Source organism: Sparus aurata, chromosome 20 (genome assembly GCF_900880675.1).
Source record: "Sparus aurata chromosome 20, fSpaAur1.1, whole genome shotgun sequence".
Lineage (NCBI taxonomy): Eukaryota > Metazoa > Chordata > Actinopteri > Spariformes > Sparidae > Sparus > Sparus aurata.
This window is the reverse complement of record NC_044206.1, coordinates 14,487,138-14,551,496: the sequence shown is the minus strand read 5'-3', so window position 1 is coordinate 14,551,496 and position 64,359 is coordinate 14,487,138. Positions and strand designations below refer to the sequence as shown.

The window sequence follows — 64,359 nt, the reverse complement described above, 5'->3', positions numbered from 1 at the left end:
GCAAAACAAGACCAGAAGAATAACAGTGCAATACCCTGAAATTGGCACGTACACACAGGTTTTTTAACCCTTAACAATCAGCAATCCACTCATTTCACATTGCTTTCAGATTTCCTTTCTGTTCCTTTCTTCTTTTCTGTCCCATTCGTCATCACAAATGCACCAGAAAAACAGGGGATAGTTGAAAGCAGCAGATCATATATTTCATCAGACCACATCGAGAATTCATTAAACATGTTTGAAAAAGTCTTAATCAATGATTTTCTGAATTAGACACAAAAGTGGCTAAGGGGTAAAACATCTTGTTTCTTTTTTATCTCTATTGAGAGGCCATGCACAGTACCAACCAGAGAGCTACCGTGGCTCATACCACATGGAAGTCACAAACAATGGATACTTTTCAAGTATCTTTTACATAAGTTTCTCTTATAAACTAACCTACAACAGAATTAAGTTGTAGTGCTGCTTGCCAGATGAATGGAGAGATAATAACAAGCCACAAGCATCAAAAACCTGTGATTTTGGCAGGGTCAATTGACCCGGGTGTAAATCCCAATAATATAAATTCACATTGCACACAAAAGCCAGATGTCAGTGGGTGGGTTTTGGCCAGTGAAAGGGGTACTACACTAATCATGTCATGAAATATCTACCACTGCAATTCAATATTTTAGCAATATTTATACAGAGTTAGATGAGAAGATCATATGACTACTCATATGTCATACATTCTCGTAAATATTAAGCTGGAGCCAAAAACCTTTTTTCTTTGTTTAGCACAAAGAAGGGAAGAGGGTTGGGGGATATCAGGCTAGTTTCCTGCCCCTATCATCTTTATGCTAAGCTTACCAGCTGCCAGCTTGCCTTCTAATGATTGAACAGACATGAGACTTTATCTCCTTGTTTAACTCCCAGCAAGAAAGCAAATTGTTGACATTTCTGAAGGTGATATTCTATTTTAGCCAAAGTTTTCCCTGGGAGCCTGACTCTGCCCGGAATAAACTACTCACCAGAAATGAGCGATCCCACGTCACCTGAATTTCAAAATGCTGCACAACAAATCACTGACTCGGTAAGCAATCAGCTCTTTCCTTCCTTTATATACATATATAAATATATAAGCAATTTTATGTCTAAAATACCTATAATAGCCATCCATAGGTAAACTTGAAGTCTAGGCTAAAACATAGCTGAATTTTTGCTGTCAATGCAAATTTACTAGATGCTGAATTGAAAACGTTAATTAAACATTGACATTTAGTACATATTTCACTGGGATTTGCAATACTGGCTCTCTGATTTGAAAAATTAGCCCTTATTTGTACATTGTAGACAATTAAAGTTGTGTTTATGACTAAAACAAAGCACAGATCATTATTTCAAAAGTTGAATACAGGATTTAAACTGCCAGCCTTTCAATTTGGAGAAAGCCACTCTACCTGTTACACCACCATAACCAGATGTAGTATAATTGTTTAAAGCATCATATTAATATCTTTAGCTTGTGCACTTTGCTCCACAATTTCTGTGTGTGCGCATACAGTTTACAGCAGTAAGCACAAAGTCTTATTTAACATAAATGTATAAAACTGTTCCCATTACGATGTCCTACAGCTTCCTGTTAGCAGCTCACAGCCTATATAGTTCTATATTTATGATATCTAATATGAAACATTAAATGCATTGAAATAACATCTTCATGTTCACCAAATACTACTTGCCAGTAACTTTGGAGAAACACTTAAAACTGATCAACATCATCTCTTTCTTAAGATATAAATGAACAAATTCTAAAAATGATGATACAAATGTGTGCTTTTGTTACATGTTGATGTTGTTCAGACGGTTGTTGCCGATTTAAATCAGGACTATAGCCAAGGTTTTTTAATTATGTTATTTGCCATGATTTCACCTTGTAATCATTTTAGACTTTTCTTACACGATGAAGTATTATACATCCTGCAAGTTGCAGTTGCAAAAACAAAATCTAATCAATGTCAAGATCCTTTTAGCTAGAAGTGGTTTACAGATAGTCAACTAAATTGGGGCTCTAGCTAGCCGAGATGTCCCAATGACATCTTTTTCTTGCTGTGGTGTTTGGTGTTTGATAATCCTAATCTTACTGGCTAAGACTGATCAATATTTTTATCTTTGCACACATCAAACCAACAGCAAACTGTGGCTGTCTCGTACAACAGGAAATCTACTCAGCAAGCAAAAGATGTAATTTAGTCGCCTCAGTTAAATAATATAAATGAAAATTATTGCGATTACTAACAAATAATGAACTTGATAACAAGGCCTTGGCTAAATCCCTCATTAAGACTGGTAGCAATCAGCTAAAATGCGGTATCAACATCATCGTGTCACAAGACACAAATTTGTGTCAATGTTTTTAGAATTAATTCACTTGTAGATTGAAAGAGAGATGATAATTATTAGTTTTCTCCAGAGCAAATGCCCCAAATATCCTTATCCTTATTATTATATTTGTTTTTTGTTTTTTTTGCTAAAAATACATTTTTCTATTCTCTACAGTGTACCAATATGGGTAATTTTCACATTTCTTTCCTCTTTCTCAAAAATATTTTGTTTCCAAAACACAGCTGGATGATGTTTTCACGGACAATAAAGATTACTCTGGATCTACAGTGCTGAGTCTCGAGTAAGTCAGAATAACAGTAGTGTTTACTAGCTGACTGTATCTCAATCTAGAACCATACCTCCTACATTAAACTAACAGCATCATGCGCTTAATGATTACAGAATATAATAATCATTAAGTGGGATTTTGTCTATATAGGTCCGGTACCACTGCCAGAGTTTGGTCAAGAGAAGAAAAAATACCCGTCAAAGCAACTGTAGAGATCAGCTTTGCAGTAAATGCTGAAGTCAACACGGATGACATTCTAAACTTCATTGATGCATATGCCAACAACTGTTCAGGGTGTCCACTGGAAGGTTCATCTTTTCAAAGTAAGTTTTCTTATGTTGTCCAATCTTTGATGCTGAGATGTGTCTAAATAATATTCAAATGTTTCAAAATGATGTTCATTGTCTCTAAAGCACTGTCTGAAATTCTTTCATCAAATCTTTTCCTTTGCCAAGGAGGTTATGTTTTCACCAGTGTCTATTTGTTTTATTTGGTGGTTGGTTTGTCAGCAGGATCACACAAAAACTATAGAACCAATTTTCACCAAACTTGGATGGAGGATGGGTCTCGGTGAAGAGGCTCTATGTAACAGCTTGTTGCAATTTACATGTATTAACCTTTTTTATTGGCTATATGAGAGTGGATTGCAACGTGACCTGAAAATGAGACCTTCTCTGTCTCTCCCAGTTAGCCTGATCATTTGTTGATGTTGTTTAATGCTTTAAGTAGATAATGTAAGTTTAAAAACTGATGACTGGCCTCCAGCACAACACAGAAGTGCCACGGAGTCCCAGAATGGATCTAGGATTTTTTTTGTCAATTTCTTTAACTTTGCAAGACAGGTGGTTCTTAACTTTTTAAACTTTTTTGTTAATTTCTCAGGGAATAATGCATTGATCTTGATGAAAAAAGCTGCCGTATTTAGGTGGCTGGTATCTATGAGTGGGTGTTCTTCCAAATTCTTCAAAAGTTACTTAATTTTTAGACTGTCAGTGGTTTGATACCACTTCCAGTACAAAAAGCGTCAGTCCATGTAATGTGTTTTCAGATTCGATAATGACGTGCGACATGTGGAGCTCGAACATGTGTCCTACACATTTTTTACTGAGACAATCTCCGTTTGTTTCCTTCATTTCAGATGACAGCCTGTGTACTAGAGGACCCTGTGATGTGAACACTACATATTGCAAATCACTGGATGGATCTTTCAATTGTAGCTGTAGGGAATCCTACATTTCAACGCAGTTCAGTGATAGAATGTGCACTGGTAAGTTAAGTGAGAGGGTGAGTGTGCGCGTGTGTGTGTGTGTGTGTGTTGTATAATAACCTTTCTTTATCTAAACTACAAACTACGTTAACCTTTGCTACTTTTGCAGCTTGTCCGAGTGGCAAAAGAGCTGAAAAAAACAAATGTGTCAAGTAAGTGCTTTAACATCACAGCGTGTTCCGAAAGTGCAACAACAAAGCTGAGAGCCCCTGTAAATATGACTTGTGTTTATAGAGAGCTTCCGTGCAAATACAATTGTAAAAAGAACTATTCTTGTCTTTCAGTTGTTCATTTGGTCGTAGTGGTTTGAACTGCAGTGAATGTGAGTATACAGCCAGTGTTTGACAGCGACAGAAAAAACAACAACAAAAAATTAAAATGTTATGAAAATCTTTGTTAAATAAACACAAGAAATCCCTATTTGAAAGAAATAACGTAACGCTATTGACAACAGCTATATGTCAGTGGTTTTCTTATCGATGTGGCTTTATTGTGAAACACTTTATAGGCTTTGCTTTGGAAAATGTTTCAAAAGTAATTTGTTATTGCCTTGTTATTAACATCGTTGTCATTGTGTTTTATCAGCATGGCAGCTAGCGTTGGTCATCGTCGGCTCCGTCTTTGGTGCACTGCTGCTTATTTCAACCAGTCTTCTGCCTTTAGTGGCTCAAAAGTGAGTTTCTCATCTACTTTTTCCTCACACATCCAGTAATTAATTATTCCCTTTTCCATTACTTTGCCATGTTTCTCTCTCATTTATGCTATATGTTAATCTTTATCTAAGATAGCATGGTGTTTTACCCTAACAAATGCATTTTGCAATTTTTTTTTAATCAAAGAAAAATCAAACTACAAATGTGAAAATAAATAAGATATAGAACAGTAGCGCAAATGCAGATACAGTAGATTGAAATATACTGTATACTTTTTTGTATAAAATCTTTCTAGATCCGTAAAGAAGGGCTCCAAGATGAACGAAAAGACACAAATTGCAGGGCCTTATGTCAACAACTTTCCCACTAAGACACTAGTTAACAACAACTTCGCCAGCAGCAAGGCAGACTCTGTGAATGAGGTAGCTAATGCCCTTGCCAAGGGCTTGGTACCGAGGATCCCACGTGCTACAACCAAAAGCAGCTGGGACAGTAGATACAACCTGGAGATGACTCCGAGCAACAGCTGGCGAGACTTGGTCCCTGGGGGGAGGAACCCGGTGAGTTAACCTCTGTGTGTGTTTGATATATAATGTTTGAGGGTAAATTAAAGGAATTCAAGTAGAAACGGAAAATCAGAAAACAAAGAAAATATTCACCAGGGTTAGAGATAATACTTGTTTGGTTTTCTCATTTGTCTAATACAGAAAGTCTCTTTTCTTTGTAGCGGCTGTACTTTGACGATCATGACATGGACCCATACACTCAGTCTCGACCACAGAGCACCCTCTTTTCTTGGCCTCGACCCCAGGTCAACACGAATGCCTCAAGCCAAGGCTGGATTAACCCTCATTACGTGCATGATGATGAAGGATGCTAGACTTAATGAGGAACCAAAGATGTGACAGTGACATTTACCCAGATCAAGAGGATTTTTTGGAGACAGCTCAGAATGTTTTTATTCCTGGATGACGATTGCTGGAAAATGGTGGGTGGAGCCTGCTCAGGCCTGTGAGAGCTGACTAATCAGAGCAGGAGGCCCTAAAGAGACAGACACTAAACTAGTGCTGTAGCTATGGATAGTGTGAGCAAAATAATTAAAACATGTAAACACTTTGTAGTAAACACCCAAAATAAAGATACGAACCTTACAATCAGTATATGGGACTTATACCCCACTATGGAGTTGTATAAACAAAGTACTAATAGATATTACTCTATGTAGCTGTCGTGTTTTTTTAGCTCATTGACCGGCACTTTCCTTGACTAATCTTTGTGAATGTATTGGACTTGAGATACATTATATGTATTTTCAAAGGTTTCTTTTTACTGTCAGTTCATTTAAATTAACTCTTATTGTTAAATGTGACTGCCTATAATTTACAAGCAATAACTTTTTATGTAAAATGTTTCATGTTTTTCGATTATTTCCAATTTAATTCTTAACTTAGTTATTCCTTCAATTTAGGTTATGTCCGTCTATCTATATATTTAATGTTGATTTGTGTAAAATGTTTACTACTATGTGTGTTTGATATTCAGTTTATAGGAGTATATTTTGTATATCATAATCCCTTACATGCCTTGATGCCAATATGTTATTTAAAGTAAGCATAAAAATAGGTTTTTTTCTTGTTTTGTTCCTACTGGTGAATGTTTGAGCTTTACTGTACAAAATGATCTATGTGCAGAGTTTTACACTCGAAGGATGTTTTTTACATTTATCTGCTGAAAGTGGAAAGGTTTTCTGCACTTGTTGAAAATCCCTTTTTAACCCGTATTTTTCTGTCCGATTTAAAAGTTTTATCTCTGAAAAATGTACTTAATTTGATCAGACTGACCTAAGAGTCCATGACTTTGTCCACAAAGAGGATTTCAACACACAAAATAAATAGTATTTATTTGCATACAATTTTGTGTATTTTATTCAACTTTTGTACACTCTTGGTGTTCCTGGTCAAAAATGACCAGTCATTAGAAATGAATGGGGGAGACTACAATTAATGTAAAAAACTGATCTCAGGTACATCCTCATTTGTCATATGGACACACACACATACACATGCACACACACACACACACACACACACACACACACACACATACCCACACACACTCACACACACACACACCTTGGTTCCCAGGCAACCACCACGGGAACCTTAGCCCAGTAGAGTCTCTCTCCCGCAGGAACAACATCGAGGGGGTGTACTGCAAAGCCAGTTTAGTGGGTTAGCGAGGTATGTTGAGTCTAAAGCCAGGCTTCCCTGTATTACAAAGGTGGCTCTCTTTTAACCCAGCTAGATCACCATTATAACTTATGCTTAGCTCATAACCTGGTCCCGACCAGGTTATGTTCAGAGTTTCAGCTTAAAATCAGCTATAAAAGCGCCGCTGTTTCACTGTGTAACTCATTCGGAGATGGCGTCACCATTCATTGAGAACCCGGTGGACCTGGGAGCAAGAATAATTCGGGCAGCACTACGACGTGAGCGGCTTCTTCGAGATCGCGCTGATCCGTTGGCATTTCCTGATGAAATTAGATTTTCAGCCGAGGGAATACGGTACATTTGCTCACTTATTGAGCCGAGTGTCAGGAATGCCACTCGAAGAAGCTGTGCGCTCACTGTCGGGCAAACTGTTTGTGTAGCCCTTTGTTTTTTTGCCACGGGAACCTACTTACATTCAGTTGGTGATGCAGAAAAACTGAGCAAGAACACACACTGACAAAATGATGGGGCAGCTTGGCTACATACCACTTTGAATGATGTTTTTGTATTTGGCTCTAACTTGCTGCCATGTCCGACTGCTGCTCCCACATCTTAATAAAATGCAATATGAAATATTAATTAGGCCAACCTAGTATTTATTTGTCACAGATAATGAGTAAAGTTAATTTTTTCTTTGATGTGGCCATGAATAAACTGATGAACTGATCAATGTTTCACCCGTTGTAGGGCAGTGTACGCCCAAACACAAATCTTACAGGCTTGAGCTATTTTCACTGTCAAAAAGGTCTTTATTGTCATTGTACAGGGACAGTAGCTACATTTGCTTGTTCATCCCGACACAGTAATACAAAACCCCCCCCCCCAAAAAACACTGAACATTTATAGCCTACGCAAACTCAGCCTCGCTTTCAATAAAACACACACGCGCATTCTATAACTGAGATCAGTAAAATGTGAAAACAATATAGACATCATTCAAAAATGAAAAAAAAGATAGGCTAGTTGTTGGATAGTGCTTTAGCAAAAACGTGGATGGACTGTAGAGAATGATGTTATTAGGATGGGTGTCTCCCTGGAGTATCGGTCAGAACACAGGACTCAAGGAATATGCAATCCAACTCTTTACTGGAGGCTTGAAACACAGCACAGCATAGCACACACTGGTACAGGAGTATTAATCTTTGCATTGACTTGTGATTTGGCAGGAGTGTGGTCTGCAATTAAATAAACAAGGAATAAATAATATTCATTTTAATATCACAAATAAATTACATAAAGTTCCAAATCAGTTGCATTAGTATAATGAGGTTAACAGGCCTCATAACAGTGCAACTTTACCTCTAAATTAGGTTTTCTATGTAGAAAAATAGTGCAATGCCGCCACCTAGTGGTCGCATACAGTCTCTCTCTGGAATATTCTAAGAACGTGGTTACACACATTAAACACTCGACAATTACGTAATTACTCTTACCAACATAATGTCCACAAACTAATACGATATAGATGTAAACTTAGTAATATCTAAAGGATACAGACAGAGTAATACAAAATATGCAAAGTGAAAGTAAACAAACTTAAGCCTAATCTCCATTACGTCTTTGTTCAAACTTTAAACATGTTTCAATGACGTTTTAACATAACTGTCTAACAGGTATTAACATATATTACGTTACAAACAAGTAACATGCAGGATTGAATTATAACTCACTTTAGGGTCAATCACATACACGTAACGTCATCACACAATGTCTTGCTCTCACTCCGCTGCTGCATGTCGCTTCTCTCACTCCGCTGCTGCATGTCACTTCGCCAGCCTGCAGGAAGTACTCACAGGCGCATGCGCGCAGGAGCGGCCTTTCTAACAATGCCGCCCCCAAATTTGGGTCTAAATTTGTCCCATATAAAGGCCGCTCTAAAGTCATTCAGGGTCATCAGGGTCATCCTCTGGGTCTTGAATCTCTGGCAGCACTATCAGGCGGGTGATGGGTCTAGTATAAACACGGTCCTTTACCTGCACCTCAGCAGTCCTCACCCGTCCATCAGTGCCAGGAAAGACTTTGGTCACCTTGCCCATCTGCCACAATGACCGTGGTAGCTGGGGGTCAATGAGCAACACCACCATGCCGACTTGGACATCTGGAGAAGGATTCTGCCATTTCCCTCTGGTCTGTAGTCCAAGCAGGTAATGTTTGACAAACGTGGACCAAAACCTCTCTGCCAATACCTGGGAATGTCTCCATCTCCTCTTGCTCAGCAGCTCAGATTCTGGATAAACAACTGGGGGTAAGGAGCCATCCGGCCGCCCCAACAGAAGGCAATTGGGGGTCACTGGATCTGGATCTGCTATGTTTGCGGAAACATACCCGAGGGGTTTGGAGTTCAATATGGCTTCAATCTCGGTGAGGACGGTCATGAGGACTTCTTCTGTGACTGTCTCTGAGCCCAGGGTGGAGTTAAAGGCTGCCTTAACTGAGCGGATTTCTCGCTCCCATACTCCACCAAAATGGGGAGCCGCTGGGGGGTTGTAATGGAAACTTATCTGCTGCTTGGCCAGGAGTTGTTGTAGTTCAGGACTTAGTTGATTGTAGGCCTCTCTTAGTTCTGTCTCTCCTCCACGGAAATTCGTGCCTTGATCAGAATACAATTCGGCAGGCTGGCCACGTCGGGCAATGAACCTTCTAAGAGCCATGAGGAAGGCATCACTGTCAATGGATGTCAGGATCTCTAGATGCACGGCTCTAGTGGTTAGGCATTTGAATAGAAGGCCCCACCTTTTCTCATTCCGGCGCCCCACCTTGATCAGGAGAGGGCCGAAGCAGTCCATTCCAGATGAATAAAAGGCCGGTTCGAACAGCCTGAGACGAGGTGGTGGTAGGTCCATCATTTTCTGACAGGCTGGTTTAGATCTCCATTTACGACAATCTAGGCATGTCCGCTGGTGCCTACGTACTGCCTCTCTTCCTCTAAGGATCCAGAATTTTCGGCAAGTTCAGCAAACACTCGCTCTGGTCCTGGATGACATAGCCGAGCATCATACTCCTTTATGAGTAGACGGGTGGTCTGATGGCTGGGGTCCAGGACTATAGGGTGAACTGTGTCTGCATCGAAATGCTCAAGTCGTCTCAACCGTCCTCCAACACCGATGAGCTGGGTGGTACTATCAAACTCAGGAGAAAGGCAGAGCAATCGACTGCTAGAGGGCACTAGTTTACCTGATTTCAGGATCTGATAGTCTTCAGGAAAGCAATCTATCTGGACCCTCCTCAGCACTAGAAGTTCCGCTTCTTGAAATGTATTGGCAGGAGGATGACCAGTCAGACTAGCCGCCCCATGAAGCTCCTCAGCTACTGCTTGTAGCAATTCTTGCCAGCTGGTGCACTTGACTCCATCTGTCACAGGCGGTAATGTGATGGTTAGTCCACAGACGGCAGTTTTCCTCAACTCTGTGTTATCGTCAACAGGTGTCTCTGAGGGGTTGGAAGGCCATTCGTTGGGAGGTTGCAGTAGAAATTGTGGTCCGTGGATCCACCGGTTCGGTCTGTTCAGCTCTTTCAGGTTCTTTCCTCTGGTGAGATCATCTGCAGGATTTCTGGCAGAGTCTACATACCTCCAGGATTCCAGGTTGGTTAGCTCTTGAATCTCTGCCACTCTAGTACCCACAAATACCTTGAAGTGGCAGGACTCAGAGCGCAGCCAATGGAGGACTGTTGTGGAGTCTGTCCAGTGGGTGACTTCTTGGATTGGCAGAGTGAGTTCATTCACGAGGAGTTTTGCCAGCTGGGCTCCTGTTAGAGCCGCGCAGAGCTCCAACCGTGGCATTGAGTGTTGCTTCCTTGGGGCCACACGCGATCTTGCCAGGAGAAAGGCTAGATGTACATTGCCGTCTGGGTCTATGGACTGAAGGTAAGCTACAGACCCATATGCTTTCTCAGAGGCATCTGCGAAAACATGGATGTTATGAGTCACCTGAGCATTGTCTAATGCAGATGGTACGTAGCACCTAGGTAACACCACTTCAGGTAAGTACTTGAGTTCTGATTCCCATTCCACCCAGGCCTGTAGGAGGTATTCAGGGAGCATAGGGTCGTCCCAGTCTCAGTGCTTATCCCAAAGCTGTTGGACGATCACCTTTGCTCTGGTGGTAAAGGGTAGGAGGACTCCAAGAGGATCATATTGCGTGGCCAGCACCCGGTAGATGTTCCTCATTGTAGGAGCACTGTATGACACAGGTCTGTGTTTGAATCCTAAGGTGTCAGTGTCATAAAACCAACTCAAGCCCAAAGTGGATTCTTTCGCTTCAGCTTTGTCTTGTGAGAGCCACAATTCGAGTTTGGCAGATCTGGCATCTGGTGGGAGGTGACTTACAACGTCTGGCTCGTTGCTGGCCCACTGCCTAATGTCGAATCCCCCAGATGATAGAATTTCTCTTAACTTGTTGAGTAGATGGCGTGCTTCCTGGATGTAAGTGAAGCTCTGGAGACAATTGTCTACATAAAAGCATTTCTCCACAGAGAATCTCACATCTTCTTCTGGTGTGCTGTGCAACGAGACATGTCTCTGCAGAGCAAAGGATGCACAACAAGGACTACAAGTAGTCCCGAAAGGGAGTACCTGCCACTCGTAAATCTCAGGGGGGTCATCTCTCCTCATGTCGCGCCAAAGAAAGCGTAGTAGTGGTTTGTCTTAAGGCAAGAGCAGTACCTGGTGAAACATACCACGTATGTCTCCACTGATGGCCACGCTGTGCTCCCTGAAGTGAAGGAGAACACCCAGGAGTGAAGGGCTCAAAGCTGGACCAGGCAGTAAACACTCATTGATGTTGAGACCTTTGTATCTGAAGGAGCAGTTGAATACTATTCGGTCTTTACCATTGTGGTTGGTCATGAAGTGGGGAATGTACCAACTTTCTCCAGTGGGCGTGGTCTCAGAGGGCAGTTTAGCCACAGCATTGGCAATGACTAGCTTCTTGACCTCTGCATTGTATGAGGCTGCCTTGTCAGGGTCTTTTGCGAGACGTCTTTCCATGCTCCGGAGAATAGGCAAGACGGCTTCCTTAGGGGCCTGGAAACAGGGAAAGTCCCTTCTGCGCAACAGGGGTGTGGCATAACGAAGGACTCCATTCACCTCTACTCTGGTTGTCTTTGCCTCCAGAGTGCTGATGGCTTCCTGATCCTCCCTTGATCTTGTGACCTGTTTCTCACAGCGATATGGTAAGATGTAGTTGGTAAGATGGAGTTGCCACAGTCGTTCTACATCTCTTTTCAGCTCTAGCTCCGCAGGACTGAGGGAAAGGTGAAGACACTCTTTTGGTCGGAGCTGAGTCTGAAGGATTCTAGCAGGTCCCTGTAGCACCCATCCAAGTCGGGTCTTTATGGCAGCTGGTCCATCCAGTGGTCCCAGGCGGACTGGTGTGATGGGTGTAATCAAATGGGAGTGATCAGCACCAATGAGTAGTAAAGGAGGTACCTGTTTGAAGGGCTGTAGGGGTAGGTCCTTCAGGTGCTTATACTTACTCAGGAGGCTGGCAGGATAGGACTGGTCAGCTAGTCCAAGGCGTTCAGCTGTGAATGCTGCTTTGATCTGGAAGATCTTCTGTGGCTGGCTAGCAGGAGATAACTGGAAGGAAACAGAGAAGCCACTGATGGTCTGGACATCTTGGCGGATCGTTCTCAATGCTAAACTCTCGTCTGTGCCTTGGATGCCCAGCTTGAGAGCAGCAGCGGTGAGCAAGATGGTCCGCTCTGATCCATCATCCAGCACTGCATAGGTATCAACAGTCTTCCCCTGATAGTGAATCAGGACTCTAACGACCTTCAGGAGAACACGTCTGCAGTCTGTAGGCTGGTCCAGGTATAAAGTTTCAGTGGTCAAAGTCGGTCTAGCTGATTCCTCCTTCGTGATGGCTTCTTTGGAGTTGACTTCATGTAAGATTTGGAGATGCTTGCCCCTGCAGATGCTACATGGCTTCTTCAGCGTGCACTGCGCAGCTCGATGTGTGCGTGCACACCTCCAACATCGATGATTAGTCCGAATCCAATCTGTTATCTGATCCTTATTGAAGGCCTTGAAGGTGGTGCATTGGCTTAGGTAATGATCATCCTTGTTACAATAAGGACAGAAGGCCTTTAATGTGGCATTCTTCTGAGGTGACTGATCTGACTTGGACGAGGACGATTCAGGTGTCTGGTTTGCTGATACTTCCTTAGCTCCATGTAGTACTGTAGTAGAGCGGGCTGGTGGTTTCCCTTCTCGCTTGCGGTTTGGCTGTTGCCCTTGCTTCTGTCCCTTGTTGCTGATCTGTGACTCTGTACCTTGACACCACGCCTCATAATGGAGCCATTCTGACAGGTCTATGAGGGTGTAAACAGTTCCAGGACGGCGACCCATCTGACGGCGGAACTCTGACCTCATCTCAACTGGTAATTTACTCAAAAGTCGCTCAACATGTGACCCGCATCGTAGCTCTGCCTCACCTTCTGGGCCTAGAGTGTTTAGCATGCCAACAAGAGACCTAATCTGGAGGGCGAATCTCTCAAATGCTTCTATATCTCCTCTCCTCACCTCTGCTGAGTCCATCACACTGGCTATCTTCTTGAGAGCCAGCTTATGGGGCTGACCATATCTCTCATTTAGAGCAGCCATTGTGTCAGAATATGGAAATGGCGAGTTCAGAAAGGAGTCTGCTACTAGGCGAGCTTCTTCAAGCTTTAGATGATCCGTGAGAATTTGGTATCTGAACAGCTCGGTGGCATCAGTAGGTAATAGGTTGTCAAGAGCAATCTTCAGACGAGTAAACTCACTGGGATCTTTCGTAACAAAGTCTGGTATTGTCGGCTTGGGACCCCGGTAGGTCTGTTCTTGGACTACTGGGTATGTGGGTTGTGGCAGTGGCGCTCCATAATATGGCCTTTGATATTGGGGAGGATATAGTTGTGGAGCATACATGGGTCTGGCTGGTGGCACTTGAGGCTGTGGATGCCAGCCATAGGACTGTGGCTGCGGCTGAACAGAAGGCTGGGGAGGAGGGGCATAGGGTGTACTAGTACGATTCAACACAGAGGCATTGTAGAAGGGCACGCTGTCTGTTTGCTGGATCATGGCTGGCTGTGGTTTACTGGGAGACGTAGAGGCAACCTGGTGTTTCATGATCTGCAACTCACTCAGCATTCTCCCTAGGAAGTCATACAGCACCTGGTCTCTGTCTGGATCCTCCTTGGTCGTCTGACTTAGAGGGTTAGGATGATAAGGATGTTGACCAGTCCCTTGATTTAACTGTGGTGGGCAGTTGATGCTGAGCTGTATAGGATACTGCTGTGACGCTGCAGTAGAGTATGTCATCTGATGTGGTTGACTGTCCCTGGCCATTGAGGGCGAGCGAAGCAACATTGAGTCAGGTCTGGTCACAGGATGGACAGGATAGGGAGGTTGAATCTGAAACGGAGGTGGTGGAAACCCATACTGGCTGGCTGGCTCCTGTACTGACTGCTGGGGCCATCTTTCCCACGGTCGGTGGTAAGGGGATGTCGGTGGTTGACCTCTAGGCGGTAAGGGTGGACTTAAAGGACCAGATGCATGTTGATCCATATTCTGTTTACTCACATGACAAAGTCCTTCCTCAAAGGATGCAGTCAGTGCTGCCATAGGATCTATGCCACTTTGGCTCACTGGGCTTCCTGCTCTGGTAGAAGACTGGGTCTCCCCTGGTGCTCCTTCCTCCCACATGTGCTGTACCCTCTCCTCAGTACCCTGTGCTTGCTGCTGTGCTGTGTGAGGAACTAATAGCTTAACAGCTTCTTGCTGGGATGGAAACGGCTGCATATTGTCAGGACACTCTTCAATCCAGAGCTAACACCATATCCGGCTCGAAGGACCTTTGTTGGATGGTGCTTTAGCAAAAACGTGGATGGACTGTAGAGAATGATGTAATTAGGATGGGTGTCTCCCTGGAGTGTCGGTCAGAACACAGGACTCAAGGAATATGCAATCCAACTCTTTACTGGAGGCTTGAAACACAGCACAGCATAGCACACACTGGTACAGGAGTATTAATCTTTGCATTGACTTGTGATTTGGCAGGAGTGTGGTCTGCAATTAAATAAACAAGGAATAAATAATATTCATCTTAATATCACAAATAAATTACATAAAGTTCCAAATCAGTTGCATTAGTATAATGAGGTTAACAGGCCTCATAACAGTGCAACTTTACCTCTAAATTAGGTTTTCTATGTAGAAAAATAGTGCAATGCCGCCACCTAGTGGTCGCATACAGTCACTCTCTGGAATATTCTAAGAACGTGGTTACACACATTAAACACTCGACAATTACGTAATTACTCTAACCAACATAATGTCCACAAACTAATACGATATAGATGTAAACTTAGTAATATCTAAAGGATACAGACAGAGTAAATACAAAATATGCAAAGTGAAAGTAAACAAACTTAAGCCTAATCTCCATTACGTCTTTATTCAAACTTTAAACATGTTTCAATGACGTTTTAACATAACTGTCTAACAGGTATTAACATATATTACGTTACAAACAAGTAACATGAAGGATTGAATTATAACTCACTTTAGGGTCAATCACGCACACGTAACGTCATCACACAATGTCTTGCTCTCACTCCGCTGCTGCATGTCGCTTCTCTCACTCCGCTGCTGCATGTCACTTCGCCAGCCTGCAGGAGGTACTCACAGGCGCATGCGCGCAGGAGCGGCCTTTCTAACACTAGTTGTTGCTTCAGTGTATTTATTTTTTTTTAAATGGATGAGGGTTAATATGTAAAAGTTGCACAATGTTGAGCTTTCAGAAATGAAAACACTAAGGGCTTAATATAATATTGATCATAATATTAATCATTGTTAACTTACGCATTTCAACGGTCAGCAGTTTTCTGCCAGCAGCCCTCCCTCGCTTCATAGTCCTGCATAATAGGAATCTGCTCATCTTGAGTAAAATATGTGGCCCGGGATCTATCCATTTTCGCACGGAAGTAGAATAATATGACGTCACGACTTTTATGTGAACGCGCGCAGAGCACAAAGCAGAGAACCGGACTTGACAAATTAAGTTGATAACCACCGTCGCAGTACCGTTTAACTCTATTTGGGGACTTGGGGCTTTGTTGAGCTGCATCATGAGCACAAAGCCTGGCTATGTTGAGCCCCCTTCGCAGTACAGGCCTCTGTTCTCAGAAAGCTGTTGGAACATTGTTTCAATAATATTGAACTTTTCTCGCAGCTTTGGTAGTCTATATAAATGCTTTTTTGAGGCCTTGCTCACAGTTTATTGTGTGGCAGCACCATGGCACGTTGATATACCATAAGTGAGGCTATTGATTACATATGTGATCACCACACTGGTGAGGAGGAGAGAGGCCAAGAAACCGACAGTGAGGATGGATTAGAGGAGGAAGTGTCAGAGGATGAAGACGACACAGAATATAATCCAGACCAAGAATTAACTGATGGGGAGGAATCCAGTGATGAAGAGGATGACCATGCTGAGGCTGCTGTCACATTCAGGTCAAAGAATGGGAACTTATCCTGGTCTCAATCCCCACCTGAGACCCACCCTTTGACCGGGAACACGACTAGTGTTACTTTATGTGACTGGATAAGAAAATTAAATGGCGTCAAAACAAATGTCCTTGGTAACTTTTACCCTAAGTAGTCTGTGATAAACAATATACTATGTTTCATCTGATTATTTTTTATAGTCAAAATAATCCAGAAATGATGCTTTTTAGAACTTGATTCAAGATGTATACGCTCAGATCAGTGAGGTATACAGGCCATAAATAACAAATAGAAGTTCAAAACTTGTAATGTTCACAAGAACTGAAGTTGATAAAAAGATCTAACACAACAAGTAGTGATAATATATGTATTATGCAGTTTTTATGATGAGTTTAAATGGAACGGTCATTTTTGACCGGAACACAAAATTGTTTAACATGAAACGAACACAACATGAGGCTTAAGTGGCGCACTCATAAGAATGACTTGTGACATCACAAATAGGTTGAGGGCCAATACTGGTCCAACAGTCAGTTTGCAAAAGTGTGATGTGGAAATTTGAAACCTCCGGTGCACATATGCTGACGAGGGACTTCAAAGTAAAGTAGAAGACATCTTGTGTCCAGCAGCTAAACTTATATTTACAGATTCTGGATTTTTTCTTTACATTAGAATATTTTATAATAATGATTAGATATATTCCACCGCATACTGTATCATGTTAGCTTACCTTTATCACTGTCATATGATATTGAATTGATTTTAACCATTCACTGCTTAGGACTTTTCTTGGATACGTTCAGGAAGAAAATAACTGAGGAGGAAGGTCAGTGTGCTGGCTCTGTTTTTTGTGACCAAATGAAATGAAATATGAAACAGTTCAACTTGGATTTATTTTATGTTCAAACAGACATGCATTAATGTAGCTGCAAGAATTACAGGGTTTAAATAATTTGATGTCTCACTTATTAAGCAACGCATCTATATCAGTATATCATGGTTATATTATTTATTTATATGTTTATTTTATCCTTTTTTTAAATAGTTTACCTACTTCTGGTAAGTTAGATATGTTACCTTACACCATCTTTGTAGAGGTGGTTGTAATGTGCACCAGTCTGCCCAACCGGTGTCTTTTTCAGTTCTACCACTGGAGAGCACCAAAGTTAACAAACACTTGCAGTGTGATTTGTGTGTCCACAGGATGAAGGAAAATCTACAAAACAAAAGGTAGAACATAATAAAGTCCCCCGTATGATGCCCTTCTTGTGGGCAAAAAATGTTGAAGTGCTTCTCTTCATTATAAATTAATCAGGACTTTCTGCCCCACCACAAACAGCCGATGACCTTCATTTATTTATTTATTTTGCTCCCTGCCCCTCAAATATCTTGAGTCCTATCACTGCTCCCAAGAGCAAATATCCTCTTGCATCATTGTAGATCCACAGTGTTATGACAAAGAAAAAAAAAAGCTAAAATAAATAACATGAGATTTAAGGCGAAAGCAAACTGTGAGTATGTGTCTTTTTTTAAAAGCATTGTAACAAATTATTAGTTAAATGCAACAACAGTGAAACAGTGACACAATGCACAGCAGGCGCTATAGTGAGACAAACATGAATTTCACATTAAGCTATGGTGACTGGGAGCACATGGGTGTAAGCAGCAGATAATCTGTGTTGTGGGAAGTTCATTTGTTGAATTGCTGACATACCCCTGACAGAACGCATGGTCTAAATATTATTATGCTATAATTGTTGCTTCGCTGCATTTTTTCTTTAACGCTACTGAGAAGAAGAAATGTGATAGCAGAGACTTTTCAATACACCTTTGCAGCATCTGCCAGACAGTGTCAGGTCTTTTATTTGAATTAAAACAACACACAATTTAAAAATAATCCATCACAAGTAAAAGTTCTGCATTCTAACTCTTTTTAAGAAAAAGTACCAAGGTATTAGCATAAAAAAAGATAGATTATGCAGAATGATTCATTTCAGAATAATTTATAGTAATGGATGATAAGTAGTGATGCGTTAAGCATGGTACTTGAGTGAATGTACTTATTCACTGTCCACCGCTGGCAGATGATCCATATCTCTGGTTTCCATCACAAAGCAATATATCTGAGTACTAAGACAAGGTCATACACTGTATAATGCAATAAAAAAGCCAGGAAAAGCTGCCAAAAGCTTCAGAACTTCGTGGTACTGTAATAAAAATAATTTCTCCATAATGTGGGGCAAAGTCAGCAATGACTTTTTTATTGTCACCCTAAAATAGGGAAGTTTAGGATTCATCAACATATTTAAACCTTCAATATCTGCTTAAATAGAGTAATAGTCAATATACATGCCCAGCTAGAAAGTGTATGTTTCCAGAACGTTCTCAGAACGTCGCTGAAGTAAATGACACGACAACCCACATGCAGATGTTCTGATTAAGCCCTATTCATAACGTTCTTAAGTAGCTAATGGGACCATACGGGAACGTATATTTATATACGCTGTTCATCTGTAGGAATGTCTAATAACAATAAACTAATGATATAAACATTATTCTTATTGTTTCAAAATTGTTTTCAGTGTCTAAATATAATCCCCAATAAAATATAAGATAAAGGTGCAATATGTAAGAATTTTAGTTGGAATCATTCAAGAATGAACAATTCAATGATCAGTGTAATGTAAAGTAACAGCAGCTCTGACATAACGAGGTCAATGAATTGTGCAACAGAAGTTAGCATGCTAACCAGCTAGCCCCGGCCCATCTTGGACCAAAGCCCTGTGCTCCCTGTGACAACACCAACGCTCCCCTGGTGCTCCGAGCTCCATGTCCAGACCACCAGATGCAGGGCTAACTGAGCTAAGCTACAGTTAGTGGATACTCTTGTTAGAGTGTGAAAAGGGCTATTGTCTAAGGTTTCTTGGAAAGCCGCTTGAGTTTGCTTTGCTCCATGTGACCTTAAAGGTTTCCACACACTGCACAGTATGAATTCGACAGGTTGTCATTTCTTACGCATGGCACCTTTAACAGTTACATAAACAGGCTCATGAGCCAACCAACCCAAATACAAATACAAAGTCAGTGTACCAATCGACTTCGCCCACATTTGACCCAACCTTCAGAAGGACCAGAAAACAGCTGTGTGTCAACCAACCAACCCTGCTATCCCCAACCTGTACAACACAGACCAATACTTAAACACAGCTATTCTATCAAAAGAACAGTCAAAAACATTTTGGGATATTCTATATGCAATTCATTAAAGATGTGTGACATATAGCCATCATACCATATTTATCCTGTATGCTACTCTGTACTTGTGTATCATCAAAATTGCATACTTTTTTATAGCATAGGAAGAACTGAAAATAAATAAATGGGCTAAAGTGTTTTTTTCTTTTGGTTATTAGGTAAATGAGGCATGTCAATTGTGCTGTGGTGTTATTAACCAGTATAGAAATACAACATACAAAATGCATCTATTTACAGGGAACTATAAAGGTTTTATTAACCCCTGTTTCAATCACAGAAGGTGTTAAGTTCCTGCTGCAGTGTTACACAAAAATGAGTTGTTATTTTTCCTGCTGATGTAGACAATATGCCAACAGGTAAAAGTTAATCTTAGATGAGGTTTATGTAAAGGAGCAGGCCATAAAAAGCTGTTTTATGCCGTGTCACGTTACTGGTCTTCTGGTCTGGTTACAGGTTACATCTCAGTCTCAGCAGCATCTTCTCCAGCTCGTTCCTGTTAACAGAGTCAGATTTAGCATGAGTGTACATACTTTTGTCTGAGTAACACCAGAGGTAAATTATGGGCCTCAACGGTCTTCATCTTCTTTCTCTTCTGCTGCTGTCTCAAGGAATTCAACTTGCACAAGGTATCTATATGTTCTTTATATCACAACAATATGTTTTCAAGTCACCAGTGTGTTAAAGCGAAGTAGTGAGAGAAGAATACGTAATACAAAGAAGTTGGATTTTGGGATTTGGGGGATTTTTGCATTGTCACAGGTCTTTTTTCACCAAAATCTTATATTTTAATGGAAGTTATCTTTATCAATTAATTAATGTTATTTTTGAGCTGCGTAAAAATGCTAAGAGGTTCATGCTTAAATGTGAATTGAGTAGTTTGACCCCCACTTTGAATATCTAACGTTCCATGAAATCAGTGGTTACCAACAATTTTAGCTGTTTTGAAAACTTAAAACATTTGATTTTTGAAAGGGTGCACCCACATGTGATGTCAAATACAGTGTGGAAAATAAAAAGATAAATATTTTCCAAGAAATTCTAAACATGTGCATATACAAGGTTTCCTGTGGTTATAAATTAAAAATATAGAATTCAAAGATTGAACACTTGAATTCATTCAAAATTAAGTTTCACAAAACACTGAAACCTTTTGAATGCACGTGCGATACAAAGTCCACATTTCTGTGCTGATTCAGGCATCAAGAATCTTTTTCAAATGATGGGCTGTATAGTCCAAGGTCATAAGATGGACTTTTCATAGATGGTGAAGAATTAACTATCCTTTAATGGCTGAATCACATGTTTTAAGGTTCAAATGGGGCACAGAGTGTGGCTTCAGCTGTCATAAACATGGTAACTCATTTGTCAAGGAAACAGTAAAAACAAACACTTCCTTTTCATTAACATGGACATCCGACAATTAAAAGTGCCACTATCACTGATTTAATTTTAAAGGGTATTAAATGTGAAAATTACCTCTATAACTGAAAACACTCAGGTTAAGCCCCCATCATGCCCATGAAAAGGTGATTGATTGTTTTTTTAAATCTCTCCATCTCTCTGTGTGTGTTCTGCAGGAAACTGTGACAGTACACAATTCCAGTGCACTAGTGGACAATGCATCAACATACTTTGGAGATGTGATGGGACAAAAGACTGCCAGGATGACTCAGATGAGCTGAACTGTCGTGAGTATTACAAAGCAATCACCGGAAACACAAACAGCACAGAAAAAAAATTGTTGTGAAAACCTGGTGTTTTCAGTGGTTCACCGCACAGACAAATTTGTGAATGTCTATGTAATAACATGTTATGCAGAAACATAAAAACCAAGTACAAAGCACTATGATATTTGTGTAAACTCTTGAGTTGTTTGCTTTTCTGTCAAAGCGGCTCCATCATGCACCTCGGAGGAATTTAAGTGTGTGACAAGCGGTGAATGCATCTCTTCGGGATTTGTCTGTGATGGGGATGAAGACTGTGAAGATGGCTCAGATGAACAAAGAGCTTGTGGTAAGCAGATCGATTGTTTAAATGCTGTTTGAGACCATGGCTGTATTCTCTTGGAAGATATTACTGATTGACAAAACGTGTGTGATCTCTGAATAAAAGGATGTAAAGGTGCCCACTCATGTGCAGTAATGAGGAGTAAAACCACCAGGTGGCCACATCCCCTCAGTATAAAACTCAAGCCATTCAAAAAAAAAATTACCAAAAATTATACTTGTAATGTGTGTAAATAAATATTTAGCCACAATCCCAAATTCTCTAATGTGAGTGCTTGAGTTGAGGTTAAAAAAAAACTAAAAAACAATTGGCTGAAACCTTATGAGATATTTCCTTCAATTAGTTTAGTTGTAAGTCTCTGCAACAGAGCCTTTTGAAGCGAAACCCACTCATATGCTCTTGGTTCAGGTGACAGGACCTGCAGCTCAGACCAGTTCAGCTGCCAGGAGGGTCAGTGTATCCCTGGCACATACAGATGTGACCATGTAAAGGACTGCGTGGATGACTCTGATGAGAAGAACTGCGGTAAGACTTTCACGTCTACAATGAACTTACAATACAATTAATAACAACTGAGGAGACGCTTCTATTTGAATCATTGGCCAGAAAGAATATAGTTGTTAATGCAATAGAACAAGCTTGTGTTTTTTTGTTTTTTTTGCTTTTGCAGACTATCCACAGTGCAGTGAGAAGACGTGTGCAAATGGGGCCTGTTACAAGAATTCTCAGCACTGCAATGGGCTGCAGGACTGCAGAGATGGCTCTGATGAATTCAACTGTAGTGAGTAGACGAGACTCACGGAAAACCCTGGTGTTTAAATGGCAGAGATGGTTTTACAGAAAGTTATCTAAGAAAACAAATGTTCTGTTTGTAAGAACTGATAAAATGTAATCTGGGTAGCATCGTGTTTCCTCGGTTTAATCAAGTGGCATTCCGTTCAAATTGTTGTTTATGATGATATGAGGGAGAAGTGATTTCTTTACCTGGACTTGAATTTATATGCATGAAGCACAGACACTTGGACAAAATTCGAGCTAATTACATTTTAAAGGAGTTCATAGTTTTCATGGTGTAAAGATGGACAGGAGAAGGAGAAATTCTGTCTGCTGCAAAATAAAAGGCTATTTGGGCCATGAAAATGTAGGTATAGAATGCCTTTATTGTACAACGAAATTTCAGTGCATCTCCTCAGTGGTTGTACAAATAAAAACGCCAGTACATAGCAAATTAAAAGACGACTAAACCCCACACAAAATCAAGTAAGTAGGTAAAAGTGGAATGATTATAAAAAATATAATATATGTATCAAACTTGGTAAGATCAAGAATCAGCAGCATTTTATTGCACATTAACCAGATATATTGTAATTTAATAAAAAAAAAAAATGTTTTAAATATTGCTCACAATCAGTTTTTGGCAATTCAGTTCTTCGATAGCAGATTGGTAACAAATGTATATTAATAATAATGATAATAATAATAACAATAACAACAACAACAATAATATTACAAATAAAATATGTATTATTGTTATTTTCATGATATTCTGATGGACATTTATTTTTGTGTTGTACAACGTACGAGGGTGATTGTCACTTCCGGCCGCCATCTTTGTTTGAGCCAAGCTGCAACTACTGGGAGGAGTTATTGATGAGCTGATTACATATTGTTTTATTGCAGCTGAATGAGGTGTTTTAGGAATGCGGAAACGTCCTCAAAAGGGCCGTAATTGTTGTCAAATGAGTTTAGGTGTTTTTACAAAAATTAGCCTTTAGCTTATTTATCTAGCTCAACAGTAGTTGGTAGCATTGTTAGCTAGCTCAACTGGCCTTATTGTCAATGCCCATGAGGGGCACAACCTGGCTTTGGAAATCAATTTCAGATGTATGTATTTGTTGGATTTTGTGCTTTGATGCGTTCCTTTAGCTATTGGTTTTCTTTCCCTGCATTCAGCCTAGCTAGGTACCATTTTATGGTAACAGGACTATTGTAACTAAACGGACAGCAGCTCAACCTTTGTACATTTTTAATTTATCAGTTAGCTTCCTCACGATTTTGGTGACTCCAGTTGAACTTGAGGTAAAATTTTAACATATTCTATTGTTGCTGCGCTTCAGGATGTCTATAGTGTAGTTGGGAGTTGTTTGACTTAAAGTGAGACTCAGTTATTACGGCATTTCTGACCACTTGCTAAAATTTTTATTTTTTTATTTTCAGCAACGCAGCACTGTCCCATACACCAGTTTGAATGTGCAAATGGCTACTGTTTGCCACTTTCCTTTGTGTGTGACCACTGGGATGACTGTGGGGATGGCAGTGATGAGCAAGGCTGTGGTAAGGATGATGTTTTTACTAAAGTAACTCAAATTCTAACAGGTTGATAGCAGTATTTTGTCTAAGGACCAACCTGTTGTAAGATGTAAAGGGAAGTATTGCAAAACCAACAATTCAGTGTTATCTTATTTTAGGGTTTGGTGCAATGTACAAGGGTATGCAGCATCTAAAATTGTATTGAAGCTGGCACATATTTCAGTTACAATTTCATGCATGTCATCTATTGTAAAATCTGCAAGTCCAGTTGTTGTGTCTCATTTAATTTTTATTATATTGATTGTTAAACTGATAAAAAGTGATGTTTTTTTTTTCTAACTAGATGGGCAAACAGCTTGTGTACCCTAACACTTGTAATATAATCATCCCATATATTGAATTCCAGTCAACACATAAAGATTATCTGAAAAAGAGTCAGCATTTTAAAATATAGAATTCAGTGGAAACCAGAATAAATGTAAGTTTTCTCCGTTCATTCTTAGTGTACGAGAGCTGTAGCGGCAATCAGTTCACGTGTTCCAGTGGCCGTTGTATTCCTCAGCGCTGGGTGTGTGACCAGTTCAACGACTGTGGAGATTTCAGTGATGAGAGAGGATGTGGTGAGAATAAACTGGTCCTTACAAGAGTTATTCCATTTAAGAATAATTAAAGATTTTTGTAGAAACAAATGTCAAACAATGAAATAACTCAATTTGAGAAACATTTTAGGAGAAGACTTTAAAGGAATGTAAAGACTACTCTGAGGAAATATATATATATTTGGGGCATCACTTCATTGACGTAGGCAAATAATTACTCAATGATGTGATTAATGGGTGTTTGTCACAGTAGATGCTGCAGAGTTTTGGAATTCACAAGGGCTGCAACTACTGATTATCTTTCATTATGGTCACAATCTATCAAGTCATTGTTTGGTGTGTGTTGTGAAAAGTGTGAAAATGTCTTCTTTTGTCTAATCAGCAAACACAAAACCCAAAGACTCTTCATTTGCTATCATAAATAACAAAAAGAAAAGCAGCAAATCCTTACATTTTACAATTATACTATAATATTATTATTATTTATTTTAACATCACTTAAATTAATCAAAAGTGTTTCTATGTTTTTAGATAGTAACTCCCGAGACTGTTACCCTGGTGAGTGGGGCTGCCCTGGCTCGACAGCATGTATAGCAATAGGCAAAGTGTGTGATGGCAAACCCGACTGTCCTGGAGCAACAGATGAGACCAACTCCACAGCACAGGAAACATGCAGTAAGTTTCACATCGGTTTGGGAAATCAACACATGCACATTCACCACTGAACCACAGAAAACATACAAGGATGCTGCTTTGTTTGAGATTTTATATCTGTGTATATGCCTACAGAGAAAATAGCCTGATCAGCAGAACCACACCAAAAAAAGTGTTGCATAATTGAGAACGATCCGGTCACATGTTGAAAATTGAATATTTGCACTTTCATGGGGGTATAAATGTAGGTGCAAGGGTTTTAGACATTATAGTGCACTGAACTCATAAATGTTTCACAGAAGTCAGCTGCTGTGGTATAATCAAAGCTTTCATCATTCTCATCACTGCCTTCACACATAGCTAGTTTAAGATTAACCTATTCAGGTAATTATCCTAGACTCAGTGGATGATGGCCATAAACAATACTTGTAATGACATTTTGGCAGGGTCAGTGATGCTGGTCTGAAATAAAAAGATTAACTCTCACCTGGATTTTAATTGAAAATTAAAAGAAAAATTATGCTTTTCACAGGCCTGGATCGGTGTTCAGCCTTGAGCTGCGAGTACCACTGTCATGAGTCTCCTCAGGGAGGTACTTGCTACTGCCCTGATGGTTATGCTGTAGCTAATGACAGTCGTTCCTGTGTAGGTGAGTGCTGTGCACCATATTTGTTTTGTGAAAACAAAATCCAAGTTTGTAACTTTGTTGATAGCAGTGGCAATTACAGCAAAGAGAGGTTTTGGGAAGCTTCTTTAAGCATAAGCGAGTGAGTTGAACTATTCAACAAAGCAACACTTGTCCTAACATTGTCATGATGAATTGAGAGGTGTGATAAATACATTGCAGGATACCATATTCTGTAATGATGTTTATATTTTAGCTTACAAAATACCTTTAATGTCAAACGTAAGCTTGTTTTGATGAACAGAGCCCAGAGCATTTGGTCAAGTGGTCTCCTTCTTTTTGTTTTGAAGATGAAGATGAATCAGCTTTGAAAATTTAGAAGTAATGGCTTAATATCATGGTACTCTAGTTGCACGTTACTGGTATAGATCCTCATCCTATTGCCTAAAACTTGAAAAATGGCTGCTTGTTTTATTTGCCAGACTATGATGACTGTCAGATCTGGGGCATCTGTGACCAGCTGTGTGAAGATCGTCCTGGCACACACCACTGTAGCTGTGCTAATGGATACTTCTTGGAGCAGGGTCATGTCTGCAAGGCCAATGTGTCAGGTACAGGGAGTCACACATCACACAGTATCTTTATACAATATACAGTATATATATAAATCTTTTGATACATAATTTTGCAGATGTTTTTGAACTTTCAATATGACATAGTTAAGAACAAAATGCAGTTTCTTGTCATGACTCAAAATATTGATCTTCTAATATGCTTTCATGATTACATTATGATCTAAGATAACTATAACTTGAAATGAATTCATTGCTGAGTTCTGGCATTTGTGTTTTACAGATGGACTGCCACAGCTAATTTTCACAAACGGGGGTGATGTGATGATGGCTGATATACACGGACGCTTTGTCAGAACTCTGGTGCCGGCTCAGGGCAAAGGTTATGCCATAGGAGTTGCAACCCACTGGAACAGCGGAAAAGTCTTCTGGAGTGATATAGACACCAACAAGGTCAGTCTGGATCATTGTCTGGGAACATTCCTGATCTCCTTACTGTGTGAATGCCAACCTTGCCGCTACAGTTCAGCAGTAATAACTTCTGCCCTGGAGCAGCTGCAGTGTATATGCTTTTTCAAGGCCGCTCAAGGAGTTGGGTTCATCCCAAACTCTTTCATTCTTTTGCCAGGTATATTCTGCCAACTTCAACGGGGGTGACATCAAGGAGGTTCTGACGACTGCAGTCCTCCATGTCCAGAATCTCGCTGTGGACTGGATCAACTTCAAACTCTATGTCTTAGAGACCAGGATGGAGCGTATCGACATGTGCAACTTCGATGGAGGTGATCGGGTCACGCTGGTGGCTGAAAACCTGCAGAATCCTCATGGCCTCGCCCTGGACCCTACAGTCGGGTGGGTTTAAATTCTGCAGGCTTTCTGTTATACTGCGGGTCTGATTTAATTTTTTTTAACTTTAAAAAATGAAATTTGAAACAGTGTGGTAAAGACTGGCACTGAGTCTGCTCTGCCACATGTTTACTTGTTGTCATTATCAATTAAGCTGATCAGTTGAAGCCCATTCATTAAAGTCCGTGTAAAGCGGCAAAAAAATTGTGTTATGAGTTTGTCACACCAAAGAAACATGTATCATTGACCACTGAGCCAAATTTGAAAGATTAAAAAAATTGTTAAGTATATAAAATTAGGTCTCAAAATCATGGAAAAACAAGCACTTCTTTCTGCTGTGAAACGCTGGGGGCGTGTCAGTTAGAGGCGCTGGAACCACGCCCATGCGGTGGGGGCTACACGTCATGTTAATGACGTCGGTGTCTCCCCAGGTGTTCCCCAGGTGTTCCCCTTGTCTATCTAAACCCGCGGACAGTTTATAATCATATAGATGCTGTTATAACGTGTAGTGATTGAGATCCTGACCCACTAAACATCCTGGAAAGTGATGGAGTTAAGTTTTTCGCGCTAAATTACATAATTATACATAATCACCATCAGTAAACAGGACGCTGTCTGACTCTGTCACTCGCGGGGACGGAGGCTGTTTTCTGGGGGACAGTTTCCTGTAGTCTCGGTCAGGAGGGCTGGCGGTCGCGGTGATTTATTTTCGTCAAACACTCGGTGAGTTAAACACTCTTGTGACAAGCGTGACAGACGTTGTTTTGTGAGCAGAAATGTGTGGAAGAGTCGGGAGGACAGGGAGGGGACGGACAGGAGGACAGACGCTTCTCCACATACAGCTGTGGTATTTGTTTTCCTCATATAAGTTGGTAAAGACAGTTATAGTTACTACGTTACTTTTGTTCGGTCATGTAACGTTGCTTTGTGGGACATTTCTCTGTATTTAGTTGAGTGAAGGACCTGTGCAGTTATCAGACTGTCAGACCGACACGCCCTCGCTCCGCGCCTCCGGATTATCCGTTCACACTGGGACGGCTCACCAATAATGCGACCCTGATACTACCGCCACATACTGCCGGTGGGACCCGCCGTCAGCGGGACGGAGAGGGTCGGCTGCGGCGCGGCCACATCAAGCCGGTGGGACCCGCCGTCAGCGGGACGGAGGGTCGGCTGCGGCGCGGCCACATCAAGCCGGTGGGACCCGCCGTCAGCGGGACGGAGGGCCGGCTGCGGCGCGGCCACATCATGCCAGTGGGACCCGCCGTCAGCGGGACGGAGAGTGTCAGCGGTGGTCAGCAGCGGCCACATCTCCTCGTCGGCGGGAGGAGAGGATGCAAGCCGGGGACGGAGTTGACCAGCGTCAACGGACTCCCCCGTTTCCATACGTTGTCATCCGAAGGAAACTTAAATAAGCTAACAGCGCCGTCACCCTGCACACTGTGGCATCCAGGAAAGATGCAGAGGATGTGGAGGAGACATGACTGGTTAGCTGACTGGTTGACTGGTTAGCTAGCTGCAAACTATTGTAAGCAATGCTATCCGAGACTGGAGAGTGAGTGGGAGAACCGCTGAAGCTGACGCGCTGAACGTATTTATACCACTTCCGCAGCAGGGCGGGGTTTATGCAAATCATATGGCCGCGTTACGTAACGTGGCCATGATTTGCATGATTTCTGACCCGCCCATTAAATCCTGAACACAGAAATGTTGAAAAACTGTTTGTGAGCCTAGCTCTAAAATTAAATTCTACATGGCCGAATGGCTTTTACATGTTTTAAGTAAACACATTTATGACCTGTTTAATGTGTTTAGAAGAAAATGGCTGATTTTGGTTTATTTTGGACTTTAACCCCTAACTCTATGATTTCAAATAAATGGTGTTGAAGAACTCAGTCATTCTATTATAGAGTTTTTGCTTCCACTTGACCTGGTATCATATAGCTTTATGTAGACTCTCTTTAAGTCCTCATTCTATGTTTGTTTGCAGCTACATGTTCTTCACGGACATGGGAGAAAGAGATGAGCAGATGAAGCTTGAACGTGCCTTTATGGACGGCAGTAACCGATTTGAGCTAGTGAAGACCAGACTCGGCATTCCAACAGGAATCACCCTAGATATTGTCACCCAGAGGGTCTACTGGTCTGACAGCCACTTTGACACAGTGGAGACTGTCACCTACAGCGGTTTGGACAGGTAAAGGTTGCACTGAAAATGCCATCATTCATGATTACTCCTCACCCATAGAGTAAGGTTTAGCTAAAAATGGATGGCCATGTTGATCTGTTGGTGTCTCCTAGGAAAATAGTCCTCAATGGTGCAACCCAGGCTCCGCATCCTTTTGGAATTGCTGTGTTTGAAAACCATGTATTCTTCACCGACTGGGCCAAGATGGGTGTGATAAGAACCAACCGCTTTGATGGCAGCAACCCATCGCTTATCTATCGTACTGCAAATCGACCGGGCCATGTTGTGGTCTCACACCCTGTCTTGCAACCTGTTGGTAAGTTGACCTGTACAAGTCAGCTTAAGGTCAGTGGTCAGAGATATCAGTGTGCCCAGAATTTATGTAGACTTATGTGAACATCGTACATGTTTTATTTTTTGATTTTTCTGTTGTTGCTCAGTTGAGAATTCGTTAAGGATGCTATCCACAAAGTGACACCCACACTTTTCTTTAGCTTAATAACATAGACACCAAATCTCATTAGTTATGGTTATAAATGAAGACTACAGCGATTTGAGAAAAAACAGTGTTGTGATAAAATGACACATCTGTCTTGTCTCACAGTGATGAACCCTTGCGGCAGACACAATGGCGGCTGTCAGCAGATCTGTGTATTGAGTCACCGCACTGACAACGATGGTCTGGGCTTCCGCTGCAAGTGTCACCATGGTTACGACCTACAACCCGACCGCCATTCCTGCTTCAGTAAGTGTCCCTTGATTTACCTGATGCTTAGAGTAGGTCTGTTAGTCAAGTTCAGAATATTTTCTGTGTTCTGCCGTCAGATATTTGTTTGTGCAAATTAGTCACAAAACATAATGTTGTTTTTCTTAAAAGAAAAAATTTAATTTCTTGTAAATGTTTCAATACAAATGTATTCATCTGCAAAACCCAATAAAAAAAGATTGAAAAAAAATGAAAACATAATATTGTACACATAGTTTCTAAATTGCAGTATATATGTAAGTATATAGTTATGTAGTTAAAGTTTGTTATAAAGATGTCATGATGACTTTGGCACATCATGATCTTAATAGTTTTTTCAGTCAAAATGAAGATGATGAACGATGCAAAAATGAGAATGCCCACTTATTGTGAATCATATCGCGATCACAATATCCGTCAAAATAATCTCAACATGATTTCTCAACCATATCACGCAGCCCTAATATATACTGTTTGTCTGTGTGTGTGTGTGTGTGTGTGTGTGTTTGTATCACATTAAGTATTATATGCATTATCATATCAAATTAGTTACCTTCAACCATCAGATGATTAAGCATTACATTTTTTAGTGTTTCCCTGCACATAACCACCATCACTCACTCTTTGCACAGAGGTGAAGGACTTCCTGATGATCGCCACCTCTCTGGGGGTGCGGGGAATTCCACTGAACTTGTCCCTCCAGGAGGACATCACTTTGCCCCTCTCAGGGTTTGGGGCGTCGTTCTCTGGCTCTGCTGTGGAGTTTGACGGCAGCGAAGGCTCCATTTTCTACAATGACAGGTCCAGAGGCCTCGTCTATAAGTCAAACCTCAATGGCACAGGTACATTTTTCTGTTGTCTGTGTTAAAAAGCATTCTGAGGGCCATCAGCGATACCATGTGTTTGTTGTGCAGAATGCATTTGTAAGTTAGTTTGTTTCCCATTAGGATATAATTCATCACAAATTTTTTTTATGAAAGGCTTGAGTCTTAAACCTGTGTGTCACACCTCACTGCATGGATTTTATTTTATGCATTCCCAGTCCAACAGATTCTGACCGGCTACAGAGTCGGATCGATTGACGCCATGGCTTATGACTGGACCTCCAAAGTCTTGTTTTGGACCACGAGCACCTACAGATCCGTGGTGGCCTACAGAATTACAGACAAATCCAGGCTAGATATTGTGACAGGATTGAGGTACCCAAAAGGAATCGCTGTGCATCCTGGTGTTGGGTGAGTGCTCCGATTTATAAGGGATAAAACACTAAAAAAGTGATCAGAGTATTAAACACAATGCACATTACACCACATTCACCTATGCAATGAGATATCACAGTCTAGCAGACATTCATTGTAATACCTTGTGTGCAATATTTCCTGAATGTCTTTTACTGTTTTCAGTTCAGTAATTTAGTTAACTTTTAGTATGCCACTTTAAAATGTTACTTAAGTAGTCCACTCATTGCCAATTGCAACCATAATTGAATACATTCAGGATCAACAGTTGTGTTATAATCCATAAAAAATCATCAAGGTTTACTGATTTCTTTGTGTTTTATCCTTAACTGACACTTCTCTCTCCTCTTGTGTGTCCAATCATATGTTGATTCACAGCTTCTTGTTTTGGTCCGACTGGTACCGTCCAGCGGTCATAATGAGAGCGTTCACAGATGGCAGCAATGCTATTCCTATAGTCAACACAACGCTGGGAACGCCGTATGGACTCGCTGTGGATTATGTGTAAGCACAGTGATGATGGGCAGAAACAAGGATTTCAAGGATTAAAACAATGTGGGTTTTGTGAGTTGCAGTATTCCTTTATATTCATTCCTTGTGATCGGTCTTCAACAGAATGAACAGGCTGTACTGGGTGGATGCCGAATTGAAGCAGGTTGGTCACATTAGCGTGTATGGAACTGACAGACAGACGTTTACCAATCTTGGCCAGATCACTCAACCCTTCTCTCTGACAATTTATACAGGTGGGTTTCTTTGTCTCTCTTCACGACTATCACTTATTCTGTTACACCTATGTTACTCATGCACAGGTGTATTCAAATTGTGTACAATATAATTCAGGTTTATCTTCAGCTTTGAAACAATGACACCCAAACTTAATTGTAAGCCTCTAAAACTAAAAACTCTTGTCAGAATGTTTGCGCTCAGATCAAAGCAGTGGTGGACAGAGAGGTTACTTGAATTAATGTAATGCCATAATATGAGTATATTCCATCCAAAACATTAATGCTCAATACAGTAAACAAGTATGTTTTCTTTCTGCCAAATTCTTTGGGAAAACATACTATACTACTACTGTGATACTACTGCCGTGCATGTCAAGGTTACTCACTTTTACATGTTGCCTTTTCTCAGAACTGTAATACAGCTACTTGTGACCCCTCTTATATATTTTCTGAATGTGCATTTGTTTTTGGTATCTTTAGTAGTGTTTTGTTAACATGCTGATAATCATTTTCTGTCTCATAGACTACCTGTATGTGTCTGACACAAGGACCAGAGGAATATTTGAGATGAGGAAGAGGGATGGTGGAGGAAACATAATGATCAGACAAGGAATCACAGGCATCATGAATATCAAAGCCTACACAGCTGACCTTCACAGCAGTAAGTTTACACACAGGGAGGCATCGAAGTTTGTAAATAGTTTAATACTATTAAGTCCTACAGTAATTTATGCAAAGTGGTAAGGACAGTTTAGATAACTATATGTATGAACAGGACAAAGAGGATTTGACTGATTGTAGAGTGAAAAGAAGACGACAGTATCTGTATCACATTCTCAAACAAGAATAATCAATGACTGCAGGGTGAGAATGGCCAGGGCGAGAGTTAACTGTGAGTCAGCCATATAATATAATCCAGAAACCCACTGACTGCATCTTTCTCATCCTCCTGACAGCGATCACCAGCCAGTGCAATATATTGCCCAACGGGCGCTGCAGCCACTTCTGTTTCCCAACTCCCTCCTACGGTCGAGTATGCGGCTGTCCGTACGGTATGAAACTCCAGGTCAATCAGAGGGACTGCATCAAGGATGATTCTGTTCCCCCACCTGACACCAGCTGTGGCGACCAAGCCTTTGCATGTGATGAAGGCCACTGCACACCCCTCTCTCAGCGCTGTGATGGAATTGCTGATTGCTTTGATAAGACTGACGAGGCTAACTGCACCGATACAGGTGACTTTATAAGAAAATATGTGTGAGGAGTGGCGGAAGGGAATTATTGAGAAAACAGCTTTATTAATTTAACTACCTACCTCGTATATCTTCACCAGGAGCGACCTGTTCTCCATGGGCTTTCACCTGCAACAACAAGCACTGCATCCGGTCCAGTTGGCGCTGTGATGGCATGGATGACTGCGGCGACGGCTCTGACGAAGCAAACTGTCCCACTGGAATCCCTAAAACCTGTGCCTCCAACTACTTTACCTGCTACAACAACAGGTGTATCTCTAAATCATGGCTGTGTGACGGTATGAATGACTGCGGCGATGGCTCTGATGAACACAACTGCAGTAAGTATGTCAGGCGCTAATTTTCTGCTGAGTCAACTCATTTAATAGGATTTAAATACATACAATACTGTGTATACAAATATCTTGTAAATGTAATGTAACCATATTCTGATAAATTATCTGTGATTCACAGACTCAACAATCACTACATGCCCTCCTAACTACTTCCTGTGTCCTGACCACCGGTGTCTCCACTTCTCCTATGTGTGTGATGGAGACCAGGACTGCCTGGATGGTTCTGATGAGAAAAACTGTGGTAAGACTCACCATGATTTCACTCTTTGTTGTGTTCTGTTTTACTTATTTTGATCATTTATGGTGCTCTCTAACACTTAGTCAAATGTCTTCATGCTAATGCTAAGTACCTCTTTTCCCCCTTATTTTTCTCCTCAAGAGTTTACCTGTGCATCCTATGAGTTTGCCTGTGCCAGTGGGGACCAGTGTGTCAGTTCCATGTATGAGTGTGATGGAGTGTTCGACTGCAGGGACCACTCTGATGAACGGGACTGTCGTAAGCTTTTAACTCTCTAAAACTTTTATAAGAATTATGTCAATTGCGTTAATGAAAGATGTAATTATGACTGATTGCAGCACTTAAAATTCTGTCAGCTCTGTTGTTGATATTATTCAAAATATTTTTGACATGAATCATGTTACAGCTCTGTCTTTCTGATAGTGAGTAAGCCACTGCAGTTTTGGTTATTTTTGAATGTCTGTGGCCTCTCCAGCCACTCGAGGGCCAGGCCTCTGCCACGATGACGAGTTCCAGTGCCAGACCGACGGATTCTGCATACCAGACAATTGGGAGTGCGACGGCCATCCAGACTGTGAGGATGGATCAGACGAACACAACTCCTGCGGGCCTGTCACCTGCACATCCAGCTATTTCCAGTGTGCCAACAAGCTGTGCATCCCGACATACTGGGTGTGCGATGGCGACAACGACTGCAGGGACATGAGTGATGAGCAGAACTGCCCCACCCCTCCATTTCGCTGTCCATCCGACCAGTGGCAGTGCCCCGGAGACCTGCTGTGCATTGACCTGGACAAGGTGTGCAACGGCCAGAGGGACTGCCCTAATGGAGCAGATGAGTCACCTATCTGCAGTGAGTGAATAAAGAATGTCATGTACTATATATGATATTAATGCCTCTGCATATAATGCAAAGCTGAATAAATGAAAATTATGTTGTTGTTTATGGTTTTAATAGTGTTCACAACAACTAAAAAGTAGTGCAACATATGGAATTAACTCAGAACATTTTTTAAATTTTGAAAAAATTAAAACATTGTAGGATATTAGCACAGATGTAACACAATTTAACATAAAAAAGACAAAAAATAAACATTTGAAGAAAAACATCAGTCAAATGGACAAAATACAGGATGATGTCTCATAAATGCACAGTAAAAACTCACTGTCATGTTTTTAATGAAGACCAAGATGACTGTGCACTGAACAACGGGGGCTGCAGTGACGGCTGCATTCAAGGACCATACGGGGCTCAGTGCACCTGTCACCCAGGATATCAGCTCCTTAATGACTCCAAGACCTGCGAAGACATCAACGAGTGTCTGATCCCGGGTTTCTGCAGCCAGCAGTGCTTCAACGAGAGGGGAACCTTCAGGTGCTCCTGCTCACATGGTTACCTCCTCGAGCCTGATGGACGCACCTGCAAAGCAATAAGTGAGCAACTCAAATTAGTTGATGTATTGCCAAGAGGAAATTGGATGTTTTGGGCCCTTTAAAAGCCCTAAGAGCAGGAATTTAAAGCAAGATATCATAAAGATACTAACAAAATTATTCCATACAACAAAGCAGAATACTTTTAAATTTGCAGTATGTGTTTATATGTGAAATTCCCCTCTTTGTGTAGCATAGATACAGAGATGTTGATTAGAAACAAGATATTTTTCTACCTTTAGACAACGTAGCAGCTGTACTTCTGGTTGCAAGACGTAGCCAGATCATCACCCAGCGGATCAACGTGAGACCACCACTGATACATCCACTGGTCAGCGGTTCAAGCATCGTGACTGTAGACTTTGATCACGTCACTTCCAGAATCTACTGGGCTGATGCCTCGCAGAAGAAGATAATGAGTTCCTACGACAATGGCACCGACATACGGGAAGTAAGTGAAATGATGGCACAGATGTATCACATCAATGGAATTTCTCTAAAGCAGCCATTCCCAAACTTAAGAATGATGTGGCCCATTTTGAAACTGGAAAATATTTTGGGGCTCTCGTCTCACAGTTAAATGTCACCCTGTTGTCGTAGATGTTCTCCTCTGGTCTGATGGAGCCAGAGACTATAGCTGTGGACTGGGTGGCTCGGAACCTTTACTGGACCGACTCTGTCATGGAGAACATTGAGGTTTCTACTCTGGACGGTCGCTTTCGGAAAGTCCTCCTCACCAAGAATGTCACCCGTCCCCGCGGACTAGTTTTAGACCCCCGTAACTAGTAGGTCACTCTTTGGGAAAAGCTTAGATGGGAATTTTGATGGCCTTGATTTTTTTTAATTTGTTTTTTAAAATCTTTTTCTGCCTTTTTGTTATTTTATGGTTAACGCTATAATAAAAAAAAAAAAAAAAGAAAATCTTTCCTTAAAAAGCAAGGTCGCGAAACTATTAGTAAAGCTTCTAATCTCACTTTCTTTCCACCCAGCACCAACCTGATGTTCTGGTCGGACTGGGGTCAGAACCCCAGGATCGAGCGAGCCAACATGGATGGATCCTTTAGACAAGTCATTGTCAGGGATAAGGTCTACTGGCCCAACGGCCTGACCCTGGACTACACCACACGCAGGGTCTACTTTGCTGATGCCTACCTCAAATACATTGACTACTGTGACTATGATGGCAAAAACCGCTATCAGGTCATGGCAAGTGACATGGTACGTTTAAGTATATCAATACAAAATTTTTATAGACTGGGCTGGTAGACTAGACTAACTCACAGGATCCTTTATGGTAGTATCAGTATATTATACCTGATATATTAGACATGGTACAAATCAGTGAACATTTAAGATGGGTGAGTTCAAACATATGAATGAGTGTTAATGCATCAACATAAATCCCATGGTGCTGAAATTCACATCTAAGCTCATTGGATAAATAAAGTTTTTAAAAAAACTTTTACCTCTGTGAATGCCCACTTCACTCTAGGTTCTCCAGCACCCACATAGTATGACCATCTTTGAGGACAGCATCTACTGGTCAGAGCGCTACACCAGCAAAGTGATGAGGACCAACAAGTTCCACGGTGGCAATGTCACCATTATGTTGAACGATGTGTACCAGCCCATGGGCGTCGTTATGGACCATCCCATCAAACAGCCTGCAGGTAATGACAAATCTAACTCTGATATGTGTCGTTTTTTGAAGTGTATCAAAATGTTGTGTGTTGATGCAGAGTATGAAGGTAATAGCATGTCTCTTCTGTTATCAGTGAGTATGTATTGAGCCTGTATAAGTTTTTGAATGCATGCTCTTAAAGTTTTGTAGCTTTATAAATGCTCATACAAATGTCCTCAAGTAAAAAAGGAAAAATGCATTTCACTGTGTCAGGAGCTACAGCAAGAATTTTAAGCAGGCCAATGCTGGTAGTTTGCAGAAACAGAAGTAGAAGCCATAGCTGAAAAGAGACCATTGCGAGTAATAGAACACGCTTCACATCGCTCGTGGTACAGATGTAAAAAGTCATATTAAGTCTGATTGAAGGTGACACTGTTTTTTCTATTTAGGCCTCAACCCATGCAAAGACCACCCGTGCTCTCAGCTGTGCCTGCTGTCAGGCCTGAGACCCAGATACTACAGATGCGACTGTCAGTCTGGCTGGAAGCTTGATACTGACAAACGCACTTGTGTCAAAGGTAGGGTTTTTAGCTGTCATTTCTACAACAGCACCTATATATACATATCATATACATCCGTTTTAAATGCTCAAGTATAATTTTAATCTCTAGCTTGTTGTGTGAGGGATGCCTTCCTCTCATCATGTGTACTTCTGCTCTAGATGAGACTCCCTTCTTGATGGTGGTGAGAGATTCTGTGATCTTTGGCATTCCTCTGGACCCCGCTGACCCTTCTAACAACGCAATGACTCCTGTGTCAGGCATCACCAAGGGGCGGGACATTGACTTTGATGACCAGGAGCAGCTTGTTTATTGGGTGCAGAGCACTGTGAGTGGAAGTCTTAAATTGAACTAGAATGTCAAAATATATATTGGGATTGAGGACTGACTTCTCAAATCATTTCCACTCCGTTACGAAATGATGGGCTAGATCAAAGACACTCTCCCCGTAGTGTGGGCTCATATCGTGATGATATTGGATTGGTGTTTTATTATATATATTGAATTAGCTGTGATGCAAGAATAGCTTTTGATTAATATATATATATATATGATATATAATACAGTATCCCTATAGATGCGAAGAAAGCAGTTAGTCTTTTCTTTTGCTGCTTGAATTGATTATTTTTATCACATAATATAAAATAGTATTATTGATGTGCACATGTGCATACTTCCCTCTGTGTTTTTTGTCATATGACTTGATATCTACATTTTCTAGTGGGCTTATTTTGAAGTATGCTCTCTGACTTTGCTCAAATTTCAGGGTTCTATATGGCAAGTGGAAACTAGTGGAACCAACAGGTCTGAGTTTGCTCCAGCTGCTTTCATAGGCTCACCATCCGGTCTGGCTTTTGATTGGATAGGCCGAATAATGTATTACACCAATCCCACCGTTAAATCGATAGAGGTAAGCACCATTTTTTAGGCAAAAATTGTGATTTTGTGAGGTGAAACAGTTGGACAAAATAACTAAATTAAACACGTAAAAGGTAAACAACCCTGGAATTATAGAAAGGTTGCCATACTTTTATATTTTATGCCATTTTGAAAAGTAAGCCTACGTCTTTTTTGTTTTCTGTTATAAAACATTTAATCTGAATTAATTATGTTGAATCTTGATTTATAATTTGATTATTTCTTTTATTTAGTACATTATGTATTTTTTTCCCCCTTAATGTAAGGTTTGTATTTTTCTTGTTTTGATCTGCACATTTTGTTTTATCACTTAATTTCAGTTTTTGCATCATCATTGTGCAATTAATCAAACAATACCTTTACGCTTCACATAGGTTATCCGCGTGGATGGAAACGAGCACTACAGGAAGACCCTCATCACCTCTACTGGTAAACCAGAGGGCGTAGGAGAGCCTATTGGAATTGCCCTTGATCCAGTCAGAGGGTAAAACATCTGCTCACTGAGAAATGAAAGCTATTGAGTACTTGCTGTGTTACTTAAATTCAGAGACATGGTTTGAAGTCAGTAATTGAAATGACGAGGACAAAGTGGTCTAATTGTTTGAAAGACTACCAAGAGGATTTATTTCTCCCACAGCAACATGTCCCCCTCATTCATACTTTTTGTGACATAAACTAACCCAAAACTATAAACAGTTATCTGTAACACAGACATTTTGTTTGCAACAGTCAGACATTTTTTCCTGCATCTTAGCATTGTTGCACAGTAGGCACAGTAGGCAAAACTTTCTCTAGTTGTACTCCAAATGAGAACTTTTGATACATACATATACATACATCATGATGACTGACTCATCATATTAACACTTTCCCTTCACAGGAGATTGTTTTGGACGGACAAGGGCTCAGATAGTGGAGTTCCTCCAAAGGTTGGCAGCGCTCAAATGGACGGAGGAAATGTCATCAACCTCTACACAGGGAATCTGGTTAACATAGGATTCATCGCCGCTGACATCTCAACTCAGAAACTGTACTGGGGCGTGGCGGGCTCAGGAGTGGTGCGCACATATAGACTGATTTAGTGTTATTTTTTTAAATACTTGACAGCTTTTCCACAATTTTCACATTTTTCTTTTACAGCTAGTTACCTTGTTGCAATATCAGTTCTAATAAAATTTTTATAGTTCCATCATCATAGTATTGATTCAGCTACTTTAAGTAACTTCCTCCTCTTTGCACTCCTTCCTTTTTCGCTCAGATCGAGTGTGGCACCATGGATGGAGTAACTCGAGTGACAGTGGTGAGTGGCCTGTCCCACCCATGGGGGCTGGAGATTCACGAGAATCACCTTTACTACACCGACCTGGACTTTGAGGTCATTGAGAGGGTGGACAAGGACTCTGGTGCCAACATGGTGGTGATGAGGAGCGGCATGTCTGGCCTCCATGCCATCAAAGTGCATGCCAGAGACAGTACGTGGGCTCACTGTTTTTTAATTTTATCCAGAGGTGTCTGTCCTTGAGCCTTTTTTGGTATTTTCATCCAGACTGTTATGCAATTATTGCCAGTGAGTGAGCGAGTAGGAGTTTAGTGTCCTCCTCAAGGACAGCACACTGCAGAATCGAGCACCACTCGTTTTTCATCTTCTTTGTGTTGATACCATATTTACTGATGCAGTTCTCACAGCTCTTTAGTTTAAGCAAAATAAGTAAATAATCTAGCCTTTTTTGATGACTATTTTTATCAATTATAGGAGAAACAAGTTGGTAAGGTGGTGGTAAATAGTGGAATTAATATCTTTCCAATGCTTAAGTCATTTTGGGCAGCATACATTTTCATGTTAAACAGATGAATAGATAATAAATGCTTGCATGCTAATAGTAATATAAACATTAAATATATATAGACAAACACAATAATCACAGTTAAACGCTGAAGTGAAGTTATAACGTTTTATTCACATTATGTTTTCTCGAGTTAGCTGTCTTCCGTCCTCACACTCCAACTGTAACTGTGTCTTGAAGGTGACAGGCAACCAAAAGAAGCGCAGCAATAATATGCCACCTAATTAGGTTCGACAGTCCCCCCAAAAGAACATTATTAATTGAAAAAAGGTACAAAGCTTGCTGCTCTGAGCCCTGTAGGCTAGTCAGTCCAAAGTCGAGGAGCCCTGACAGCAAAGATTGTGACAGTTTTGTGTTTGAGTCTAGATCTTCGAGTTACATTCACCACTTTTTTTTCTCTCTCCACCTCAGACTCAGCAGGGACCACTAACGCCTGCAGCTCCAACAACGGGGGCTGCCCCCACCTCTGCCTGCCCAAGCCAAACAATGAGAAGACCTGTGCCTGCACCACAGGCTTTTACCCGTCTCATGATGGCACCAGCTGTGAACAGTATGAATCTTTCGCTGTTGTCTCCACCTCCAAGTATATCCGTGGCTTCCACATAAACAGCTCGGACCACTCTGAGGCTATGGTGCCTGTCGGTGGACGTATGTTGACTTAATATTTTTCTGCATTATGTTCAATCCTGTTCTGTCTCTTGTCTTTAATACCAAATTCTTAGTTTATACAAGTCGCACGTTTTGACTTTTGCAGCTACCTACTCCGTTAAGACCAAGCTGGACCTCCATTTTGAGTCTGGCTTTATATACTGGGCTGACAACAGCACCTCCAGCACATACAGGGGCATCTTCAGGGCGAAAACAGATGGAGCGTCTTACAGGAGTGTCATCACCTCAGGAATTGGAAGAGGTGGCATCCATGGCCTCGCTGTAGACTGGATTGCAGGTATGAAGCCACTCAACCATCCCTTTATTTATCCATTATTTTTACAGGAAGGCTTTAGGAGCAAAGATATGAACTGGTACTTGGTTAATAAATGTTAATTCCCTGATGTTTATTTGTCTCATGCAGTACTAAACCCTGTGTTACTCTGTCATGCTTTATAACTGTCTCTCTCTCTCTCATCTGTTAGGTAACTTATACTTCACAAATGTCTTTGAGAGCCAGACCTACCTGGAGGTCCTTGCCATCAACACCAGCTTTCGAATGATTCTCCTCAAGTCCACCAACGACCAGCCTCGTGATCTGGCTGTCAGCCCCAAGCTTCGCTATCTCTTCTGGACTGATTATGGCCAAACACCCAAGATTGAGCGGGCCCTGCTGGATGGCACCAACCGCACTGTGCTGGCATCAGAAAGCCTAGTGTCACCACGTGGCCTTATAGTTGATTACACCAACAATTTCCTCTACTGGACAGACGATGCTCTCGATATGATCTCCCGAATGGCCGCAGATGGAACACAGAGAGAGATTATCCGTTATGGGAGCCGGTATCCGTCTCCAACAGGACTGGCTATATTTGGAAACAACATGCTGTGGGTGGATAAAAAGCTTGGGAAGCTCTTACAGGCCAGCAAGGACCCTGCCAATTCCACCCAGCCAGAGGTGAGAGTTAAATCTGCTGGATTGAACACACAGTTTTAGCTTTCATTATGATGCTGTTTTGTGATTTTGTGTTCTGTGGGCTGTAGACTTTTTATGCAGTTGCCAGACAGTGACATCATAGTTGTGCAGCAGATTTTTACCTCAATTAATCAATTCATTGTTTGCCATAAAAAAATGTCAGAAAACTGTAAAATGTGAGAAGTAATCGATTAATTATTCCTGCTCTGATCTCCCCCATCTGATATGACCTAATATAATGTTATTATATTTGTTTCTTAAAATGTAAAACTGAAACTAAAGCATATTACAACAAAATATGAATTAATTCAGTACATGTTAGCAGCTGCAATAGCAGTTGGTTGGTTGACTTGTCACAAATAACAAAACAATTTTTTGTCTTTATTCATACCAGGTAATTCGAGACAATCTTGATCAGCCAATGGATGTTGTCATCTTTGACGTTCATGTCCAGCCTACGTCTGCCCACCAGGTGGGCTTCAACCCATGTCACGAAGATAACGGACGGTGCCAGCAGCTCTGCTTCGCCATACCAGACCAGGAAAAACCAAAATGTGGTTGTGCACATGGGTCACTCCTTAGTAATGGAGTCACATGTGGTTATGGTCTAGATGAGTTTCTAATTTTCACCACAGACTACACACTGAGTAGCTTGAGGTTAGACCCTGCAGATCACAGCGCCCCCTATCCAACGGTGAGCATGGGCTACGGCTTAATGGGTTTGGATTACGACTTTGAGGATAAGCGAATTTTCTTCACCCAGTATGCGGGGTATGGTCGGAGCAGAATTGGATCCATCATCACGACATCGGCCACCAGCCCTCCTGTCTTTATAGCTACAGGTGAGCATTAATTGTTACCGTGTTTCCATTTTAAATCTATTTTTCTTTCTAACTTTCCTCCCTCACCATATTTCATTTTCTTACTTCCTTCATGCCCTTATTGTTTTTTTTCTCTCTTCATTTAAATAATCTCTTCTGTCTGTTATACTGTTCAGATTTGGACGACCCAGAAGGATTGGCATATGACTGGGTCCACAAGCGTCTCTACTTCACTGACTACTATGCCCAGAATGTGCAGTCCATGGGCACGGATGGGACGAACCGCTCAATTATCGCCCATGGATACCGTCCGAGAGCCATCATTGTCGACCCCTGCTATGGGTAAAGCAACTTACTTACCAAAATATATACGTAGACGTGGTGCACTGACTGTGTTGTGATCATCAAAGTATATCAATGAGCTCCTCTGCCCCCCTTGTATTCCCCTCTCTGCCCAGTTACCTGTACTGGACTGACTGGGGCTACCCAGCCAAGATTGAGAGGGCCACATTGGGTGGAAATTTCCGCACCGAAATCATCAACAGCGGTCTTACAACACCCAATGGTCTTTCTCTGGATTATGAAGAAAGGATGCTCTACTGGGCTGATGCCTCAACGTATGTTTTTTAATATATACTATATTGCAACAAATCACATACTGCTCACATTTTTTGACAACCCTCTCCTCCCTCCCAGAAAAAAGATTGAGCGCTGCACTCTTAACGGTGAGAACCGCCAAGTGATCCTCCAGGGGGTCCAGTATCCGTACGCTATGACTGTCTTCCAACAGGACATCTTCTGGACCGACTGGTCTGAGAGAGCTATGTTTAGGGCTGCGAAGGATGATGGCTCTGGCCTCACAGTGATAGCTCAGGAAATGCAGTACCGTCCCAACGACATCCACGTTTATACCGGATCTAAGCAGGAGAGCTGCTCCAGCTCCTGTCAGCAGTTCAACGGAGGCTGCAGTCACGTCTGTGTTTCTGGTAAGAGCAGTCTCTTCCTCGAGGGACCAAGCAAGGCACTGAATCCCCTAATCCTCCATTCAAGTTATGCAGCTAACATAAGAAAAAAGAAAGTTATTATATCAGTAACCTTGCTTCAATAAATCTAAAATTGTGAATGCAACTTTCTGTGAAAAGACTGCCTAATTATCAGCTGTCGAAGGGAATGACTAATTATTTTTGTTGCCTGAAGTTGTGTCTGTTGCGTCTTGAATAACTAGGCAGTGATGATATATGATAATACTAATAATAAACTGAATAACTGAATAAAACCCCTTGATGCTTTAACAAAGATAGATGTAATAAGTATCAATGTTTTGTTTCAAGTTATGTTAAAGTTAAAACTTTCTCACTAAGAAAATAAAGAAAAGTTCTGAACATCCTAGAAGACACAAAGAGACACACAGCACTACTAATTAAAAAGGTTATCTCCTGTGTTCCCTTCAGTTCCTCTCCATCCTTAAATTCCCTCACTCCCCTGCAGGTCCATCAGGTCCAGAGTGCCAGTGTCCTCATGAGGGGAAGTGGTACCTGGCCAACAATGGCAAAGACTGCATCAAAGACACAGGAAACCGCTGTCAGCCAGAGCAGTTCACGTGCCTCAACGGTAATTGCATCTCTTCGCATTGGAAGTGTGACGGTGTAAACGACTGCCAGGATAACACGGATGAGCTGGAGAGAGTGTGCGGTGAGAGATGATGTTTATTCTGACTTTAAACCAAATAAGCAAGGAGATTTAAAAATCAAGGGTTGAGAACCAGTGAGTGACATGTGACCAAAGAGCCAAAACCAAAAAATGATCATATTTTGTCCTGACTTTGTTTTTTGATTTTTACTCACTTTCATCTCTCTGGTTCTCACCCCTCGGATATTTACATAAACACAATTTTTTGGCATTTTAACCCTGAAATTTGCCTCCTGGAGTAGGTATTAAAAAGACTACACAATGCCAAAGTGGGAAAGCGGGACACATTTTTTTATTGCCTTTTACTGTTTCAATTCTCTCTGTAGTTTGTATTATTGATTAGTGTCCATTTGTTAAACTGTGGGCTTCCGCTTTTTAGTTGGTCTTCAAAAGACAAAAGAAGCAGAAAACCTAAAACATAAATATCATGGCATTAAAGTAAATCAGCACGCTGTTATTCCTTTTCCGTAGCCTTCCACACCTGCTCATCCATTGACTTCACCTGTGACAATGGCCGCTGTGTGCGGCTCTCATATGTGTGTGACTACACAAATGACTGTGGTGACAACAGCGACGAGCGAGGCTGCCCCTTCCCCACGTGTAATCCTGCCTCTGAGTTTACCTGCGCCAGCGGGCGCTGCATCAGTGCAGACTTTGTCTGTAATGGCATCAATGACTGTAGAGACAACGCCTCTGACGAAATCAACTGCCGTGAGTGATGATTAAGGGACTGATAAATTAACTGAACTGCTCTGTTAGTAATTTATGTTCCCTTGAGCACTGCATTACTCGGGTGCCTGTTGAGAAAAAAAAAACACAGTTATTATATCCACCTTCCTGAATAAGAGAAGTGTCCAGTCCCTGTGTGTTTTTCAACTTTTGGTTGATGTTCTGATTTTCCTCTCCAGCTGACAGGACGTGTCCTGATGGCCGGATCAAGTGTGACCACACCAACATCTGCATTTTCCCTGAAAGCTTGTGTGATGGCTACAACAACTGTGGAGACAACAGTGATGAGAATCCTCTCTTCTGTGGTAAGCTGAACACTCAGGATTTGTCCTGCTGCTAAGTGAGAGTGTAAGAAAGAGAGACATGATGGTAAGTTTACATTTTACCTGCTGAGTAGATTCAGTATAACTGTACATGGATATACGTCTGTGCTGCTGTGCTACAGCGGGTCGTACATGCCCTCCGGACCAGTTCCGTTGCGATGAGGGGAAGTGTATCTCTACCTCTTGGGTGTGTGACTCCATCCACGACTGCCGCGATGGGACAGATGAACCTCCTACTTGTGGTGAGTTCTCTGTATTTTTAGACAGATGCAATTTACATTCAATATCTTTAGTGTCTTTATATCTTGACATGACTCTGATAGAAGACTTTTGACTTTGCAGCTACATTACTTTATATTTCTAGTATTATTTTTACTTGTTTATTTAGTCAAGCCACAATTTAGTTTTAAAGTTTTTGCTTGTACCTCACAGCCTAAATTGTGCAAAAAGTATATAATTAATATTGCTTTGTATTGATCCTGACATCATCCAATAATTACTGTGATAGTATCCATTGGTTTAAATCCAGCAATCAATTTGTCTGGATATATGACACATTCTTTTTAAAGGATGGTTATCAATGACCTTTAAATATGACTGTTTATTTATACAATGAGTCAGTGATCACCATGTGGTAACTGTATTTGCCTACCTACCTAATTATTTATTTATTTTTTTGTTCCCGTGCAGAGGACATAATCAGAACCTGCAGTTCAGGCCAGTTCACATGTACAAATGGAAACTGCATTCCCGGGTCAATGGTCTGTGATGGTAACAATGACTGTTGGGACAGTAGCGATGAGGCTGTTGAACTACAGTGTGGTGAGATACAATGTTTATTTCTTAGCCTGTGTGAATGTAAGACTCTAGATCTATTTAGTTTATTTGTGTTGTTAGAGGTTAGAGCTTTTTTCTCTGCTCCATTGCATGTCTCATCTGGAATTTGCCTCTTTTATCATGTGCGCTCTCAGAATCTTTACAGCTTAATGTGTGATCTTGCGAGATGTAAGTATATTTTATACCCTATTTTTCTCATTCTTTCTTTCTCCTGTAGGCCAACGTACCTGCAGTTCAGGCCAGTTCACCTGCCCGACCTGGCACCCAGGCCACCCCCGCTGTATACCATTAAGTTTTGTATGTGATGGGGACAAAGACTGTGCCAACGCAGCTGATGAGCTCCAGAACTGCCCCAACCGCACCTGCCATATGAACGAGTTTGCCTGTTCCAACGGGCTCTGCATCCTCATCCCCTACCAGTAAGTAGGAAGTGCATGCAAGTGAATAAAGCAGATGTTTGTTTACAAGTCTGGAAAAAAATTTGCTTGTCACTGAATAGTCTGATAAATGACTCCTCCTCCCCAGGTGTGACCGTGTGAACGACTGCGGGGATGGCAGTGATGAGTTGGGCTGTACTTATGACACCTGCAGCAGCAACGAGTTCACCTGCGGTAACGGAGCCTGCATCTCTTCCCACTACACCTGTGACGGCGCGAGCGACTGTCTGGATGGTTCAGATGAGGCGGACAGCTTGTGCATCAAGCCTCAGCCCACATGTTCTCCTCAGCATTACATGTGCAAGTCAGGCGAGTGCATTGACATCGCTAAGGTGTGCAACGGGCAGAAGGACTGCCAGGATGAAAGCGACGAAAAAGGCTGCGGTGAGAGGAATATGTAATTGTGTGACCATATTGATATGAATTAATGTGACTTTCTTTCTTCATGAGCAATCGCCCCACAGGTTTATTGTTTAAATTCAGTGGAGACCAACAGAATAGTTTCTGTACAAATAGTAAACATTTTTAAGACTAATCACTATCCTTAAAGGAGAACGCCGGCCATTTTTAACCCTTATCTCTGTTGATCGAGGTTACCGAGTGCTGTCATTAGGAAAATAACGAGAACATTTGGCACAATATTTACCGAGTATCAGAACGGCAGCTAAAGCGACCTATGGGGGCAGACATAACCGAAAGTGAAACTTGAGGATGTCTGCCCCCATAGGTTCGCTTAAGCTGCCATCCTGATATCTGGTCAATATTGTGCCAAATGTTCTCCTTATTTTTCCTTATGACAGCACTCGGTAACCTCGATCAACAGGGATATGAGTTAAAAACGGCCGACGTTCTCCTTTAAATCAATATGTCCTTACAAAATGACATTTTTTAAATCAAACTGTTAAAGGTGAAATATGGAATATGAGCTGAATGCCGCCATCTAGTGTCTCAAGATCGTAGTCGCGACAACAAAAAAGTAATTCCAGCAGTCGGGTTGCCAGGTTTGGACAGGGCAGGAGGATTGAGCCGCCTCCATTTCCTCCGTTTACTGGGCGTGGAGGTCGATGGGTCACGATCAGTATTCTCATATCTAGGATCAACGTGATATAATGAAAATAAGTATAGCAGAGGAGTTTGACCGACAGGTAATGTTAGCTAAGTTAGCAAGCAAGTTAGCTCACCGATCCAGGAGAAAGTTCGCCATTTCCACGTGTGTTTTGATGCCGTGGAAATCCTTTACCTGAGTCCATCGAGCGTATGCTTCACCGATATTTACTCTGGTTTTTGCTCTTCTCCGGTCACTCAGCTGGTGGGACAGATAACGCACCGTTCGCTGTGGCTCTGAAGACCTTGCAGACTACGCCATTTTACCAAGTGTCAGCCTAGCTGTGCCAAGCTTTGCCGAGCTTTGCCGAGCATTGCCAAGGTTGCGAAATTGGCAACCCCGGCCGCTATTTGGCTGGTACGATGTAAACAGGAAGTCATTGTCGAACCCGTCAAAATTTCTTAAATTATTTATTTCAGACTAAATATAATTTTTCAAGGAAACGCATTACTTTTAATCTGCGCCCCTCTAAACGCCCCATGGATGTATTATTTTTGAAAAAATATAGCTTTAAATAAGCATATTACATATTCAACCTTTAAATTGAAAAATCGCCATATTTCTTAATAACAAATGATTATTATCATATTCTACTTATTTGTTTACATATGTAATATGTTATTTGTATATGTAATATTGTAGATTAAGGATAATTAATGAACATAACATTTTTGATTGGCTAAAATATTAATGGTTTAAAAACTTCCAATGTTCTTACACTTGCTATTTTGTTTCATTGGTTCAAAAGCCAACAATTTTGACTGAAAATATAGTGTTAATTAAATACCAATTAAAAAAAAGAGAAATAAATGTTTAATTTTAAGAAGTTGAGACCAGTATTTTTGATTTTTGTTAACCAAACGATTTATTCAGGGTTCAGGGCTTCAGAGCTGTAACTAACTATTATTATCATTACTCGAAAAATCTGCTGTTTTATTAATAATCTGCTACTGTTATTTTCATGATTAATTTTTAATTATTTTTGTCTGTAAGTATAAAAAACTTTGCAAAATTGCAATTCCAACACCAAAGGGACGTCTTCATTTCTCCAATTAACAGACCAAACCCAAAGCCTTTTCATTAACTCCTATAAATTAGAAAGACAAGCAACAGATCTTTACATTTAATTGGCTGGAACTAGCAAATGTTTGACATTTCCAATTAACAAAATTCAATAGCTCATTTTCTTTCCATTGACGTATCCTTGCAGACCTGATTAAGTCATCTGTTAATGAAGGATATCAGTTCATCCTAATCTTTGGGAATCTTTTCCACTAAATTACACTGAGATCTCTGAAGTCATACATCTGTTTCACCTTGTTTTCCTGTCTGTCCTCTTACTTTGTTTTTGTTAGGAATCAACGAGTGCAACAACCCATCAATCCACATGTGTGCCCAGATCTGCACCGACACCCTCACCGGGTACTACTGCTCCTGCGACCCCGGCTACCAACTCATGCCAGATGGCAAAGCCTGCGAGGACATTAACGAGTGTGTGAGCACGCCCGCTGTCTGCAGCCAAATCTGCGAGAACGACGTTGGCTCATACCACTGCAAATGTGCCCCAGGGTACATCCGTGAAGCGGACGGACGCACCTGTCGTCAGAACAGTGGCATTGACCCATACGTGTTGTACACTAATCGCTACTACATCCGCAAAGTGAGCACTGACGGCTCACAGCTGAGTATTGTCCTGCAAGGGCTGTCCAATGTGGTGGCGTTAGATTTTGACGATGCTGAGAAGAGGCTTTACTGGCTGGATACAGGGACGGGGAAGATTGAGAGGATGCGCCTCGACGGGACTGACAGGGAGACACTGGCGGATGATGACCTTTTGGGAGCTGAAGGCCTGACGCTGGACTGGGTGGGCAGGTGTGTAAAAAAAAAAAATCATTAAAGCTCCCTTGTTTTCACCATTATTCATTCAACAATAAGCTGTCAGATACATAGATAAATTAGTGTTCAAATCAACTGTAAACTTTCCTCTTCAAACTGATATGTAATTACGTGGAAAGTCTATTTTCTGGCTGACCAAGACATGGCTACAGGGATGTTGGTAAAATTTTTCTGTGTCTGCTGCAGGAAGCTGTACTGGTCCGACTCTTATTACGGCTCACTTCACGTGATGGAGCTGGATGGGCGTTACCAGAAGAAGCTGCTGACAGGACAGTTCACAGATGGGAATGCCACCTATATCATCAGCCGACCTCGTGCTGTGGTTGTTAACCCTAAATATGGGTATTGATGCTCACACCTACACACACACACACACACACACACACACACACGCATACATACAGACAAAAGCCTTTGATCTGTTTACATAGGCTAGCAGTGGTCCCCAGTTAGGCACATGAATATAAAAATGCTATAAAATGTGTCAATAAAATGAGAATGATATCTTTTTGTTGCTTGTTGAACTTTTATAATGGGAAATCCTCTACAATCGACTGATCCTGTGTTTGCATTGTTCTGTCCTTCCTGTTTTCTTCCTACCTGTCCTTTTTTACCCAGATGGCTATACTGGACGGACTGGGGTGACACAGCGTATATCGGCAGAGCTGGCATGGACGGCACTAATGTCAGTGCCATCATCACCACCAAGCTGGAGTGGCCCAATGCTCTGACCATAGACTACACCACCAACAAGATCTTCTTTGCTGATTCCCACCTTAACTTTCTGGAGTGAGTTATGATATTAAGTCTGCTTGAACAGGTTTTTTTCTGTATAATAGTACCAGTAAAAACCTGTAATAACTCTCTGTGATATCAACCTTCAGTTTTGCAGACATGGACGGCCAGAACCGCCACCGGGCCATCGCTGGCACACTTCCCCATGTTTTTGCAGTTTCCCTGTTTGAGGACTGGGTTTACTGGACCGACTGGAACACACACGCAGTGGAGAAGGCCCACAAGTACACAGGCGAAGAACGCACACTCATGGGCAACAACACACATCGGCCCTCGGACATTCACATCTACCACCCCTACAGACAGCCGCGCAGTACGTACATTTTAACTGTAGATGCTTATCGTCTCAACGGACTATAGCCCAAATTGACCATCTATTTTTAATCAACTTATTTCTCAGGTGTGAACCCCTGCACCTCCCACCACCTGACCTGCAGCCACTTGTGTCTGATTCGCCCTGGTGGGCAGGAAGCTTTCTGCGAGTGTCCAGATCACTTCATCGGTCTCTCTGTGGGCTTCAAGATCCAGTGTGTCGCTGACTGCTCCAGCACTCAGTTCCGCTGTGGGGACAACGAGAAGTCAGTCAGATATTCAATCACTTGTGTTCCCATTCTCATCAAGTCTTACTGTTCTGTTACAGTAAACGCTATCAAAGTCTTTGAGAAATAATGAAAAATAATGGGATTATTTCCAGAGATATGGGCTTAGATACTGGGAAGGTGTCCATTAAAGCCTGTGAATGTATTGAAAAACTGTAAAGTAAAACAATAATAATGCACGCATAGATGTACATATACAGTTTCAGAAAAATAATTCTGATATTTCATAAATAGGCTTTGTTGCTGTTTATTACACATTTTTATGTTTAAGACGGAACATTTTCTGATGGTTTTCAGTGATTAGATGTATTATTAGAATTATTTGCAAACAACACAAGACTTGGCAAACATTTAATCTATTTAAAAAGGCCAGCATTCATCCAAAATGACTAAAGAGAATAATGACTGAATTATTCATTCTATCACTGATAATTGATTAATACTACTGCAATTTTTACTGGCTTTCTGTTTTGTAATCAAGCTGTAGTGAGACAGGCTGTGAATGTTGCAGAATATTGTATGTTACCTTGATTTATGCAGACAAAGCTAACCTATCTGTGCTTTCTCTTCTCTTCAGGTGTGTTCCCATATGGTGGAAGTGTGACGGCCAGTCAGATTGCGGCGATGGCTCAGATGAACCTGAGACCTGCCCTCCCCGTGTTTGCCCCATTGGCACGTTCCAGTGTCGGGATGGAAACTGCACTTACCCCGGCTTCATCTGTGACGCTAACCCTGACTGCCCTGACAGTTCAGACGAGGATGCGGCTCTCTGCAGTATGATGATTAACACAGTTACCGTGATTAACTATGACAGTGTAGATAATTCAGATAGAGAGAAATTAAGGTTGTTGTATACTTGAAACTTGAATTGAAACTTGAGATGTTATTATCTTAGGTCTGGTTTACTTTTTGCTGAAGAAAACTACATTTATTGGTGAACACGTAGTCCTCAGGAGAAACCGTCATGCTTTAGATTTAGTTCAGACGGATGGTTCATTTTTCAAACATTAGTCAAGCTGCTCTCTGTCCCCGTAGGTGACCACCGATGCGAGGATAACCAATTCCAGTGTAAAAACAAGAAGTGCATCCCTGTGTCCTATCTCTGCGATGGTTTTGAAGACTGTTCAGATGGCAGCGACGAGGTCACGGAGACTTGTTCCCAGTTGACCTGCCCTCCGGGACAGTTCAGGTGTAACAACGGGCGCTGTTTGCCATTGAGCTACGTGTGCGATGCCCAGGATGACTGTGGGGATGCATCCGATGAGCCTTATGAAACCTGCAGTAAGTCAGACATCAAATTCTGGAGGAAAACAAGAAAATGACATAAGTGACCACTTATAGTGATAATCTTATCGGGTGGGCCGAGAGAGACGTCTTGTTTAGCTGCTTTTTGACACCCCTGGTTTCCTTTATATTTGTGTCTGCAAGGAGCAAGCAGACAAAAGTAACTGCTGTAATTGATGAAAGTAGAGTTGACAGTTCAATCAGGCATAGATGTTTTTCAGTGTCAGAATGTGTAATAAGTTTAGACTTCATGTCCCAAGAGAGATCTGAGTGAATTAATGGTGTTTTATTGGTTTGTTTTTTTATCCTCTGACTTTATCTTTTGCTCTCTCATCCTCTGCCTTGTGCTCTACCTGATCGTCTCCTTTGCTCCGTCTCATTTCTGTCTCATGTCTTTCTTTCCCCCTCCAGTGGGTCCAGACTACAAGTGTGACGAAACTGAGTTCTCCTGCAAGACAAACTACCGCTGTATCCCCCAGTGGGCCCGCTGTGACGGCACCAATGACTGCCTCGACAACAGCGACGAGCAAGGCTGTGGTCAGTGCTTGACTGTCAGCAGATGCGAAGTCTTGTGAATGCATCTCTGTTATAAAGACTGCACCTGTTGGGAAAAATCAGGCCCTGGGACCAAATTTGTCAATAGGATGTACAGAGGTTTCTACTAGCATAATACAGCCTCACCATGAGAGAGAGATTTGAGTCAACATCTGTTTTTCCACCAGATGATGGAGACAAGAATAAAATGTAGGTGATGTTAAAATGTAGGTGATGTTACAGTGTGAGACATATTTTTGTTGTTGGAAATCACCTCTTTAGTCTATGGTAAGGTTGTTTCTTTTGTCCAAGTGCCATTTTGCACAATGAACAACAGGTCATATGTATCTGAGTGTATCCATCATTTTAAACATGGAGTCACTGATCTTTCTCATTTCTTTCTCATCTTCTCATCTGTTTATTTCTGACTTTGTCTTCCAACAGAGGACGTGACCTGTGATCCCCTGGGAGATTTCCGATGTGACAACCACCGCTGTGTTCCCATCCGCTGGCAGTGTGATGGCACCAACGACTGTGGTGACGGCTCAGACGAGAGGGACTGCCGTGAGTGTCCTACACAATATCTTTAAGCTCAAACCATTCACAGACTAGCAAGAGTCTTGTATCCACCAGTGTTACAATACATTTGCTTTTTTTCAGTTTAGTCCTTAATCCTGCGTTATGATTTGGTGTGGGATTTGCAGAAATCATTTAATGATATTATATTCCTTGATGCTGATTAAGCCATGCTGTGTTACTCAAACTGTACACTGAAAAAAATCTAATACTGTAGATTTAAATCACCTAAAAAAAAATGCCTTGATGCATAGCTTAAGCCTGTATAGTTTGTGATTAAACAGGACCTCATTCAGAGTTTATACTGAAGAAATTTATATGTGTCTCTCTGTTGTCCTGACCTTGGTCTATAGAGCCAAGGCCTTGCTCTGAAAGTGAGTTTAGATGTGATGGTGGACTGTGCATCCCTGGAACCTGGGTGTGCGACCACAAGAACGACTGCGGGGACAACTCTGATGAGCGGGACTGTGGTGAGCAGGCGCGACACACACACTCACCTCCTTGAAATATTCTTTCACACAACACAAACACACTAATCCCACCTTGGCTCTCTTCCAGAGCTGCTGACGTGTCGTCCAGGTTATTTCCAATGTGACTCGGGTCACTGTATCCCCGAGAGTCTGGAGTGTGATGGCCGGCCTGATTGTCAGGACCTGTCAGATGAGACCAGCTGTCGTAAGTAAACCACATGAAAAATGATGGCAACCTGCCTGGACCCTTCAGCTTTCAGTGCACTTTGGTTGTTTTTTCTCTTGGTATGTGTTTGAGGTATTTGCGTGTCTTCAGTCTTAAATTATTCAAGCGCAGATGTTTTTTTTAAAAGTGTGAAAATGTCTAAAATACGCTATAGTTGCTTATAGACTTCACATGAGAGGAAGGGTGGTGGAGAGTGTTCATCAAAATACTCCAGTGGAGCTTATTCAGTTTTAAACAGATTCTAGTTGTACTATGGACATAAAATACATATGCACTAAGAGTTAACATCAGTGATTAACTATTTCTCCCACCCTGACAGCCACGCGTTACCCAGGAGGCCGTTGGTGCCCTCAGGATGAGTTCCAGTGTACGAACCGTCTGTGTGTGAGCCAGAGCTGGGTGTGCGATGGCATCGACGACTGTGGGGATCGTTCTGACGAACAGCTCAGTTTGTGCTGTAAGAAAGATTCTGTTTGTCTGATGTTTGATTGTTGTTAAAAGCAAGGTGCTGTGAGAAGTATTCTGCCTGCGTTCAACATAGTCATTAATTCTAACGCTGATCCTAACTGATGAATCTCATCTATGGATTGACACAATGTTTGTAGAGAGAAGACAGTTCAGAGAAGATAAGCCAACAAGATTAATATCAGCAGTGTGTTTGTGACCACTGACACTTGTAGAAGATGATTTAAACTTTATTTGTGTTTGACCAGTGAACGTCACCTGCGAGAGTCCTGGACGCTTCCGTTGTAAGAACAACTACTGTATCTTCAGCGGCCTGCTGTGCAACCAGAAGGACGACTGTGGGGACAACAGTGACGAAGAGGAGGAACTCTGTATGACTCACACACCTACATCACAATCTGTGTAGTGCACCAGGGCTATTTTGAATAGAAACATTTCTCCTTACCTTATTGTTTATACTTATACTATTAAATATTATACTATGATTTGTGAGTACACCTGTGATACATTCAAGTACTGAATGACAGATCAGAATCAGCTTTGTTGGCCTGGTATATTGACACATACAAGGAATTTGACTCCATTGTGCATCAGAGCTGCAACCATTAGTTGATGAATCATTTAATTGTTAAGCCTATTAACTTAATCTTTCAAGCAAACATGTAAAACATTTGCTGGTTTCAGCTCCTGAAGTGTGAGGCTTTGCCACTTTTATTTCACATTTATGATAGTAAGTGAAGAGTCTTTGGGTTTTGGACTGTTGGTTGCACAAAAGAAACACGTAGAAGACGTGTTTTTGTGTTCTGGGAAATTGTGATAAGCATTTTTCACATTTTTTAAATATTTATAGACTTAATGATTGATTGTGAAGATTAATTGTTAAGAGCATTTTTGAAAATCATTAGTTGCAGCTCTTAGTTCTCATTAGCTTTCAATAAACCTAAAAGTAAAGGGGACGAATGGAGAAATACTAGCATACAGCTAAATAAATTATCAAAATTTAACACTTGTTTGAAATGTCTGAGCAAGTGATAGACGTGTAAACACACGTTGTGCCTGATTCCCCCTCTTATTTTAACACAGCAAGAGGGAGATTTCTGTTATGTTCAGGTTCAGTAAATGCACCACTAATCATCAGTTTCTGGGACCGCCAAGGATTAATCTGAATAACACTAATGCTGCCTGAACCTTGCTCTGTGAGGCCACTGAAACTGGAAAATCAGTGTGTCAGGACACAAAGCCTGAAACATACAAGGGATAAGGAAATAGTGTGTTTTATGGAATTGTTACACAATCAGCTTAAACATCAATCAGAGAAAATTATTTTGAGAGGAGATTAAATAGTTGGTGGACATTGGCTAGCTCATCTAAATCCATTTGTTGTCAGGGAGGAGGAAAACGAGGGATGCTGCTGAGAAGCCTTCAATTGAATAAGTGATTTAATCACTGTAGTATGTTGACATGTTGGAGTTTATGTGCCTACATTTCAGTACTTGACTGTGTGGGATGCTTGCAGGTTTTTTAATCTACAAGTGTAGGCAGTCCGCTCATTTCCACACATTTTTTTTTCTTTTTTGGTATTTAGACAGTTGGTAAGTGAAGTGCGACACTGTAGAGAAAGCTCTTCAATCTTAGACAAGTGGAGGTGGACATGTTTCCACAGATGGGTTTTATACCCACTCAACCTTCCCTGCGCACTCGTGTTGATGACTCACTCTTGACTGTGTCCTTCTCAGGCCGCGAGCCTACGCTGCCCCCCTGTACACTGGAGGAGTTCAAATGCACCAACGGACACTGTGTGGCTCTGCCGTACGTGTGTGACCACAATGACAACTGTGGGGACCGCACAGACGAATTAGGCTGCAGTGAGTAGCAACGACAAAAGATTCACTCTCTGTCGACATTTTCTTTTAATGTCTTTTTAAACTATGTTATTAAATGTTAATCTGGAAAAAAAAAAAAACTGCTTCAAATCCTGCATCTTTCAGTTTTAAGCTTTCAAGATTTAAAGCAGCAACATGTCAGACATCAGACATTCAGTATTGAAAAACGTGATCATATGTACATTAAGTTTATTGATAAAAGCAGATAAGATGTATAACAACTGTACTGAAGCACGTTGCAGTCGCCAGATGAAAAGAAATTAGGACATTTTCTCATTATAATAACTTTCATAACATGAAATTATGACTAATCCATCCGTTCATGCATTTTCCACCACTCATCCAGGCCGGGTCGCGACCCTATCGTGACACAGAGACAACGGATCTTATTAACACAAATTATCAGGAATCTCGTCATTATGACTTATGGATCACACAATTAGGAGTTAGCAATCTTTCCATGATTAGAAAACCTTCTCTCAAAAGGAAATTATCTGAACAAAAAAGATTGCATTCTGAGATAATTTTCTCATACTGATGATGGATGGATAGAGATGTCATAATTATGGATTCTTCTCTCTCTTTTCTCTAACCTGGCAGCGCTTTCTTTTCTCTGTGATAAAACATAATTTCAGAGCAGAGCCAAAGTTTGATTATGAGACAGAAAACTGCTCAGAAACACCACAGAAATATCCTGTTGGCTGAGCTTATGATTCAGGGAGTCATTGTGATAAAATACCTTGATTATGGTCAATAGCTGCATTATTCTCCAGTTGTTAAAAAAGCCAGCTCTTTTAGCTCAGGTCTCTTAAATTACAGATAGAAGTTGTTTGAAATAATTCAGAAAACATGCTCTGTGTTGTCTGGCTCCAGATTTCGGCAATGATCGCAACTGTGAGGAGAAGCTGTGCCAGCAGGAGTGCACCAACCTGAACGGCACCGGCTTCATCTGCTCCTGTAGGCCAGGATACATGGTGGACCAAGAAAACACCTTCACCTGCCAGGGTACACACACATACTCATATTGAACTCATGCTCAAATTACTGCACTCGGATGAATATAAATGCCACTCAAATAAAATATCATCATTTAAGGTAAAGAGAAAAACATGAAAAAAAACATACTCGTCTCTCTCTTTTTCAACTCATTGTTATAATCTCGTTTCGCTCTTTCAGACATCAATGAGTGCGATGTTTTCGGCACCTGTCCTCAACTCTGTAAGAACACAAAGGGTAGCTACGACTGCGAGTGTGCCCCCGGCTACAGAAAAGTGGGTGACGGCAACATGTGCGAGGCTGAGGGTGAGAACAATCTTTTCGTGAGCCTACGTTTAGTCAAGAGCAACATACAAATAGTTCACTCAGTTAAACAATAGATCAAGTTGACTTGATGGCTTAGTAAAAGGAAAAACAGGGTTCAGATACGACAACTACAGTGCAGGCTTCATGTTTACGTACCATTTTTAAAGTCACAAAGTACTTAGAATATGTGGCTTTTTATGAAATTGCTGCATAATAAAGAATGTGTATTAGATTTTTGCAGGCCACCGTGGTCATGGAAGTGTTAGAGAAACATGTTGTTTTACTAATGAGGTTATCGGTCGCTTTTATAAGAAAAAAAATAAAGTGTAATCGTGTGTGTCTCTCAGGATCGGCTCCCCTGCTGCTGCTACCGGAGAACATCCGTATCCGGAAGTTCAACCTGCAGGCAGAGACCTTCCACGACTTCCTGGAAGAAGAGGAGCATATCATGGCTCTGGACTACGACTTCGACCACAACAACACTGGATTCAGTAGGTCACACACAGACTAACACCAGACACTGTGAGAAAGTCAAACATAAGATCATGACAAATCTTAAACCAGAGGGACTCGTTTGATGACGTCCTTGTGTTTTGTCAGGTATGGTGTACTTCACTGTAGCCAGTCAGGGTGCTGCACGAGGTGCCATTAAGAGAGCGTACATACCTTCAGTGGATGATGGCAGTAATAACATCGCTGTTGCTGTCGACCTCGGCATCAGATACATCACCACACCAGACGGCATAGCTGTGGACTGGGTGGGAAGGTTTGTTTGAACTGACGTCTCTGAGTATACATGATTACATTCCCTCAGTACTCTCTTGCCCGGAACTGACTGACAAAGAGTGACTTTCCAGATTGTGAAAGAATGTTTGCATGTGTTTTAATTCTTCTGCTTGAAGGAACCTTTACTGGGCAGACTCCAAGCTGAAGCGGATAGAGGTGGCCATGTTGGATGGACGCTACAGGAAGCACTTGGTCAAGACTGAACTGGGCCACCCGTCAGCTGTGGCAGTCAACCCACGACTGGGGTACATTTTAATCCTGTTTTAATAAATTGGAAATCATCTGTAGAAGTGTCAGACACTCTATACACTATCCTGTTTTATTTAAACCTAAAGGGAAAACAACTTAACCCACCGCATCTCAGAACTTTTAATCTCTGCTATGTTTCTGCAGGATGTTGTACTGGGCGGACCGTGGTGACGGCGCAGCCAAGATCGAGTGCTCTTGGCTGGATGGCCAGGAGAGGAAGGTCCTAGTGGGTGATGGCCTCGGTTGGCCCACTGGCCTGTCAATTGACTTTGCTAGTGGTGACAGAATCTACTGGTCTGACTCCAAGGAAAGCCACATCGAGTCTGTTCTGCCTTCAGGAGATGGGCGTCAAACTGCCGTCTACATTGGTAAGGTCTAAGAAGGACAGTCATCATCCATCCATATTCTTTAAATCCAGTATCTATTTCTTTAGCTACATTTCTCTCATTTTGTTGCCCCTCTTCCAGATGTGAGAAATCCTTTCAGTGTTTCTGTGTTCGAGGACCATGTTTATTGGAGCACTCAGGAGAAAGGTGAGGTTTACCGACAGGACAAGTTCGGCAAGGGGGTCAAAACCAAGCTGCTGACTGTTGGACCGTGGCTGACCCAGGTTTCTGTGTACCAGCAGCAGAGATACAACTCCGTTGACAGTAAGCTGCGCACTCACCTGCATATTCCCATTAACACATACTGTACTGCATTAACCACTTTGTAGACGGTGCATGTTTACAGTACACATATCAACGTAAAATAATATTTTTTGCATTTTCATTTATCCCTGCAGGTTTTTTTATTTGAAGACAAATAATAGTATAAAAATCTAAAAGTATTGTGCTTGATATGTGTCTGGGCTCAGCAGTTATCTGCAAACTAGTGAAATGTAACTACAGAAAATCGAGGGAAACAGTCATCACAGTGATGGCAACATTGATAAAGAGCAGAGATAAGTTCTGCTTAAAGCAGTGATGTCAAACAAAAATAAAGGTCAACACCAGTCTTTTCATATGAAAAAAACTTTTGACTGACAACTTAAAAACCAAAACATATGTAAGTCATGCATTCTTACTTTGTGAAATGAAAGAACACTTTTCCTTGCGTTGCAGTGAAGAATCCGTGTAAGGGAACCTGCAGCCACCTGTGTTTGCTCCGACCAGGAGGTTACAGCTGCGCCTGCCCTGAGGGCACCAGCTTTGCTCCAGGCAGTCACACTGAATGTGATGCTGGTAAGAGAACAAACTATTTATTTCCTTATGCGCTTTAAAAAACACATGGAATCATGCCATGACATTGTAGAAATGAATATTTGACATATATACTAGAAATGTGCACGCTTTATGTTCAAAAGACACATTATTTTTTTATATAACATGATAATGGCAAAATGTAAATATAATCACAAAAGACATGAAAATCTCAGGATCTACAATATGGGATATTTAATTGCAGCAATAATTATATAATTTACATTATTTTCTTGTGTCCCTTTGTCTGAACTTGACCAAGGGACACAACACATTCACAACACTAAATTCACACTGACACAAAAGTTAGAAAAGGCTTCAGAGGGAGGATTTTTTTTCTTCTCTTCGCTTAGAAAAGTGCGTGTAGTGTTTAAATCACAGTGCACACAGGAAGAAAGACACGTAAATAAGTCGTATGCCAGAGAACACATTACAACCGCATTGTCGTCCAAGTGTTATAAGTTGTTCTGTCATGGGGCAGTTAAATGTAATGATTGTTGTTCACGTACCTTATTTCAGGGTTTGATCCACCACCCACCATGCCTCCTCCATGTCAGTGTCAAAATGGAGGCACCTGCTACTTTGACGACAACCAGGCTCTCTGCATGTAAGATGTTTTTCGTTGAGAAATGTTGAATTTGTGGCAGACTAATAAGTGAAGCACAGACAAACACATTACTGAGTTAAGAATTACTGCTCTAATGTTTGTATTTTTTGTTCCACAGATGTCCATCAGACTGGATGGGAGATTATTGCCAGATAAACAAGAACAGCATTGTTGCAACTTCAGGTAGATTCGATTTTTTTTTAAGTAAAAAATAAACTAATAAAGTTTATGTTATTAGTAGTAAGCTGCCTTTTCCCTCCGTCTGTTTCCCTCCATCACAGTTGGAATAGCGATCGGGGTGACAGTAGTGATTTTGGCTCTGCTGGTTGCGCTGGTCTGTCTTGCCAGGAAGAAGTCCAACCTGATGGAGACGCTACGTAACAACTTGCCCAGTATGCCCAGTATGCCCAGTATGCCATCCATGCCCTCGATGCCATCCATGCCCAACCTGCCAAGCTTCAGGTAAAATATGTGATTATCTGAATGAAGTGACATTGTTGACTACAAAAAAGACAGAAGCAAGAATTTAATTATATGGTTTCAGTATAGAATATAAGAATCACTTATAGGCCTTTCTATTTTACAGTCATTGTATGTTAGTACACGTACAGCATCATGTTAAAGCTGTGATATGTGTGTGTGTTGATTCTCAGAAACGGTGTGTCTCCTAATGGGATGAATACAGACGAGTGTGGAACGAGGGTGAACGGTGAACAGGTCAGTAGCAAACAAACATTCATGACTAGGATATTAGTTATTACTCTTATTATTATTCCTTTAATTTATTTAAGAAAAAGAACAGACTGGAATTTGAACATATTTTAGATACAGCAGCATCGACGTTTCCACCAGCAAAGAACTTCAAAAATTATTTACTTGTTCTGTTTGCTTTTCTGATGTCAGGTTCCCTGTATGTCAGTGTCCATGGTGGACACAAAGGGAAATAATTTTGAGAACCCTGCATATGAAGCCGGAGAAAAACCTCTGACCACAAACACGATGGCAACAGCCACCTCTGCTCCTGTTGGAACAAACAAGGTCAATAAACTACTGATTCTGCAGCTACCTCTTCCTCCTCAGTGGCTGCATTTATTTGACATGCTTTATGGTTAAAGACCTAGATTAAATGCCCAACCGGTCATTCTCTACATATTTATGATCTAAGCACTGTATATTTCTTGTATCTGCTGGTTGGGTGCCTATATTCCCTTCATTTTGTACTGAGAAATATACAAACATAATGCACATACATGTCCCAATGCAGCACAATACCTATATTCTGGTGTATTTTGATTAAGCTCAGTCTTGTGATGCTCTGTTTCCTTCCTCAGGAGTACATCGATAACCCTTTGTACCTGGAACAAGTTCAAGTTCAAGTTCCAGACAAGCCAAAAAGAAGTGCAAACACGCCTCCTGCTGCTGCCGACAAGGTTCATCACCAATTTAATGTCACACCAAATGTTTTTCCTATCTCATAGCTCAAGTGTTACTGTCTGAACCTCTGAGTGTTTTGTTGACACGTGTAGTCTCCTTTTCCACTGTTTTCAAGGAGTCTTTTGAGAACCCGGCATACAGCTCAGACACAGAAGATGTTGATTTCAGTTCTGCCAAACCAGCTGCTTTCAGCACACAGGTATCCATGGAGACACGCGTCAGAATGTTACACACCGTTTACAGCTTGATAGCTGAAAGCAAATGATTACATGCTCTGAATGTTTGAAGGTAAAGCCTGACATATGTATTGTGAGACAACAGTGGACTGTTTTTTCAGAATAGAGGTGGAGAGTGTGTGGGTTTATTTGTGTATGTGCTCAGTTACTGAAGCATCTTGTTTCTTCTTTTTCCAGCAGTTTGAGCCCATCGGAGATGACAGTTTTGTGTCTTTCAAAAATCCCACATACCCGGTGAGTCCAGAATGATAATGAGCTCAGAATTAATGTGTCAGCGGAGCATTAAGTGTCATAAAAAACTGTACATCATTCAGGTTTTAAAAGTACTTGTTAAATTTCATTTTGACATGCAGAACTGTAAAAGTTCTGCACATGATTTTTTTTTTACTTATGTCTATTTTGATTCAATTTAAACACATTTTTAGCTTTGGTCTTGGTAGTATTCATTTATTTTCACTGTAACTCCAGCCACAAGTATCACAATGACAGAATGTATGACTAGTTTGATCACTCGTTTCATACATTTTCTCTAATAAAACATCTAAAAGCAAAATCAGAAGCTGAAGAGGTATTTCGAGATCTTATCCGCTCATTTTAGGGCTCCCAAATGTATTTGAAACAAAACAAAAAACTTGAAACCACTGATGTATACGACATAAACTAGCGTTGAAACACTATATCACTGCAGTTTTTAGTAATTGTTTTTCTTTCCACAGGACACATTTCCAGATTCTGAAATTTGATGTGACTTCTACATCAGAGATCAGACTAGACTATACTTCAGGACTGAAACTTTCAACATTCATGTTCATCGGAGGATGTAGCACTACTGAAGTAACAGAACAAATCAAACCATGTCAGTTTGTAAAGGGAAATATATTTTGTTTCACCTTCAATTTCACTGTAACTATTATTGTGTACAAATACTAATCAGATTTAATTTAATGTAATTAGTATGAGAATTATTCAATAAGGAAACAAAGTGAATAGGAATGTGTTTGTGCTGTGTTTATGATAAGTTTGTTTTTTATGTAAATGCTGATTGTAAGAAAGTTGAAAATTAAAAATTCTCCCATCATCATTGCGTGTGAAGTGATTGGACTGAAAATTGCATGAGATGTGATCAGGTTTGAGATTGAGCCCCTGATAGTGAGCGTAATTACAAATCTCTCTTGTACCGTTCTTTGTACAACAGTGCACATCACAGGAGGATCTGTCTGATAGGACTCAGATCCCTCAGCTACTGTATCTGACCCACTGAGCTGAGATGAAATGCTTTGTCATCATCCATTTAATCACAGAGAGCCACAATTTCAGATCGTGATTACAGAGCAACAGCGGTGATTCTGCTCCTCTCACACTGTCACAAATGTCTGAACACATCAAGGTCTCTCTGAGCTTTCAATAACCAGGCCAACCAGATGAGCAAAGGGACAAAAGAAAAAAAGTGGAAGAGCCAGAGGGAGTGAGTGGAAACACAAAAGGGAGTAATTTATAGTGAGATGTGACTGGTTGTGTTTTGATATTTTGTTGTTCATTACAATTCATAGTTCATGTTTTAATTGCTTGTCCCCCACATGGCATCTCTGAACGTCAGCCAAAATATGTACTGTACCGCTCACTGAGACACACAGACATGGAGGGAGGGGATGAATAGCAATGGATGGATTTGAGAGGGGCGGACCAAAAGAGGCATGCAGTTTGCAGCATGTGTGCACACTGTGCTGCCTTCAGGAGCTGTCAGAAATGATACACTCAAATGATCCAACAGTGAAATTTCCATGATTCCTGAATGGCCAAGAAGTTATTTGTGATATTGTTTTTGTGTCAAGTTGGGTTATGTGTATCAATGTGAATAGAAGGATTAAGGGTTATTTTTATTATGACAGATTGAAGCCCAATCGAGTAAAG

At 41.2% G+C, this 64,359-nt stretch overlaps 1 protein-coding gene and 1 long non-coding RNA gene across 2 annotated transcripts; one reads left to right on the top strand and one right to left on the bottom strand.

The window, feature by feature from the left end:
- The first annotated feature begins 20,045 nt into the window (after positions 1-20,045).
- lrp2b (low density lipoprotein receptor-related protein 2b) lies at positions 20,046-63,527 on the top strand. The gene is made up of 81 exons (XM_030401102.1): positions 20,046-20,214; positions 21,166-21,276; positions 21,479-21,601; positions 22,004-22,120; positions 22,266-22,376; positions 23,813-23,929; positions 24,409-24,525; positions 25,036-25,179; positions 25,691-25,807; positions 26,266-26,394; positions 26,639-26,808; positions 26,984-27,207; positions 29,192-29,398; positions 29,503-29,705; positions 29,994-30,134; positions 30,767-30,976; positions 31,177-31,369; positions 31,751-31,876; positions 31,988-32,118; positions 32,624-32,761; positions 33,057-33,335; positions 33,434-33,673; positions 33,807-33,929; positions 34,068-34,184; positions 34,402-34,779; positions 35,112-35,360; positions 35,600-35,808; positions 35,958-36,142; positions 36,347-36,575; positions 36,850-37,027; positions 37,428-37,556; positions 37,700-37,866; positions 38,305-38,448; positions 38,831-38,940; positions 39,337-39,514; positions 39,715-39,928; positions 40,712-40,948; positions 41,055-41,246; positions 41,434-41,906; positions 42,319-42,766; positions 42,922-43,087; positions 43,204-43,362; positions 43,442-43,731; positions 44,234-44,437; positions 44,906-45,145; positions 45,343-45,468; positions 45,609-45,728; positions 46,177-46,308; positions 46,541-46,742; positions 46,849-47,144; positions 49,221-49,737; positions 49,948-50,103; positions 50,380-50,550; positions 50,646-50,869; positions 50,957-51,134; positions 51,733-51,929; positions 52,191-52,436; positions 52,851-52,976; positions 53,418-53,537; positions 53,903-54,019; positions 54,108-54,224; positions 54,565-54,702; positions 54,959-55,081; positions 56,447-56,575; positions 57,467-57,598; positions 57,770-57,895; positions 58,243-58,386; positions 58,496-58,661; positions 58,798-58,926; positions 59,075-59,298; positions 59,398-59,580; positions 60,034-60,153; positions 60,691-60,778; positions 60,897-60,961; positions 61,060-61,240; positions 61,432-61,495; positions 61,682-61,816; positions 62,110-62,208; positions 62,328-62,411; positions 62,626-62,682; positions 63,165-63,527. The coding sequence occupies exons 1-81, from the start codon at positions 20,148-20,150 to the stop codon at positions 63,189-63,191; spliced, it is 13,893 nt and encodes a 4,630-aa protein (XP_030256962.1). The 5' UTR covers positions 20,046-20,147; the 3' UTR covers positions 63,192-63,527.
- Positions 34,863-41,584, bottom strand: LOC115571622 (uncharacterized). Its single transcript, XR_003981954.1, has 3 exons — positions 41,475-41,584; positions 35,594-35,780; positions 34,863-35,346 (listed from the first exon to the last, which is right to left on the bottom strand). It is a non-coding gene; the product is annotated as an uncharacterized LOC115571622 (long non-coding RNA).
- Positions 63,528-64,359: the final 832 nt, after the last annotated feature.

Coding starts and splice junctions, on each gene's coding strand:
- lrp2b (XM_030401102.1), top strand. CDS start 20,148: ATGGGCCTCAACGGTCTTCATCTTCTTTCTCTTCTGCTGCTGTCTCAA. Junction 52,437..52,850: donor TGAGCCTTATGAAACCTGCA/GTAAGTCAGACA, acceptor TTCCCCCTCCAG/TGGGTCCAGACTACAAGTGT. Junction 60,154..60,690: donor TCACACTGAATGTGATGCTG/GTAAGAGAACAA, acceptor ACCTTATTTCAG/GGTTTGATCCACCACCCACC.